The following is a 72,089-nucleotide window of genomic DNA, read 5'->3' on the forward strand; positions in this document are numbered from 1 at the left end:
AGATTTCAAGTCAGTTTATTTGATGGATAATACCTTCCATTGTAGATGTTTAATTCAACTCTAATTAACTGGAATACCAGCCCAGCTTATTATCCTGTCCCTGGTAAGTCCAACTCCTTTTTCATTGCTTGAACAGAGCCATATCCTTTATGACAAACCATTAGTATCTGAGGTTAGATGGCATTCTGACGGGGATCCTTTAGCTGTGATTATGGCATTGCAAGGGGTTGGATCAGATCAGTGTTTCCCAAACATGGATTTCCAGCTGCTGTTGGACTACAACTCCCATGATCCCTCATTAGCAGGACCAGTGGTCAGGGATGATGGGAATTGTAGTCCAAAAACAGGTGGAGGTCCAAGTTTGGGAAACCCTTTGAGTTTCTTCCTGCTCTACAATTCTAGGGTTCCATTATTCAGTCCCTGTGAGATGAGCTATGGGAATAATTCATACTTCAGCTCTCAAATTCCCACCCAGTTTTATGGGAGCTGGACCACTTAGAAGGCCTTAGGTCTTAATCTACCAGTGACTGGACAATGGAAGTCAGATCTCCCACAATGGTCTCTTTATTATGGTTTTTACTATGCATTAATTGACTGTTATGACATCACACATTCCCCTTGATTTTGGCTTGTGGCCTGGCCCAATTATCCCCGAAGAGAGGCCTTAACAGTAACCACCATTGTTTTGTTATGTAATGTGAATATTTGTCTACAATGGGGAAGACTAAACCAGTCTGTTTTCGCTTCAGGTCAAGCAGGAAAGCAGTTGCATTCTGGTAAGCCTTTGTCAATGCTGTCTGGGACCACGATTTGGACCCGGCAGAAACCAGGAGGTTTAATCAAGCTGAGCAATTGGCTGTGTGGGTTAATTGGTGACTTTGGCAATCTGGATGCTGATGCCTCACAGATTAATAAGACATTGCGATTGCATCAATCAGTGCTGCAGCTGGCTGAATATCGATCTGCAATTGGTCTCTTAAGGCCAGCCCTTGCCTTGGCAGTTTTACCCAGAAGTGAGGACCACCGAGTACAACAGGATGTACTGGGGAATGGAATTGTAGTCTAAAACAGTGCTACTCAATATGTCCGTCCACTGATTGCTGCCAGAGCTATTGGCTACTAGTCCCCAGAGAATCCACTGCAGCCCAGGTTGGGTGGACCAAATATGGTGTCACACTGATGGGGTTTTTTTTTGGGGGGGGGTGTCCAGCTGCATCTGATAGCTTGAGAAGCACTGATCAAGGAAATAAACAACTACCTGACTTTTAGAAGACATCTGAAGGCAGCCCTGTTTAGGGAAGTTTTTTTTATGTTTGATGTTTTATCGTGTTTTTAATGTTCTGTTGGGAGCCGCCCAGAGTAGCTGGGGCAACCCAGTCAGATAGGCGGCATACAAACAAGACTGTTATTATTATTATTATTTGGTCTGAAACACCGGAGGGAAAACTGACTCATAAGGGAAATGTTTGAGGGTAGGAGGGTAGGACCCGAACCAATGGCTTCAAGTGATAAGAAAGGAAATTCTGACTTAACATCAGAAAGAACTTTCTGATAGTTAGAACTGTTTGACAGTGGAACGGTCTCCCTCTGGAGGCCAATAACAACAACAACAGTAATAATAAAATTATTATTTATTCCCCAGCCACTCTGGGCAGCTTACAGCATATCTAAAAACATCATAAAAACATCAAGCATTGCAAACCTCTCCATGCAGGGCTGCCTTCAGATTTCTTCTAAAAGTTGTGTTATTCTTTATCTCCTTGACATCTGAAGGGAGGGCGTTCCACAGGGAGGGAGCCACTACTGAAAAGGGGCTCTGCGTGGTTCCCTGTAACTTCGCTTCTCTCCGTGAGGGAACCAGAAGGCCCTCGGAGGAGGACCTCAGTGTCCAGGCAGAACGATGGGGTTGGAGACACTCCTTAAGGTTGTAGACTCTCCTTCCTTGGAGGTTTTCAAGCAGAGGTTGGATGGCCATCTGTCATGGATGCTTTATCTGAGATTCCTGCATTGCAAGGGGTTGGAGTAGATGACCCTCAGGTTCCCTTCCAACTCTACACTTCCATGATTCTATGTTTAGCATCACTATCAGGAATTGTGTTAAAAGGAATTTCAGGCTGTTCTTTGCTAGTGGAATGTGGAGTTTTAAGCCAGAGCTATATATTACACACAAATAGATACGATGCTGTCTTAGCACTCCATGCCAGTAGGGAAAAATACTTTAGGAGTGGTGATGGGGAAGAGCGCAGTTGAGACTGGTAGTGTATTCAAATGTGCACTGGATATGCCTCGCAGGTAAGGTGCTCACCTGTGCATTGCCTCTCTCCTCAAAAAAGACAAAATACATCACTTTTAAAAAAGAGGACAACATGGGGCACGGATCTGCATAAAAATGGCTTATACTAATGAATATGTATTAATGCAAATTTAGAAACAATTACTGCAATTTGAAAGGAAATATTATAGTGGAAAAGGACATGCCTAGGTGATCTGTGTGGCTGCTTTGCTCAAGACCTTTGCTCTCTCTTTCTTATGGTTCCTTATCTTTAAACTGGACTCAGCTGGAGATTCTTTCAAATAGAGGACTGTCTTCTCTAAAGCAGGAAAAAATGAGCATCCTAAGGATGGGGGTGAGCCACTGGGGGCAATTCAGAGCAAAAAAAATAGCAATGGGATAAGCCTCCCCCCCCAAATAAAATAAAAATTATAATGCAGCTCTAGAGCAATGGCCACTTGTGGATTTTACTTTCCCTTGTGAGCTCAATTTCTGCATTCCACTTTTTTGCATTCCACTCTTCTTTTCCACTCCTGTTCACCATAGACTTGTCATGCTCAATGGTTGCAGGGGTAGTTGGCCGCCATATAACTATGGTTGTCCCCACCAGAAGATTAAAGTCATGCCAGAGAAACTGTTGTGGATCTGTCAGTGCTTATTTGGTAACATGTGGCGAAGAGTTCCAATGGCTGCGGTTCCTTTTCAAGGACTCGAGTTGTTTCTCCAGCTTGCAAAGGTGCCTGCAGCCCCCCAAGGATTGATGACTTCTGCTCTAGCTTGCCCAAGTTGAGGTAGATCTGCAGAGGGGGAGGAATAGGGCTCAGACAGCCACATAAAGAACACACTCCTATTTGAGATAATATGAAGAATATGTAGTGCCTAGAGTTCAGCGACTGAGGAGGGAGCACAAGGTGAGCTGAGCTTGGGAGACACTCTGTAGGTTTTGTGGGTTTGTCTTTTTGGGGCTGTGTGTGTGATAAAGTTTGTGTGCTTATTTGTTTTCTTATTTGTTTGTGTGCTTGTGCTTGTTTTCTAGGGCTTCTGCCTCTTGGATTTGTGTGACTGTCCAGGCGTGTGTGTGTGTTTGTTTCTGGCCGTGTGCTCTCCCTTCACCCACTAGCTGTGGGTGGAGCTAGTCAGTGCCTGGAGTTTAGTGCCTGGAGTTTGCCTCAGTCTTCACCAAAAAAGAAAACAATGCCCGACCTGAAGAATATGGAGCAGATGATTCAGCAGGGGAAACACAGCCCAGAACAAGTAAGGAGGTAGTACAAGAATACTTGGCTAGTTTAGATGTATCCAGGGCCAGATGAACTACATCCAAGAGTATTAAAAGAACTGGCAGAGGTGAATTCAGAACCACTGGCAATAATCTTCGAAAATTCCTGGAGAACAGGCGAAGTCCCAGCAGACTGGAGGAGGGCAAATGTTGTCCCTATATTCAAAAAGGGGGAAAGGGAGGACCCAAACAATTACTGCCCAGTCAGCCTGACATCAATACCAGGAAAGATTCTAGAGCAGATCATTAAGCAAACGGTCTGTGAGCACCTAGAAAGGAACGCTGTGATCACTAAAAGTCAGCATGGGTTTCTGAAAAATAAGTCATGTCAGACTAATCTGATCCCATTTTTGACAGAATTACAAGCCTGGTAGATGAAGGGAATGCTATGGATGTAGCCTATCTTGATTTCAGCAAGGCCTTTGACAAGGTGCCCCATGATATTCTTGTAAAGAAGCTAGTAAAATGTGGGCTAGATAATGCTACCATTCAGTGGATTTGTAACTGGCTGACTGACCGTACCCAAAGGGTGCTCATCAATGGCTCCTCTTCATCCTGGAGAGAAGTGAGTAGTGGGGTGCCACAGGGTTCTGTCTTGGGCCCAGTCTTATTCAACATCTTTATCAATGACTTGGATGATGGGCTTGAGGGCATCCTGATCAAGTTTGCAGATGACACCAAATTGGGAAGGGTGGCTATAACCCAGAGGACAGGATCACACTTCAAGATGACCTTAACAGATTAGACAACTGGGTCAAAGCAAACAAGATGAATTTTAACAAGGAGAAATGTAAAGTACTACACTTGGGCAAAAAATAAATAAATGAAAGGCACAAATACAGGGTGGGTGACACCTGGCTTGAGAGCAGTACATGTGAAAAGGATCTAGGAGTCCTGGTAGACTACAAACCTGACATGAGTCAACAGTGTGATGCAGCAGCTAAAAAAGCCAATGCAATTCTGGGCTGCATCAATAGGAGTATAGCATCTAGATCAAGGGAAGTAATAGTACCACTGTATTCTGCTCTGGTCAGACCTCACCTGGAGTACTGTGTCCAGTTCTGGGCACCTCAGTTCAAGAAGGATACTGACAAGCTGGAACGTGTCCAGAGGAGGGCAACCAAAATGGTCAAAGGCCTGGAAACGATGCCTTATGAGGAACGGCTTAGGGAGCTAGGTATGTTTAGCCTGGAGAAGAGAAGGTTAAGGGGAGATATGATAGCCATGTTCAAATATATAAAAGGATGTCATACAGAGGAGGGGGAAAGGTTGTTTTCTGCTGCTCCAGAGAAGCGGACACGGAGCAATGGATTCAAACTACAAGAAAGAAGATTCCACCTAAACATTAGGAAGAACTTCCTGATAGTAAGAGCTGTTCGACAGTGGAATTTGCTGCCAAGGAGTGTGGTGGAGTCTCCTTCTTTGGAGGTCTTTAAGCAGAGGCTTGACAACCATCTGTCAGGAATGCTTTGATGGTATTTCCTGCTTGGCAGGGGGTTGGACTGGATGGCCCTTGTGGTCTCTTCCAAATCTATGATTCTATGATGGGATGCAAGTAGGGAGTGGGATAGCTCATGAGACCCTTAATCTCAGGGTTGTGTGTCTGAGCCCCACGTTGGGCAAAAGATTTCTGCATTGCAGGCGGTTGCACTAGGTGACCCTCGTGGTCCTTTCCAACTCTACAAATCTATGATCATAAAAGGAGGCGATTCCTCAGGTATTCAGGGTCCAAATCTCTTCTTGTGTAACCTCATTTAGCACCATTCTAACCCATAGACCTGCACCAGCCACCAGACTCTCTCCCTCCTCCTCGGCCATCTTTGCAAGATCACTTACCGTGTTTCTCATATTATAAGTCATGTCTTATATTAATTTTTTCCTGAAAAAAACACAGCATGGCTTATTTTCAAGGGATGTCTTATTTTTTAATTAAGTACCGGTACCGGTATCTGTACAGACCACAGACCTGCTCCCACCAGGTCTTCGCACGCGGCAGGCAGAGGCTGCAGCCGGGTCCTGGGGCTGCGCGCGCGGCAGGCAAAGGCTGCAGCCGGGTCCTGGGGCTGCGCGCTGAGGCTGCAGCCGGGTCCCGGGTGTCCGCGCGCAAAGGCTGCAGCCGGGTCCTGGGGCTGCGCGCTGAGGCTACAGCCAGGTCCCGGGTGTCCGCGCACGGTGCGCAAAGGCTACAGCCGGGTTCTGGGGCTGCACGCGCTGCGCGCTGAGGCTGCAGCCAGGTCTCAGGGGTTAACGCGGCAGCATCAACCCTTCTTTGTCACAGACCTTCTTCCACCACCCGGTACGGCTTATTTTCGAGGTATGCCTTATATTTTTCCACCTCAGGAAAATCCTGCCATGCCTTATTTTGTAGGGATGCCTTAAAATATGAGAAACACGGTAATTATATGTGTAGCATATAGTGCAATAGGGCATTTCATAAGTGGCCCTGTTAGGAGAAATGATGGGTTCAAGGACCTTGCACCCAACTGCTTCTTGATTAACTTGGTATTAGCTGATTGCCTTGTGCTTCCGTGAATTTTGATGACTTCATTTTGTGGAGTGGTATTTTGCTTGCCCTTTAAATATCCCTGCCCTTTTGTGCTCTTCTGTAGCCGTGGTACCATTCAATCCCCTTTGCCGTTTCTTTTGTTCTGCATTAATTATATTAAACCCTTATCCAATTGCATCTGGCTGCAGTATAAATGTTTATTCACCGCCCCCCCCCCAATTTCCAATGGTCTGTTACTCTGGTCCTCCCTTCAGGCTTCTTATAGGCATCTTCCAGTGTTCTTCCCTAAGACCAATACCAGGAAGGGTAATCTCTTATTGGGGCCGTCTGGGGCACAACATCAGATTTCAGTTGAGTGGGACGAGATGCAAGATTCCCAGCAAATATAAAGGTCTACACTTTGATACATCACTAGAGGCTGAATTTCAAAACATGGTGTATTTTGAATGGTTATTATCAGGGTGGATTTGATTTAAATCAAACTGATTTAAATCACGATTTAAATCACGATTTAAATCACTAGTCAGTAAGGCTTGATTTAAATCCTAGTTTTCTACATAAAGACTAATTCTTGCTGGTATAACTTTAATATGCTGGTAGATGAAAATTTTTAGAATAACAACTTTTCATATTAGTTTTTTTTATCCCCAGTTTAATAGGTTAATCATTCATACTGTATTTGGACAACTTTTCTGTTGTACTTAGGAAGGAGAAAAATAATCATTACCTTAATAATAACAATTTAAATAGATTTATTCAACTGAAACAATAACATTACAGCATATGTTATTTGCTTAAACAAACATCCATGTTTGTTAAGTAATTTGGCTAAACAAAAACAATATATATATATATATATATTAAGAAACTTAGACTGTCAGACCAGCCTACACATGAAAAACTTAAATACTGTCCACTCCAAACAATCAGAAAAATATTGTTTCTATTCTATTCACTGAACTTCTTGAAACTTAGCACTGAAGGGGTTGATTCTGTATTCATAGGTTTGTAGAACAATAGGATTAAGGTCTTTTTCTCAACTCTGTTCATGTTATAACATTTTTGCTGTGAAGAAGAGGCATGTGATCTCTGTTGAGTCAAATTCAGTTTTGAGAACTGCAAAAGTACACCAAGCATCTGTGATAATATCTTGCAGGCAGAGAAACTGCCCAATAATCTTACAAAAACCTCTGGAAGAGCATGACATTGTGAATGGATTAATGGAATTTATTTACCAAAAAAATTAAACATATACAACCTTATTCTACATAATTAAAAATCTAATTTTTATTTCATGATGGAATAACCTTTGTATGGTAATATATTTTCCTCAAAAAGCATTTTATTTTAAAAAATCCAATTTAAATAAAAAAATCTGATTTTTTTGATTTTTTTAAAAACCATTGCTTTTTATCCACCCTGGTTATTATTATTATTATTATTATTATTATTATTATTATTATTATTATTATTATTAACTGGTTCTGTATAGTAGTCATAGCAAAGTTATATCAGCACAGTTCGAACAGTTTTGGAAAAAAAGTGAAAGAAAACTGTTTTAGAATTTTTAATGAAAATTGGTGTATGTCAAATTCTCTGGCCACTCTCATGGAATCACGGAATTGCAGAGTTGAAAGGGACCCAAAGGACCATCTAGTCTAGTTCAACCTCCTGCAATGCAGGGCCCTCTCTCTTTCTTGGAGGGAGAGAAGACATCACTGGGAAAACCATCATCCTCACCCTCTAAGATCACCCACACTGATCATAGCTGCCAAGTTATCCCTTATTTTAAGGGATTTTCCCTTATGCTGAATAGGCTTCCTCGCGAGAAAAGGGAAAACTTGGCAGCTATGACACTGATTCCCACTGCAGAACTTGACTAAGAGAGGCTGGTTGTTTTTTTTTTGTAGCAGCAGCAACAAGCCAGCCAGCCAGCCAGCCAACATCTATTAGCCTAGGCTATTTTATTTTAATTTGCTCAATCCTTAGGGAAAACTTTATTATGGTTTCTTAGGGGCAAAACTATTTGTCCCAACTAGTTTTGGGTAAGTTGTTAGGGCAGTTACTATATGATTGTAGAGGGATGAGATATCAGTTTACAGCACAGAACATAGATTTTTTTCCAGGGGAGAAAGAGCGTTTTGTGATGGTGGTTGTTTTGTTTGTGTGTGCCAATTTACATCAGATAAATAGGGAGGTTCGGGGAATCCGAGGGAAACACAATCTGCAGCCTTTGAAATCTCTATAGGTATTGATTGTAAGTGCTCTGGCTTCTGTTAGCTGAAGTGATGAGCTCTCTCGGTTGCTGATGTACTATGGAGCATTTGTAAGAGATGGGCTTCTTTGTCTCTTGCCGTGTTGCAGACGATGCTGCGGGGGAACTCTTCCATGCATCATCCAATGCTGCTTGTGATCCTCAAGAATGCCTCTTAAATATAGAGATGTTTGTAAATGGCTTCTCAAAATTCTCCACTCTATTTGTGTGCAGATACATATGTATACGTATACATATACGCAGGTGTTGGTGGGGAGATCAATAGCCCCCAGGGAGAAGAGAAATTCTATAACCATTTCCCCCAGGATGAATCTCACCACTAGCAAAGGCAATAGGACAGCTGCTTTCTGAAGGAGCGTCTCCACCTCCATCATTCTGCCCGGACACTGAGGTCCAGCACCGAGGGCCTTCTGGCGGTTCCCTCGTTGCGAGAAGCCAAGTTGCAGGGAACTAGGCAGAGGGCCTTCTCGGTGGTGGCACCTGCCCTGTGGAATGCCCTCCCAACAGATGTCAAAGAGGAAAACAACTACCAGACTTTTAGAAGACATCTGAAGGCAGCCCTGTTCAGGGAGGCTTTTAATGTTTAATAGATTACTGTGTTTTATTTTTCTGTTGGAAGCTGCCCAGAGTGGCTGGGGAAACCCAGCCAGATGGGCGGGGTATAAATAATAAATTATTATTATTATTATTATTATTATTATTATTATTATTATTATTATTATTATTAATTTATTTATTGCCAACTGTGTTGGCAACCTGGCCGGCATTTTGCATCTTCTCCCTGCTCCCGGTATTTCCTGAGAGCACTATGGAGCAGGGAGGGTGACCATCACAAGAACAGTGGTATAGAATATTCAGAGTACATGCTGAAAGACCTCAGAAGCTTCTGCAGGAGATGTCTTCTGAGAGATTTTGGCTCAGCTATATGCTGCATGGCTGCCTTGGGGCAGAAAATATCCGGACCAAGTCTTGACAATGGTTCTTGCCTTAAGGGAAGTGTCTGGGCACATGGCTAGAAGATATAATCCAAGGGTGGGAAAACTGAGGCTCAGGAGCCAAATGTGGGCCTCCCAAGGCCTATCTGGCCCTCAGGACTCTCCTAATGCCACAACCCTTCTCCCAGGCCACACCCCTCACCTGTTCTTCTCTTCTGAACCCTCCTCTGTTTATTTTGCCCAGCTAGAGCATTTTTGAACCATAATAATGCCTCTTGTTTCTGTTGCTCATCGTTCAAATCCTAATTGCAAATTCATCGTTTTATAATATTTCTTTCAGTAATCTGAAAACAGTTTCCATTCATCATTAGGTCCTCTTATTTTAGCTGTTAACTTTGCCAGTTCTACCTAGTCCATCACCTTGCTTATCCATTCTTCTTTAGTGAGAACTTCTGCTTCCTTCCACATTTTTTTTTGTGTGTGCCTAGAGAATAGAGATTATAGTAGTGTTGTTATGGTGGGAGATATCGAAGACGGGATACAGCAGAGGGTGAGAAATAAAAACACCATGGAGAATGGAGTGGGAAGTCGACAAAACAAAATAAAAAATTACTATGTATTGAAATATATATGTTAAATTTTGGAAATTTTAATAAAAAATATATGATTTTAAAAATGCCTCTTGTTTTCCTGGATGGTGGGATGTATGTGTAGAAACCCCTGAACACTGTGTGGCCGAACTGTAGCTCCTGTTCAAATATAATGGTTTCACCTTTTTTGCCACCTTTGACCCCATTCCCCACTGATGTGTGGCCCCCAGAAGGTCCCTCTCAAGGGGATGTGGCCTTCAGCCTGAAATGCTCTCCACCCTGCTACAAAGAAAGGAAAAGCTGCTCACTTCCATTGCCCGTCTCTCTGTCTCTGCTGGAGACATTCCTCTGCATCTTCTTTCTCATTAAGCTTCTGGTAACTCAAAAAGTTTCCTTTTGAGCATGGTCTGCTAGTTCTCGGTAATAGGGCGCACAGACTGCTTCCTTTCTCCGAGAACAAATACCTGCTATTTTCTCACCTGTCAGCTTGTATCCCATCTAGGGGAAAGAGAAGCTGCTTGCAGCTTTGACTGTCATGTCAAGTTACATTGGTGGCGAAAGAGCTTCCCCGCTTCTCCCGCTATTTGCAACCTGCTCACTTCCCTGGTTCCTTGGAATTGCAACACATTGCAATCTGCAAGTCATTTGCTGGGACATAACTGCATTAAAAGGGTCCCTCACCTTTGATTTCTTTTTTGCTCTGATGTTCAGAAGCTGTTGCTTGATTTTCCCTGTTGGGGTTTTATCATCGAAACAAGGTTTACCAGTGTCGTATCGATTCCTGTTTCTGAAGCGCTTGGCATAGCCAATTTTGAGTTTGACAGACGTTTATAGTTCTGGGCAAGGTTACAGGCAGGGGAAAAAAAAATCAAATGGGATTTGAAGAGGCTTTATTATAAGTGATTTGGCCTATATGCTATACAGAGGGTCTGTTTGTGAAGAAGTAAAACTTTTACTAGGACCCAATTGCAGAACTGGAGTTGTCAGTCTAATGGGCACTGTGTGGCAAACTTGGAGACTGGTTGTCCTTTTCCACCTCTGCCATGGAAAATTTGTGCAGACTTGGGTTGTGTATGTATTACGGGCTTACAAAGCACATAGGCTGTTCTTTTTCTTCTTTCGGATTGCAGCTGGTGTGTGTGTGGGGGGGGGGAATGTATCTAAACACAGTGTTTAATAAGAAATGGGCAAATTAGATACAGGATAGTTGTGGCGAATGTCATGTGTCATGTCCAACACATCCAAGGCAAAAACCAGGACACCATCTTCCCATTTTCCCCCCTTGTGAACAAATGGCAGCCATTTTGTGTGCTTGCGAGATTCCGCACAACGGTTTCCAACTGAGAAAAACCACATTTTGGGACACAGCACCCAAAAATGCACATTTCGGTGGTGCTGTGCAAAATCACAGCCCCCTAAAACGCTTTGCTGGTGGGGGATATATTGGGTTGGCAGGGGCCTTTGTGGTGGAGAATGGACTGGGGAATGTTTAATCCTTTTCCTGTCACCCATTTTGCCTGTGAAACTCTTGACAGCAACATACCAGAAGCATGTGCATATCAGAAACAGAACAGCAGCAGCAGAAAATTGGGGGTTGCAGAGGTGCCCATTCCACAGATCGAAGCAATCAGGTGGGCAAATAAGGGGTGAGGCGATCTCACAGGTAAACTGGCCCCCCAGCTAATAATAATAATAATAATAATAATAATAATAATAATAATAATAATAATTTTTATTTATACCCCGCCCTCCCTGGCCAAGACTGGGCTCAGGGCGGCTAACATCAGATACAAAAACAATTGATTAAAATACAACTTAAAAACAGGATTAAAATACAACCTCATTTCAGTGGAAGCCCAGAATCAAAACTGTTTGGGAGGAGAAAACGTCAAATCTTCACCAAGGCCAACTATCCAGAATGGTCCTACGTGGGCCAGAAAAAAGCCAGGGAACTCCCCAAATATGAGTTCCATCAGAGAAGGAAAAAGGAAAGATGGAGGGGATCAAGCTGATTCCAAGGGCTTCACATCCCAACAGTGGCCCCTGGACTAAGCCTGGTCATGAACTTGCATTCAGTAGAAATCTAATTCTGGGAATGAAAAGAGGATTCATGCAGCCACTTGCTTTCTGGGTCGGATTCTTTCCCCCCAGCTGTGTTTTGTTTTAATCCTTATTCATGCAGCGCTTTCCATGTTCACCTCAGATGAATAGGTTTTGAAGAGTATTTTTTTTTTGTATTTATTGCAGGAAACTGCTTGGCCAGAGGCAACCGTGCAACAAAAGAAATGTGTCTGTTCGCCGTGGGAAGTGATATCTCTCTCAAACCTTATATATATATATGAAAACACCTACTGTCTGTCTCCAAACAAGATGAATCAGCTGCCACCAATTTCTCAGCTCAGAATGCCCCACTAGTGCACATCATTAAACTGGACAGGAACCTGGAGCTGTGACAAATTGGGAAAGTACCAATTCAGGAATCAATTGTAAACATTATCCACGTTAAATCGGAAAGAAGGTAGAGCAGGGGGTGAGGATCAGGAACGGCTCAGTGCCACACTCCTTTGCTTGCAAGTCCATCAGGATTTGGGAAAGTTAGGAAGATAGGTAGCGGCCTGACCTTGAGCCAGCCAGGTCTTGTTCTTGCTTCTATTTTTATTATATACTTTGTGAGGCCGGCAGGTATAGGGCAGTATACAAATTTAATATGTAATGATAATATTATTACCCAGATATTTGGAAACCTGATGCGAGTTTTTATCTGTTTCTAGTCTCTTGTTCTTCTGACTTTTTAAATTCTTATTCTTAAATTCTTATTCATTCTTGTGATTGATAGTTTTATTGTTTTATATTTTTGCAAACCGCCTTGTTTCTCTTTGGGTGTTTTTTTTTAAACAACCAAGCAGTGCATAAATTTTACGAAATAATTAAAAGCAGGAATTCCAACTACAGTGGTACCTCGGTTTATGAACACAATTGGTTCCGGAAGTCTGTTCATAAACTGAAGCGAACTTTCCCATTGAAAGTAATGGAAAGTGGATTCATCTGTTCCAGACGGTCCGCGGAGTACTTAAACTGAAGCGTTCATAAACTGAAGCGAACTTTCCCATTGAAAGTAATGGAAAGTGGATTAATTTGTTCCAGACGGGTCCGTGGAGTACTCAACCTGAAGCATACTTAACCCGAAGCATGGGTGTAATTGGTTTCAGAAGTCTGTTCATAAACTGAAGCGTTCATAAACTGAAGCGAACTTTCCCATTGAAAGTAATGGAAAGTGAATTAATCTGTTCCAGATGGATCCGCGGCGTTTGTAAACCGAAAATTCGTAAACTGAGGTGTTCATAATCCGAGGTTCCACTGTAATCATAATCAAAACAGGGTATATGATTTTATGGGCCAGGGAAACCTGGGCAAAAAGAATGCCTTTACAAGATGTCTGGGGTCCTCCATCCTGCATGGCAAAGTTTGGGAGTGAGGACCCCTCTTCCTGACCACGGAGTCTTTCCTCTAGTCACCAGGCCCTGACAGCTAGGACAGATTCACAGTCCTGAGAGACTACTCTGTACAGAAGGAAAATGTGGATCATAATCTCTGAACCCAGGGCCGGTGCTAGGGTTTTTTGCACCCTAGGTGAGATCACCTTCTGCCCCCCAAAAATTTTTCACAGAGTTGTTGACCTTTTTTAGAAAAAATAAAAGTGGGAGAAAATAAAAATAAAAATAAAAATAAAAAGAGAGTTCCTTGGTTGTTGATGAGGGGAAGGGGTAAAAAGCAGTCTCTTTACCTTGTCAGCTAGCGGCCTTCCCTGTTTCTGGCGCGGCCTTCCCCTGCTTCCTGTGGAGCCCGATCTCGGCGCGCTAGCTGCTGGAGGGGTAGGCCCGGCTCAAGCGAGTGAGCGGAGAGGGTGCCTCCAGGACCGTCCCTAGGCCCGGGCTGGGTGGTGCAAGGTGCCTGGCCATCAGGGGCGCGGAAGGGGCGCCAAACTCAGCGGAGGAGCCCCCAGGCTTCCCGCTCCGGAGCTTCGCGCGGGGAGTGGGAGCCTGGGGCCACCTCCGCTGAACAGCTGAGAGGCGCGACGAGGTCGCCCCAGGCTCGCGCTCCCCGCACGCCTCCGGAGCTTTGCGCAGGGAGCGGGAGCCTGGAGCTGCCTCCACTGCGCCTCTCAGCTGTTGAGCGGCTTCAGGCCGCTCTCTGGAAGCCGCTCAACAACTGAGAGGTGCAGTGGAGGCGGCCCCAGGCAGCACCGAGTGGCGGGCCGCGGGCGGCAGGCTGGCCAGCCCCACTCCATTTTGGCGCCCTAGGCAGCTGCCTAGTTCACCTTAATGGACGCACCGGCCCTGTCTGAACCTCATTGGATGAAGGGCTCGGGGATCTGGTTGTAAGAGCCCACATCTGTGTTTGCTTTGCTTCATCTCTTATCTGAAACTTTGAACACACAGCTCAAAATCATCTCTGTCTTCCTTCACTAAGAGGGGAAAAAAACATCTCTCCATCAAACTCCACAAGTGATAGATTAACCGATACTGCTACAAGCCTCGAAGGCTGTCATTCTAGAGCGGAGGTGTCAAGTGACATATTGTACACAGAGGACAGATATTGGGCTGTTTTCGGGGGGGGGTGAGGTGTGTGGGTGGAATTACACATCAGTCTCAACCACAAGGAAATAAAAAAGTTTTATTCGGTAGAAGGCTGTAAAATCTTAGCGAGCGTCTGTGTTGCGGCGAGCTAACAGCTGCGAGCTAACAGCCGCTTTTGATTACCAACCCCCACAACATCTCAGATCTTTGATCCAGCTATTACAAAGAACAAAAGTATTCCAGAGAAACAGAGAGTTCCCTCACTGCTTGAGATCAGCAGCATAAACTCTTATAACTCCAGGGAAGCCCCAAAACAACACGAGGATGTTGCTTATTGTTAGCCAAGTCATTGCTTTTGAATAACTCAATGCTTTGGAAAACAGAACTTGTGCAGAGATTGGAGAGTTTGAGTTAGTTGTAGAAAAGACAGCTTCAAATCAACTTGTAGTTACGAAGCTCACTGCGAGCCCTTGAGTCAATGGCTGTCTGTCAGTTCAGCCTTCCTAGCAGGGTTGGTGTTGTTAAGTATATTTGTTTAATTGGCATTGAAATGGGAAATGCCTGTATGTGTATTGCTAAGGGTTTCACATTGGAAAATTCCATTGGGGTGTACTAAAAAAAAGTAGGGCTCTCTGAGCTTCTAGATGGGTTAAAAAATAACTGTTGGTGTTACCTGCTCTTTCACATGAATGTTTAACATTAGATCATGTGAGTAAGGTATTTGGTTGCAAATTGTCATTTTGAAGGGAGTTGAAAGGAGTATTTAGAATAGTGGCTTCCAATTAGGGCTCTGGGGACCCCTGGGGGTCTGCAGAAAACATCCAGTGGGTCTGCAGCACCACCCCCTGCCAGGGACTCACATATCTTGTTAATGGCACAGTGTAGGGTTGCCATGCTGGCAGGGGAAAAACTTGTGAAAGAGTCATTGGATGGCAAGTGAGCTGGGATTGGGCAAAAACCTCTGACAGTTTCTTATAGCTCTTGCGATTGGAGCAGAGTGGTTGGAGGCAGAGAGAGAGCAAACGGCTTGCTCCATGGGGCGGGTTCAGATGCTTATCATAAAAAAAAAAATGCTCTCTACTTTTTAAGTGAAAAGAACTTCTAATTGCTTTCAGCAACTATCGAGTGTAGAGGACTCTCCCACTGCATGTAGGTAGGGTTTCCCATGAATCTTGCCTGATGAGTTTGGGATACATGTTTCATCATAGCTGCCAAGTTTTCCCTTTTCTCACGAGGAAGCCTATTCAGCATAAGGGAAAATCCCTTTAAAAAAGGGATAACTTGGCAGCTATGTGTCTCATCTTGGAAATAGCTAAGTAAATCGCCACTATGGTTAAAACCGCTCACCCTCTGATAATTTAAATTAGTGCAAAAGGCAGCCTGGGCAAGGTTTGTTTTCTTGTTTTCTGTGGGAAGCTTTGGGGCTACATTTGGGTGTGGGAGGGAACAGATGTCCAGCAGAATCCTAATACATTAAAAAGTTGGTTGTTCCTACCTATTGAGATTGGGTAATCAGCAAGAAGAAAAACCTCACTCCAAATAAGTTCTGTATTTAACTAATTAATCTCTTTAAGCCAGGGATGAAACTTGGGCACAGAAAGAACTACTACTACTACTACTACTACTAAATTACTATTACTACTACTATTACCAACATTACAAAATTCTAGCCGTTTTCTACTCAGTTCACCATGGGTAGGCAAACTAAGGCCTGGGGGCCGGATCTGGCCCAATCGCCTTCTCAATCCGGCCCACGGATGGTCCGGGAATCAGCATGTTTTTACATGAGTAGAATGTGTGCTTTTATTTAAAATGCATCTCTGGGTTATTTGTGGGGCATAGGAATTCATCCCTCCCCCCCCCAAAAAATATACTCTGGCCCCCCACAAGGTCTGAGGGACAGTCTGGCCCCCTGCTGAAAAAGTTTGCTGACCCCTGGTCTTCACCAATACTTTATCAAGCCCTGATGGTAGCATTGAGTTGAAATGACACCCACAATTTCACTGCTCCATTTTGAAGAACTGGGTTTTAGGGGACATTTTGGCATTTTAAAAAATTGATCAGGAATACACATCTACTGGTATATCATCATGCAGTCAGATAGATATAACAGTATTATCTCACCATTACATTGTGAAAGTGCCCATCTAATCAAATAGCTGAAAATAACTGGAGAGGGGTGGAATAAGATATCATTAAGCAAACAGGGTGGTATAAACAGGTATCATTAATTTGTTGGAAAATTAGAGACCTAATAATAACTAAGAAAAGTAAAGTATCATTTATTGGGAATTATTTCAGGGTTTCTTTCTTCTTTTTTGTGGTGGTGGTGGTGGGGGTTTACTCTGAATAACACAAGTAGAAGTTCCAACAACATCAGCCATACCTCATTTATCTGCATCTCTTCTACATGGTGTAGCTGATAATAAAAAGATAAACAGAGTAAAAGCATCCAACTAAAAGATAAACAGAGTCAAAGCAGGTGGCGCTGTGGGTTAAACCACAGAGCCTAGGGCTTTCTGATCAGAAGGTCGGTGGTTCAAATCCCTGCGACGGGGTGAGCTTCCGTTGCTCTGTCCCTGCTCCTGCCAACCTAGCAGTTTGAAAGCACGTCAAAGTGCAAGTAGATAAATAGGTACCGTTCCGGCGGGAAGGTAAACGGCGCTTTCGTGGGCTGCTCTGGTTCGCCAGAAGCAGCTTAGTCATGCTGGCCACATGACCTGGAAGCTGTACGCTGGCTCCCTCGGCCAATAACGCGAGATGAGCGCTGCAACCCCAGAGTCGGTCACGACCGGACCTAATGGTCAGGGGTCCCTTTACCTATGCCTATTCTAGATTGTTCCGTTAACCAAGCTAACACTCATTCACTTGCATCCTTGGATTCAGTTTCTTTGTCCATTCATGGTCCCCTCCTGGTTCCTTCCGCCTGAAGCTCTCAAAGTCCAGCTTGATTTTGACTTCTCCTGTTTTCTAGCTTGACATATGGTATATATATTTCCACTTCTCTTTAGCCAGTCAGAAGGAGAGAGGATTTGTGGTTTTAAGTTTCGCCTCCATTGCCAGGTTCCTAGGGTGAAACTTTGACCCTCCTGTGCACAACATCAAAAGTTCAGAGGAAGGTTAAAAGTACAATGCTTCCTGAGTGAAAGATCACCTTGTATTTTTAACCTTCCTCTGAACTTTTGACTCTCCTGTGCATGGCAGCCAAAAGCCACCATTTCACAGCTAGAAACCAAACACGAATTGGCGGAAAGTCCTATTTATCACAGGCCACTGCCTCCCATGTGAGTCTGCCCAGGCACTGAGGTCTGACTCGGTGGCCCTGCTCATTTGTAGGTCAATACCCCCTCAATACTTCTAAGCTTGAGCAGATGTTAAAACATCTCTCCGTGGGACTGCTTTTTATAATTAAAGGATTTGGCCCCATGGGCAGGGTTCTGATATTGCAGTCATGTACAGTATTGTGTTTCATTTGTTTTATATTTTTAAACATTTTAACTGACTATTTTAATTGATGCTTTTAGTCCTATGCTTGGTACCGTATGGAATATTGTGAGCTGCCTTGCATGGGCTTTGCCGAAAAGGGCGGCATATAAATCTTTTAATACATAAAATGCACAATAGCCAGCTGCCCAGCCAATAGAACCTGAGGGACGAGATCCATCTCAATCAATTAGCTCTGATCATGTATGAAAACCCTGATTGGTTGGCAGCTCCTATCACACCAACTACACCCCTCAGCTATTTCTGAAGGAATTGCTGAAATCCCTTTATCTTCTGCCATTATGGTGACAGATTTTTTTCATGAGAGAAGTCATAGTTCAGATATATTTTTCCTGCAGTCTTCTTTGGGATCTTTAAAATATGCACATCCACTCACACTTTTGAATTGCTTCTAGGACTTCCCTTGAGACCACCCTCCCCCCTTAATATTTTAAAGTTCCTTTTAAAGATTAATATTATTTCATGTTCACGTTCTTTTGTTCATTTGTTGGCCCTGGGATCAAGCAGCCATGTAGCTCATATTTCTTCAGAATATTTTCATTCCTTTGTGAGGTCTCAAGTGACATCCTCCCCCCCCCCCCCAAAAAAAGATTAGAAGGTTTATTTTCTCTAGCCTTTTACAAAGCATTTTAGGCTCCTCTTCCTGCTGTTTGAAGCCCATGAAAAATTCAAATTGCGTGGCTGAGATCTTTCTGCAAATACAGGTGAAAGAAGATTAGACACCTTGTTTCAAATCTATTCTGTGCTTCCACTCCAGCTGTTCCTTTTTATGAGGGACAGTTTTTATTTGTTTGATTATCCAGTTGGGGAATGTCACTTTCCCTACAATGTCCTCCTCCTCCTCCTCCTCCTCCTCCTCCTCCTCCTCCTCCTCCTCCTCCTCCTCCTTCTTCTTCTTCTTCCTCTTCTTCTTCTTCTTACTTTTGTGGATGCCTTCCTAATTTTTGTGTGTGAATGTGAGTTGCTAGAATTCAGAGAATCCTAGAGCTGCAGGGAGCCTTGAATGTCATCTAGTTCAACCCCTCCCCCCTTCAATACTGGAGATCTGGAGCTAACATGTCCCCAGTCTTTGGGTAGGCCACTTTGAGAATAAGATGTTGGATGGGAATGTTTATGGAATTTGGATATACAATTTACATGTCATGGTTTAAGAGGAAATTACAGTGGTACCTCCGGTTATGAATGGGATCTGTTTCGGAGGCCCGGCTGTATCCCAAAAACTTCGTAACCGGAGGCGCCTTTCTGTGCACACACGCGGCGCGCTTGAGCGCTTCTGCGCATGCATGCAACATGCAGATTGCTCCTGCGCATGCGCGCACAGTGAAACCTGGAAGTATACACTTCCGGGTTTGGAGCGTTCACAACCAGAGGATTACGTTACCCGAAGGTAACATAATCCGAGGGTCCATTGTATACGAAAACAATATATTGTTGGCATCTAACACCAAGTATATTGGCAAAAATGTATAAATCTAAATCAAACAAATGTTGGAAATGTAAAGAGAAAGAATGTTCTTTTCATCACATGTGGTGGTCTTCTAGTAAGGTTAAAGCTTTTTGGGAAATGATATATAATGAAATTAAAAAGATGTTCAAAATAACGTTTATTAAAAACAAACAAAACAGAAGCTTTTCTCTTGGGAATTATAGGGACAGAACTACTGAAACTGTATGGAAATTTATTTATGTATGCTACTGCAGTAGCAAGAATGTTACTTGCCCAAAAATGAAAAGAAACAGAAGTCTCAGAAAAGGAAGAATGGATACAAAAACTTATGGAATATGCAGAAATGGTGAAACTTACCGGAAGAATAAGAAATCAAGATAACAAACTCTTTATAAAAGAATGGAAATGGTTTATTGAATATTTTCAGATAAATTGTAAACCGATAAAAACAATTTAGATATGCAGAAGATATGAAAGAAATAAATTTAAGGAACCACAGAAAGAGGGGGAAGGAAGTCAAATTTTGAAATGTTAAATGGATTGTAAAATTAATGAAATGTATAAATTTGAAAAGTATAGATAAAAAACGAGAGAAAAGAATGTTGGGCAAGATGGACCCTTGACCTGATCCAGTAGGTTCGTCTTGTGTTCTTATGTTCAATACGACTTACCTCTGAGTAGACAAGTTAGGGTTTCACTGCAAGTCTCATTAAAGTCTGTGGGATGTGCTTCTGTTTAGATATGCATAGGATTGCACCGCAAGTAGGCTTATTTGTTTCTGCATGACCTTCGATATGAATATTCTGAGGGACGCTTGCAGAATAGAAATACAACATTTAAAGAAAAGCTGTGCCTCTGAGCACGAGTTGCTGGAAAACGCAGCTGGGGAAGAGTGTTGGTGAGGGGCAGTAGCTGTGGTGGGAGACATGTCTTGCTGCTTCTTGAGTACTTTGTCCACCTTTGGTCCCCATCTGGCACTCAGCTTTCAGCTGTGGCTCTTTGAAGCTGTCAACATGCAACAGCGGCCGATCCCTGGGAAATGGCTTTGCCTGGCTGGCTAAACCAGGTGAGGGTAGCCAGTGGTTAGCAAACTCTTGGTGAGCTAGGGACTTCCCCTGCATGCAGATACATGCCTTGGCGGATTGAGCAGATGTGTCAGGCTTCAGGGAATCCTATCCCTCCCATGGTGGCAGCCAAGAAGCAGATAAACAAGAAGAGTTCTTACCGACATATTTTATTCGATATTCACACAGAGAGACGAAGAAATGTGGTCTCCCGTAGACAATGGCATTGCTCCAGGTAAAGTCCCACCTCCTCAGTCCCACCTATTCTATGTCATCCCTGCACCGACTGATGACTGCCTTCTGCCTCTGAGCTTTCTGTTCTACTACTCTCAATGCATGCCTGGTCCTCGATGTGTGTGTGTGTGTGTGGGGGGGTGTAATGCTTTCTAAAGACACCGAGTCTGTCAACTCTCTCTCCCCTGGTGCTTCTTCTTCCTGCTGCTCTCCCAATATTTCCCAGCTTCTCCCCTCTGCAGCCTCTGAACTATGACCTTCTGCAAACCACTGTTCTAAATCTACACTCTCCCCCTCTTCTTGGAAAGGTTTAGGAAAGGGGGGCGGCAGTCCCCAATCTTTCCTCCTCAGTCCAGTCCCTGACATCATGATATCAATAGTGGGTCTAACACTCAAGAAGGCTGTTTCTGCAGAAGCGAGGCACAGATGGGGCTTGTCCACCTGGGAAGGGAGCCCAAATAGAAGAAGGAAAACTCTAATCCTAAACCTCTGCTGCCTTGTGGAGGAGCAGAAGCAGGAGATCAAAAGGCTAAGGAGGAAACCCTACACAAATCCGGAGTGGGGTCCCTAAGGTGGTTGGATGGTGCCTTGTATGTCTCCTTCCAGAAACTCCTGCGGCCAAGCTGGTGCCAGACGTATTGCTCTGCTTTCCTTGGACCATATCAGCAAGACTGAGATTGGGGTCTGGTCATCTGGGCAGCCCAGGACCTCCATACACACTGCCTTGGCATGCACCCCAGAGAGGTCACTTTGGTGCTGCTAATACATTGTCTTTTGAGACAGATAGATGCCAACACCAAGAAGCAGCCAAAATATGAAATTCTGAGGATGGACTCACAGATGGACTTCCCTAATGTAGATGCCACATTTGAGGCCCCTGAGAACTACGAGCAAATAAAACACACTTACATGACTTAGCTTTGCTAAGGTGACCATATTTTACATGGGTGATGATGATAAACTGGAGGCTGCACTCCCATCTGGCTCTTCATGCTGCGCAGCTGTTTCACGGGGAACGACTGTCAGCCTGGAAGTATGAAAGAGCTTGAGGCTCATCAGGACTCAGCTCAGTATGCAGAGAGGATCTCTCAGTGCTTCATTGCTAATGATATTGATGATGGTAGCAAGAAGCGTGCAATTTTGCAGCGTGTTTGTGGCGCAAAGACATATGGCTTAATTAGAAGCTTGGTAGCACCTGAAAAATCCCATGCCAAATCCTTTGAGAAACTAATTGGAGTTGTCTCAGATCATCACAGCTCCATGCCATGGGAGACTGTGCAACACTTTAAATCTGAGCAGCTTCTCGCACCCACCTGGAGTGGCTGTGGAAGTTTTAGCAGCAGGATTGAATGCCACGATAGAGGGAAAGGACTCTCCAGCTGAACAGCTACAGCCCCCCCCCTTTTTTTGCTACAGGTGGGAATCATGAAGGGCACCTTTGATGACCCCAGAGAAAATGCAAAAAGGGGAAGCAAAATCACCTTGCCATGCTATATCATAGGGGGGAGCAGAACATCACCTCCTTCCTCCATTGGCCTGGTTTGGACTACCTACAATTATGCTTTTCCCTGTTGATGGTTGAAGAAAGCACAAAGCACAAAGGTCCAGGCTGCATGTGGTTTTCATTTTGTAAGGTAAAAAAGGTAAAGGTAAATGACCCATGGACGGTTAAGTCCAGTCCAAGGTGACTATGGGGTTGCGGGACTCATCTTGCTTTCAGGCCAAGGGAACCAGCGCATAGCTGCCAAGTTCCGAATTGAAAAATCCGGGACCAGCAGCGGCGTGGCACCGGAAGTCGCTTCTACACGACTTCCCGACATGCGTAGTAGCAACTTCTGGTGCCGTTCTGCCATTTCCAAAATGGCTGCGGCACCAGAAATTGCTTCTATGCATGTCCGGAAGTGCGTAGAAGTGACTTTCGACGCCGCTGTGCCCATTTCCAAAATGTCCGCAGCGCCAGAAGTTGCTTCTATGCACTTCCGGATATGTGTAGAAGCGACTTCTGGCGCTGCGGCCATTTTGGAAATGGGCAGAGCGGCACCGGAAGTTGCTTCTATGCACTTCCGGACATGCGTAGAAGCGACTTCTGATGCTGGCGCCGCCTGATTTCCGGTGCCCATACATCGGCAGAGCGGCACCAGAAACATGGCAGTCGGCAGGAGCTGCTATAAATCCATTCAGGAGACCAGTGGGAAACGGTAAGAAAATACAGGGGTTTCCTGGGGAAAACAGGGTAGTTGGCAGCTATGAACCAGTGTTTGTCCACAGACAGCTTTCCGGGTCATGTGGCCAACATGATTAAACCACTTCTGGTGCAATGGAACAGCATGACTGAAACCAGAGCGCACGGAAACACTGTTTACCTTCCCGTCGCAGTGGTACCTATTAATCTACTTGCTCTGGTGTGCTTTCAAACTGCTAGGTTGGCAGGAGCTGGGACAGAGCAACAGGAGCTCACTCAGTCGCAGGGATTCGCACTGCTAACCTTCTGATCAGCAAGCCCAAGAGGCTCAGTGGTTTAGACCACAGTGCCACCCATGTTTTGTAAGCTGCCTTTCAAAGTTGCAAAATACCGCAGGAATATACCTGGGAGTAAGTGCTGTCAGATCCAATGGCCCTTGCTTCTTTGAACTGACAGTCATAAGACAAAAGCAGAAAGCGTGTTCTCCAATTAGGGAGAGCGCAGGTTGCGGAAGGGTTAAAAAGACATCTCCCTGGGTTGGGGGTGGTGTCAATTGAGAGGGAGTGTGTTTGATTGGACTCCTCTGGGTTGCTGGGGAAATAAGCATGTAGCAAAATTTGATTGACAGAAAGGGCTCCTTATAACCTCAGCGTCCAGCAGTTAGTTTCACTTTGCAAAGTGCTTCGGATCGCCCTCCCACCCACCGCCTTTTTCTAATGGTTTAGCCTGACATTGCTTTGCCTTTTATGGGGTCGCTTGCTTTGCAAGGGCCCAGTAGGAATTTTGCCATTTGGCTGATTGGCTGTTGCCATCGGTTTTTGCCTACTGCTTAGCAAATGTGTCACAACTTGTTAGGTTGGTGGTTAGGCATTGGTTAATAATTCTGGTTGGTGGAGGGGTTTGGCATGGAGGTGCCTACCCCTCATTAAAATGCTGCTCCACATAGAAATATTCCGTTAAAGGAATCCTGGGGCTCCGGGGCTCTAGTCCATACACCCCCGCAACGGGCGGGGCTGGGGCCATTACAGAGCACGAGCCTTGGGGAGCATTTCTGGTCGAGGGGAGAGTGCCTGGACACAGCTACCTCCTCTCCCATGGGGTGTTTACTTGACTTCCCTATACGGCTAGGGAAGTCGGAGCTGATCTGTCCCAGGCGGGGGACAGGTGGTGTAACCAATGCCTAAGCCAACACTCACATTTAATTGTATTTAAATAAAGTTGTGGTTCAAATTATTGCCAAAACCCAAACTAAACTTCTGAGTGTGGTGTGAGTTATTTGGGGGGGATGTCTGGTAACCTCGTCACACAACCTCCATGCCTGTCCAGAGTCTCCAGTGAGCATCCCATTCTCACAATGGCCAATCAGATCCCTCTGGGAAAACTGCAAGGAGGCTTTCAGCACAAGAACACTCTCCCCTCCTGAGATATTCAGGGCAGGGCATAGCCATCAGAGTTAGCGCCTACTGACAGCCTGACTTTCCATCAATTTGTCTAATGCTCTTTTTATAAGGAAAGAAGAAGAAAGGCTTTGCACAGAGATCCCAGCGCTCAAGGTCTGGTTTGTTTCAGGGTTGTGTGTGTGTGTGTTTTACATGCTCAAAATAATTATATCAACTCTTACATTGGAGCCAAATACCTTTTCTGGGGGTTGTGCCACACCCACCAATCCCAGGAAGGTTTGCCAGAAATGATGCATGTTCCTGAGCTTGTTACATCCTGACAAAGCTCACGACGTCTAGAAGAAACAGGCAGCAGAGAAGTTCTGCTGTGACTCAAAAGCAACATTAAGGATATAAGATACGGGCGAAGTCGGAGACACCCTCAATGTTGGCAATGGCCCTTTGCTGGCATCACAGCACAGGCAGAAGTACTTTCATGGGGCACCAGACGGAAGTCATTTTTGCTCTGAGTATCACTAATGTCGTTGTGCTATGAAGATCACTCTGTTCCTTTCCTGAGTCTGTGCAGTACTGTGATCTGGTCTGGAGAGAGGTGAGGTATGCAGGTTCCTTCTCTCTATCTCTCTGTGTATGAAATGGATTGGGCCAGTGACAACGAGTCAGGGTAGCACCTGTCCCAAGAGTCTGTGGAAGAGTCTGTGCATTTTGGCTGTCTCCGTTTCTCATTTTTCCAGTCTGAACTTCAGTTCTCTGCATTTCTGCATATATATTTTTTTATTGCTCAAGAAAATGATTGAACATTTTAGGGCAAATTTCTCCTAACAAACACACCTTTGTGTGCAGTTTAGACTAACATACTCATGTTTGCAAGCAGTTTCTCTTTCTACAATGCATTCTTTTGCATGTTATTTTCATTTTTTATGCTCACTTTTGCCTGATATATGATTTTTGGTAAACCTTGTTTAGTTAGAGAACTGCATCACAGAGTTCAGATCAGTGCAAATTTTGAGTGGTGTCTGTGCTTCGCTCTTTCATATCATTTTGCAGACCCTCCAAGTGTCCCTATTTTCCAGGGATGTCCCTGATTTAGAGAAGCTGTCCCATTTTTTAAATTTGATCCTGGAATGCCCCGCTTTTCCTTAGGAGGGCCCTATTTTCATTGGGAAAATGTTGGAGGGTATGGAGTTATCTGACCCCCGAGCCAGCTGAAAGCAATCCTGTATAGGGATTTTTTTAAAAAAAATGTTTACTGTTTTATTATGTTTTTTTATATGTTGGAAGCTGCCCAGAGTGACTGGGGCAACCCAGTAAGATATGTGGGGTATAAGTAGTAAAATCATCATTATGGAATGGGATGTCCCTATTTTCATCGGAGAAATGTTGGAGGGTATGCAAGCTTCAAAACTCAGGGAACACAGACAGAGCAACAGAGAGACTAGAAGACAATGTCTAATAGTTTTATTTTTCCTCATTTACGCTGGCAAACAATGTCATTGGTAGCCATTACACACCGCCATCATAGCTCATGCTGGAAAATTCCATTACCTTTTGTGATAAATAAAAGACAATTGCATTTGTATTTGTCAATAAGTGTACAACAGAAGACACATGCTAGGCAAGACATTTGTTAATTGAAGACAGTCCGTCGCCTTGCGGCTTTATCTTGACTTTCCAAATGGTCCAGAGGCAGCTTAACAGCCTCCCTGCATTTAAGGAACATTGTTAAGTGATGCATGCGTCATTTTTAAAAAATAGAATAACAATGGGCTGCTCTGTAACACTATGTTCATTCCGCTTCCCTAACCACAAAAATTACTGGATGTAATTTAGCGGGAGGCTGTAGAGATGGCCAGAAGGCCTTGCAGGGCATATTCCCATGCACTTGGCTCTTATCCAGCTACATTTAGCTTTCAGTTGGTAACTCACAACACGGATGATGGAAACTGGGGCAGCAGACATGGCGAACAGCCAGACACTCTAGCATGTATTTAAAGCTGGTGTAACATAGCACTTCTGCCCTTGATACAAACTTTGCTTTGGCTTGTTATTGCTGTTGTTTAGTCGTGTCCGACTCTTCGTGACCCCATGGACCAGAGCACGCCAGGCACTCCTGTCTTCCACTGCCTCCCGCAGTTTGGTCAAACTCATGTTCGTAGCTTCGAGAACACTGTCCAACCATCTCGTCCTCTGTCGGCCCCTTCTCCTAGTGCCCTCCATCTTTCCCAACATCATGGTCTTTTCCAGGGAGTCTTCTCTTCTCATGAGGTGGCCAAAGTATTGGAGCCTCAGCTTCAGGATCTGTCCTTCCAGTGAGCACTCAGGGCTGATTTCCTTCAGAATGGATAGGTTTGATCTTCTTGCAGTCCATGGGACTGACTCTCAAGAGTCTCCTCCAGCACCATAATTCAAAAGCATCAATCCTTTGGCGATCAGCCTTCTTTATGGTCCAGCTCTTACTTCCATACATCACTACTGGGAAAACCATAGCTTTAACTATACAGACCTTTGCTGGCAAGGTGATGTCTCTGCTTTTTAAGATGCTGTCTAGGTTTATCATTGCTTTTCTCCCAAGAAGCAGGCGTCTTTTAATTTCGTGACTGCTGTCACCATCTGCAGTGATTGCTTTGGCTATGAACATGCAAATTGGTCTTAGTCATAATACTTTCTCTCAGCCCATCTTCAACAGGTGGGTGATGGCGATTACTGGTACTGTTACTACGGTACATAGAAAACTGCCTTGCATTGAATCAGACCAACAGTCCATCTAGCACAGTCCATAGTGACCGGCAGTGGCTCTCCAGAATTTCAGATGGGTCAATCCAAGCCCTACCTGCAGATGTTGGGGGTTGAATTTGGGTCCTTCTACATGAAAGGGTGGCTGTCTGTGTCGAAGGTGGCTCTCTCCCAGCTCCATTTGGTACACTGGCTGAGACCATATCTGCCAGAGTGGTGCATGCTCTGGCCATCTCCCGCTTGGACTACTGCAATGTGGGACAACTTTGGAAGGTGACTCAGAAGCTACAACTAATCAAGAATGTAGCAGATAGACTGGTGACTGGGAGTGGCTGCCGCGACCATATAACACCAGTCCTGAAAGACGTACATTGGCTCCCAGTATGTTTCTGAGCACAATTAAAACTGTTGGTGCTGACTTTAAAGCCCTAAATGGCCTCAGCCCAGTATACCTCATCGTTCAGCCCGGACACTGAGGTCCTCTTCCAAGGGCCTTCTGGTAGTTCACTCACTGCAAGAAGTGACGTTACAGGGAACTAGGCAGAAGACCTTCTCGGTAGTGGTGCCCACCCTGTGGAACACCCTCCCTTCAGATGTCAAACAGATAAACAAGTATATTTGATATTTAGAAGACACCTGAAGGCAGCCCTGTATAGGGAAGTTTTTAATGTTTGATGTTTGATTATATTTTTATATTTGTCGGAAGTTGCCCAGAGTGGCTGGGGCAACCCAGTCAGATGGTCGGGGTACAAATAATAAAATTATTATTATTATTATTATTATTATTATTATTATTATTATTATTGACTGATGCTCTACTATTGATCTATGGTTCTTCCCCGTATTATCTTTTCAATTTATTGGCTGCTTTTTTCACAACAGTTAATAGAAACAGTAAGTTTCTAAGCAGCTTACAAATTTTTCAAAGCATAAGCACAAGTTGGAAAGTTATGCTCAGGTCCTGCTTGCAGGTTTTCTGTTGGGCCTTGGAATCTATGGATGAAGGGCGGTTCTACAAATGTAATAAAAAATAATAAAAGGAACAGGATGCTGGACTGGATAGTGCTTTGGCCAGTATGATCATCTTACTGTATGTTCATTCTACAGCAGTGACCAGAGGAGAAAATACCGTTGGGATAAGTGCAGAGAACAAATGCCATGGTGCGTTTGCAGCAGCACAACGTGACTCCTTCATCGGCCCCACCTGCAACAAAACATCTCTAGCCTGTGTTGGCCTCTACTCTCCAACAGTTTCACTTCACCCCCCCCCAAGTGCTTCCACTGTCTCTCGAGACAGACGGACGCCAACAAAAACTCTGAAAACAAACATGGCTGGTCTAGGTCGAGAACGGCCACTGTCTGTTAGGGATCTGCTTTCCAACTCAGCATTTAATGATGAAGACGTTTATTAGATGCCTGTGATTATGCTGTGTCGTTGCAACCAGCCCTTGAACGTTCTGTTTTCTCTCCCTTCCCCTCCCCCCCCCAGATGCTGAGAAAGAACAGGCTGTCCACAGTTTGGCAGGTTCAAAGGCGGCAACCCTCTTCCATTGCTTAATTACTTGGAACCGGCTTTTGGAAGCCTTTTGCCACTCATCATTCAAGACTTACCAGTTGAACTGAAGCAGAAGTGTTGGAACGACCAGGGGTACAAAAAACATGGCCAGCTCTCTTTCTGAGCATGTCCAGGCATTTTCCAAAGGCAATCCCTCTGGCTGCCCCAAAGGCAAAACAAAGGGCCCCCCTCCAGACATGCCATTTATATAGCTTGCTCTTGGTTCTGAAGTATTTTGAAGCAAAAATTTAAGCAGCCTCTGTTTTTTAGAGCATGATTGTGTTCCTCCCACCCATCCACACCAATCACAGGATGTGATTGTGGCGGAATAGTGCCTGATGATGATTCTGGTTCATCATGGGTTAACCTATCACTCCCATGATAGGCAGGTGTTCCCTGGGAGGCGGAGCTAGACTGCATTCTAAATGGAGGGGGGAAAGCCGTTGAAAGGCAGCTGGGGGTTGGCAGTTGGGGAGTGGAGGGTTAGAGAGGGAGCAGGAGGTTAGGTTTGGGTGGATGGGAAGAAAGGTTAGAACCATTATTATCAAGATGCAGGAGATGTATTAACAAGTCTGTATTATATGAAAAGAAGATATGCACTTTTAAGAACCATGGCGCTATGGTCCATGGGGTCACGAAGAGTCGGACACGACTAAACGACTAAACAACAACAAAGAACCAGAGAAATCCATGTTTTCAAGTTAAATAATAAAGTTAAATGTGCCTAAATGTTCACTGACGTTCACACCTTCAGAGGTGTGACTAAGAGGCGAGAACAAAGCTTTCCTGTGGAAGAGGAAACTGTTTGCTTTTTCTCCTGTCATAAGGGCTGGTTAGTGAAGCCAAAGGAGCCACATAGTTGCCTAAGGGAGAGGCACATTGTAGCAGTAGGGATCCATGGGACGGAGACCCCACTGGTGGCAATAGGTTTCAAGCGCAGAGCCCTGAGGTACCCTGGACACTGGACAATTTGGACACTGGAGGTTTATTCCCATTTGTATAGAAGCACAGGGAGAACCTCTGTTGTTAAAGCAGTGAGGGGTGGGAAACGGGGAATCCCTCACAGTTATCAGATGTGTTCTGCAGCCACACCTCTCCCATTCCTTTGCTCTTCCACACTCAAAAGGAGCAATCCTATGCCAAGATCCGCTGGGATGAAGAGCTTAGGATGCAGCCCAACAGCTCTCTCCCTTCCTGTGGCTTCCAGCAACTGGTATTCAGAAGCAGTGTGGCCTCCGACTGTGGAAGCAGAGCATAGCCATGAATCTCCTTCTTCATAAGTCCCTGAGCTCCGCTAAGAGTCTGCAATAAGAAAATCAACCCGGTCTCCCTTCTCCCCTCTGTAACAGTCACATGTGATTCTTTGGGTGCTTCTAGAGCAGCATTCCCCAAACTTGGGTCTCTGGCTGTTTTTGGACAACAACCCCCATCATCCCTAGCTAGCAGAACAAGTGGTCAGGGATGATGGGAACTGTAGTCCAAAGACAGCCAGAGACCCAAGTTTGGGAAACTGTCCAAGACAGAGGGCGCTTAGCACCTTCTGATTGTTGCTTTCCCGTTTCCACGAGTGTACCGTTGTTGTAAGCCAAAAATGGCTTATCTTCTGAGTTAGCCAATAAAACTCAGAGACAAGAGGAGTTAGGAGTACATTTTGTTTATTGCAAAGCAATAAGGTTACAGTCAAATCTTTTCGGAATACTGCAACCCCGCCCAAAGGTCGGGCAGGAATTTATAACATTTCAGACAAAGGATTTTGATTTAACCAATCACATAAAGCATTACATCATTTTAATATTTAATATTCATCACCTCATTTCATATTTAATACGTATGTCATTACCTAATCTAATACGCATGCGCAATAAGCGTTGCTAACTAAACTTTGATTCTTACCATGATCTGTTACATATTGTTAGTTTGCATGTATGGGAAACTGTGTTATGTGTGGATGTAACAATTTATGTTCTAGTTTATGAATTGCTTCTTTGTGATTTACGTATTAGCTGACCTTCTATCCCAGTAGGGACGGCTTCTTGCTGAATCATCAGTTTCTTTAAAGCAACAGGTTACCATAATTCACTAATATAAGCATATTCCAGGATTTATAGGGAATTACATTATTACCTTAATTGGGGCCCTTTGGGCCCCTGCTACACCGTGACCCCCATGTACAGTCTGTTTCATTCTGGCAGTGTAACAGGGATGAGTAACACCAGGAAAGCCTGCTGGATCAGACCAAAGGCCCATCTAGTCCAGCCCCCTGTTCTCACAGTGACCCAACAGGTGCCTGTGGGATATTTGCAAGCAGGACCCAAGTGCAGGAGTTCTCTCCCTGCCTATGGTTTCCACCATATGGTATTTGGTGGAAAGGCCTGCTCTTGTTATGAGCATTTTCCCTTTCTTCATGTGTAACCATAATGAAGGAGTATCTCCACCCCCATCATTCAGCCCAGACACTGAGGTCCAGCTCTGAGGGCCTTCTGGTGGTTCCCTCACTGCAAGAAGTGAGGTTACAGGGAACCAGGCAGAGGGCCTTCTCGGTGGTGGCACCCTCCCTGTGGAATGCCCTCCCAGCAGATGTCAAGGCAATAAACAATTATGTGGCTTTTAGAAGACAACTGAAGGCAGCTCTGTTTAGGAAAGTTTTTAATGTTTGATGTTTTATCGTGTTTTTTAATATTCTGTTGGGAGCCACCCAGCCGGATGGGCAGGGTATAAATAATAATAAGTTGTTGTTGTTGTTGTTGTTGTTGTTGTAGCATAGTGGAAGTGTGGAACTCACTCCCATGGGAGGGAATGATGACCCCCAACTGGGATGGCTTTAAAAGAGCATTGGACATATTCCTGGAGGAGAGGGATATCAATGGCCACAAGGTATGGTTGCTATGTTCTACCTCAATGGTCCAAGGCAGCAATGCCTCGTATGCCAGTTGCCAGAAATCACAAGAGTGGAAAGTGCTCTTGTTTTCAAATCCTGCTTGCTGGTTTCCCACAGGCATCTTTTTGGACACTATGAGAACCAGATGTTTGACTGGATGGGCCATTGGCCTGATTCAGCAGGCGAATAGCTACTTTCCCCCTAAATGAAATGTTTTAGCCGAGAGGCAATTCTCTAGATGTTGTTGAACTCCAGCTCCCATCAGTATTGCAAATGATCAAGGATGCTGGGAGTTCTGGGGACTCAAGGTTGGGAAAGGCTGAAAGATGAAGCTTGGTTTGATCCATCTTGGCTCTCTGCTTAGGTCCTTACTGAGTGTTTGCTAATGGTCAGTGTATAGTCATCACTCTCTTGGCTGCAAGATTTATTTCTTGGGAGAGCACACAGAACTAATACTCCCCCCCCCCGCTAGTGAAATAATGTTTTTTCTCTCCATGACATAAATCACTGGCCTTCATTATTAAAACACTTCTTGGGAAGAAGAAGAAAAAGACTTTTAAAATTTCTTCTGTGAAAACCAGCCAGCAGATGGTATTAATATACCCGGAGATCACAGGCCAAGAATAACAAATGAGGAAATGCAGAACATAAAAAGGGGACATTTAATATGTATAGACAAAACAGGATGAAGCAAAAAACTGGAACCAGGGATGAACATTGGCTGAAGCTGGGAGATGAGCACATAGTGAGCTTGGTCACATGATACCTCCTTTCAGAAGGATCCCAGTCATATATATATATATATATATATATATATATATATATATATATATGTGTGTGTGTGTGTGTGTGTGTGTGTGTGTGTGTGTGTGTTTTCTGAGTACATCATAATTAGGATTGCAAAGCTGTATTGCAACAGCTATTTTCAGGAAAGGGGAAAAAACATTGTACTGTATGGTTTTCTGGGAATTGATCGCACTTAGCCAGGTCGGTAGAGTGTGTATGCTATACATTTAAAGCACACATACCCCACGAATCCTAGGAAGTGTAGCTTACCCCTCAAAGAGTTACAGTTCCCATTCAATGAACAAACATTCAATGAACTACAGTTCCCAATATATATTTTTTTACAGGGGATGAGCTTTAAATGTATGGTGGGTGCATAGCCTCTGTGTCCTTTGACCTGTCAGGAGAGCTCTCTGGATAAGGAGCCTTTAAAAATGCTGGGACAACCCATCTGTGCAACCCAGCCTAACACCGGATGAGGTCATGAAAACATATTAGGAGTTCTGGAAGACCATGCACTTGATGTTCGTCATTAGGATGGAGAAATATCCATGAGGGGCCATGGGTGGTGGTGGTGGATACAAACTGGGAAAGCTCAGAAATCCACTCCCTTGGTGGTAATACTGAGAAGAAGCCAAGTGACTTCCTTACATAATATGCTAGTTATACAAGTTCTGGCCTTTATATAACAGGAATCGGGAGGCAACTGGTTTCTCCTGCTTATCTGATTCTTAATGGCCTTCCTAACCCTAAGCAGGAGAAACCAGTTGCCTCTCGATTCCTGTTATATAAAGGTCAAAACTTGTATAACTAGCATGAGGATTATCAGCTTGTGCTAACACAGAGGTGGGCTTTTTCCCTGGTAGAAGCTGCATTATGGAACACACACCCTGCTGAAAAAAAATGCTTCCTCATCGCCTTCTTCTGTGATAAAATGCTTTCCCATTGCCTTCTTCCACAAACCAACCTGGGTGGGTTGGCTGGGAGAGGGGAGTGCGCTTCAGAGACTGCAGATTATTCTGCGGGCTTCCTGAAATAGAATTATAGAGTTGGAAGAGACCACAAGGGCCATCCAGTCCCAATCCCCTGCCAAGCAGGAAACACCATCAAAGCATTCCTGACATATGGCCGTCAAGCCTCCGCTTGAAGACCTCCAAAGAAGGAGACTCCACCACACTCCTTGGCAGCAAATTCCACTGCCGAACAGCTATTACTGTCAGGAAGTTCTTCCTAATGTTTAGGTGGAATCTTCTTTCTTGTGGTTTGAATCCATTGCTCCGTGTCCGCTTCTCTGGAGCAGCAGAAAACAACCTTTCTCCCTCCTCTTTCTCCTCACCGTCTTTTATATATGTTGAAAGCCACCCAGAGTGGCCTGGGCAACCCAATCAGATGGGTAGGGTATCTCTATATGAATAAAAATGTAAAGATGACCTTGTCCAAAACCGATAATCTCCGAAAGTGCTTGACCGATTGCTTTGAAAATTTGACACAACATTGCCACACCGTACATGAATGTTTTTATATACCTAGATTATATAGATGTTTCACCTGTGACCTTCTGTTTTAGAAAAACCTCATTCCAACGTTAGTTGTATTACCATCTGCTGGATGTCATCATCATCACTTTTAATTTGTATACCGCCTTTCTATCATACAATACTCAAAGCGGTTTACAAGCTGAAGAAACAGAATCTCATGAAATACAAAACAACCTTATGACAATCTAATGCAATACAAAAATATGATAATAAAACATAGCTTTAAAATAAGCAATCAAATAATGTAACGTTCAACAATCATTACAATAGTATAGAATAATATCAGCATATGAAAATTAAACAGAAACCCACTCTTAACATTTACAATAAATAATTTCAAAACAATAATCAATAAAACAACAGCAAGCCACAGTGCATAAAACAATACAATACAAATTGAAAAATAGAGACTGGAGGGTCTCTCCCCTCACAGTTCTTCCTCCAGGCACAGCTTCCTTATGAGGAGTCCCAGGGCCGGAGGGGGCGAGGCAAGGCAGGTGGAAAGAGGCCTTGCCTGATGGAGTCTCTCCCCTCACAGTCTGGAGTCTCTCCCCTCACTGCCATTGCCTACAGACTATCTGTGACATCACAATAACATGGCATTGCCCAGCATTGCCCAGCTGGGGAACAGACCAGGCTCTTCCCAAGATGCTTATGGGGTGTGCGGATGGAAGAGAGAGAGGGGTCAGGGTGACGGGTGCCATCACATGGGAGGAAGATGATGTCACACAGTGCTGGGACCAGAGAGAGAGAGATGTCGTGACGTCTGGGGTGAGGAATGGGGCTGGTGTGAGGAACAGGGGCGCTGAGTGGGGGAGGGCCATGACTTTGGGGAGGATGAATGGGTCGGGGCTGGGGTGGGTCGGGGCTGGGGTGGGGGATTTAACAGAACACACGTTTTGGGAGGGATTGATTGCCACAGCAACGCGTGGCTGGGAACAGCTAGTAAATAATAAAATTATTATTATTATTATTATTATTATTATTATTATGGAATAGGAAGTCCCTGTTTTCATTGGAGAAATGTTGGGGTGTATGCACCCACTTACACAAGCATTCCCTTGAACAATTCACCAGAGTCTCCCGTTTTAATTGCTGTGTTGGGACTGTGTAATGGGATGGTTTAATTGTACATTTTAAGTATAGATTTCCCTTTTGAAAATATTTGTGTGACTGGTTTTTATATTTTGTAAACCCAATACTTTGGCCACCTCATGAGAAGAGAAGAATCCTTGGAAAAGACCCTGATGTTGGGAAAAATTGAGGGCACTAGGAGAAGGGGACGACAGAGGACAAGATGGTTGGACAGTGTTCTCGAAGCTACGAACATGAGTTTGACCAAACTGCGGGAGGCAGTGCAAGACAGGAGTGCCTGGGGTGCTCTGGCCGATGGGGTCACGAAGAGTCGGACACGACTAAACGACTAAACAACAACAAAACCACTTAGAAGCTTCCTTTGGTATATAAATGCAGGTGGCCACGATGAACGATGGCGTGCCACGTTCTTAAGAGCCAGGTGGACCAAGCTAACAAACCATCTCCACCAGCAGATTGAATGAGGCCTGGGTGAACCAACCCACTCTGCTTGTGGTCTTCGATTCAGCTTTGTGGTCACAAGTTTCTTTGGGTCTGCTTTATAGCCTACTGAAAATTGGAAGGCAATTTCGAGGAAAAGCTTGTGGGCACCAGGAGATAACACTAGTTAAAGGTTTCCCAAAGAACCTCAGAAATGTAGCCACATGGAAAAAAGGCCTTGGGGCAGAAGTTGTGGAAGCTGTACTTAACAGTGTGTTCCATGCAAGAGAGCTTCTGATTCATTATTCCTGGAAATCCACAAGAGAGCTTTTCCCATCAGTTCAGACCCACACAACTGGTGACCGAGATGACTGAACACAGCCTCGCGGGAGCTTAATAAGCCTCCTGTTTTTGATGCAGCGACAAAAGTCCCTGCAAATAAATAAATAAGTAAATAAATAAGCCAGCCATTTTTTTATTTTTTTAAAAAAATCTGACCACTGATGTTGTCAGAGTGCCATCTGTTTCCTAGTGAGGGAACCTGCAGGAGCTATTCTAAGACGTCTATTTGAGTTGTAGTAATAGGATCCCAGTAGGCCTAGGCTTTTATGTTATAGCAAAATAAACACCATTCCTGTTCTTTCATAACTGGCTGAGGTTCCCCCCACTCCCAAGAATCTAAAATCACATTACAGGAAGGTAAAAATAAATTCCCCAATATGTCTTTCCTGAGAACTGTTCAGGGTCTATCAGTACAATCTCTACAGTTATGTTAATGCATTGTCATTCTGAAGTTTTATGCTGTAAATTTTTTATGCTGTGGACTTTTGCGCCATGTTGTGTGATTTTAGAGGAGGGCCTTGCTTTTGCCTTTGTGGTTGTTTATGGTGAGGGTCTTTGGCTATATACAATAATTTGATTGAATTATTGATCAACGCTATCCTAGCCATGTCTACTGAGGAGTAAGTCCTATTGAATTCAGTGGGACTTAACTTCCAACTAAATGAGGTTAGAGCAGGCATCCCAAAACTTTGGCCCTCCAGATGTTTTGGCCTACAACTCCCATGATCCCTAGCTAACAGGACCAGTGGTCAGGGAAGATGGGAATTGTAGTCCAAAACATCTGGAGGGCTGAAGTTTGGGGATGCCTGGGTTAGAGCTTCCACAACCCAGAATTACTTGAAAGTTCGAATACGACTCATATGTGGTGGACCTGTAATATATATATATATATTTTTTAAAAGGGAAATGATATATAGTGGAATGAAAAAAATGTTCAAAATAACTTATGTTAAAATACTAGAAGCATTTTTGTTGGGAATTATAGGTACTGAGATTCCAAAGGATCAGAGGAAACTGTTCGTGTATGCTACAATGGCCTCCCGGATGTTACTAGCCCAGAGATGGAAGGAAGAGACAGCCCCGACCAAAGAAGAATGGCAAACCAAATTGATGGACTTTGCCAAAATGGCAAAACTAACTGGGAAGCTCAGAAACCAAGAAGACAAGAAATTTAAAAAAGAATGGGAAGTGTTTATAATGTATAAATACAAAATCATTGTAAACAGGTTAAAACCTAGCAGGATTTTAAATGCACTTGTAACAGAACATATAGATAACTTTGTTGTGGTTTAGTCGTTTAGTCGTGTCCGACTCTTCGTGACCCCATGGACCAGAGCACGCCAGGCACTCCTGTCTTGCACTGCCTCCCGCAGTTTGGTCAAACTCATGTTCGTAGCTTCGAGAACACTGTCCAACCATCTCGTCCTCTGTCGTCCCCTTCTCCTAGCGCCCTCAATCTTTCCCAACATCAGGGTCTTTTCCAAGGATTCTTCTCTTCTCATGAGGTGGCCAAAGTATTGGAGCCTCAGCTTCACGATCTGTCCTTCCAGTGAGCATAGATAACTTAGGAAGATGGAAAATTGGAGAAGTACTGATATGCAGTTGAAAATAGAATTAAAAGGACCCATGGAAGGGGTGAGGGGAAGTCAGGAGATTCAGAGCAATCTTGATATTTGGATTTTGTATTCATAGAATCATAGAATCATAGAGTTGGAAGAGACCACAAGGGCCATCCATTCCAACCCCCTGCCAAGCAGGAAACACTATCAAAGCATTCTTGACATATGGCTGTCAAGCTTCTGCTTAAAGACCTCCAAAGAAGGAGACTCCACCACACTCCTTGGTAGCAAATTCCACTGTCGAACAGCTCTTACTGTCAGGAAGTTCTTCCTAATGTTTAGGTGGAATCTTCTTTCTTGTAGTTTGAATCCATTGCTCCATGTCCGCTTCTCTGGAGCAGCAGAAAACAATCTTTCTCCCTCCTCCATATGACATCCTTTCATATATTTGAACATGGCTATCATATCACCCCTTAACCTTCTCTTCTCCAGGCTAAACATACCCAGCTCCCTGAGGAACGGCTTAGGGAGCTGGGTATGTTTAGCCTGGAGAAGAGAAGGTTAAGGGGTGATATGATAGCCATGTTCAAATATTGTTTCAAGTATTGTTTTATGTTGTATGTTTATATTTTCAAAAATCAATAAAAAAGATTATGAAAAAGAAAGTTCGAATAGGGACATCCATTTGGCAAGCCACCAATCCAAAAGAAAGATGTCTCATGTCTCCACAAAAAGATGCCTACATTTCTTAACTTAGTCATCTCTCTCTCTCTCTTAATGCAAAATCACAGCAGTGCTTGGTCACAAGTATTCTATAGACTGCTGAGGGGGGCAATGACTCAGAATTTGCCAGAGGGGGAAATGGATTTTAAATTATTTTTCTCTATTGGAGGCTGGAAAGCAAGCCACAGCCACCAGATAAATTCCAAGAGAGGTTCTCGGAATCTGTCAATGTGCAGCTTGTGTTTGGAAACAGAAGGTCTTGTTGAGGGAAACTGTCTCTCTGTCCATTAATCACATGGTTTTGTTCCAGGGCTTGATCAGATACTAAAGGTCCATAGGTCCTGTGGATAATGCACTAGAACTGGATTTCTACCAATGAATTGAACTGCAACATTCTCTCCATCACTATCTTTCTTCAGTTTGAAGCAAGGGTGAGGAAGCTCTAGTGCTTGGGCCAATCTTCTTGGCCAGCCAGGGGTCTAATTTGGACCACAATAAGATTTTCCCCAAACCACGTCCCCTGTAAGTCAGCTGATGTCACTGGTTAATGTTTGCTGGTGGGAATGGGGGCGCAACACTCCCTGTCTGACCTTGGGCATAGTCACTCTAAGCCAAGGGTGGAGAACCTGTGTCATTGTTTTGCTAGCCGATTGATTTATGGTCATTTCATTGTATTCTAATGTCAATTTTAATTGAACATGTCGTTCACTTTGGGAGCGTTTGAGATGAAAAGCAATAGAGTCATACCTCGGTTTAAGTATGCTTTGGTTTGAGTATTTTTAGTTTAAGTACTCTGTGGACCCGTCTGGAACGGATTAATTCACTTTCCATTACTTTCAATGGGAAAGTTCGCTTCAGGTTAAGTACGGACTTCCGGAACCAATTGTGTAAGGATGATCAATGTGGATAGAGGGTTAGAAAGATTCATGGAAAGTAAGGCTTTCTGCCTATTAGTCATAGAATCATAGACTCATAGAATGGTAAAGTTGGAAAGGACCCCGAGAACATCAGTTATTCCTGATGTTTAATCAGAATATCCTTTCTCGTAACTTGAAGCCATTGGTTTGTGTCCTACCTTCCAGAGCAAGAGAAAACTAGCTTGTTCCCATCTGACAGCCCTTGAGATATTTGAAGATGCCTAACATATCTTCTCCTAGTCTCCTCTTCTCCAGGCTAAACATAACCAGCTCCTTCCAACTGTTCCTCATAAGGCCTGGTTTCCAGACCCTTGACCATCTTGGTTTCCCTCCTCTGTACACACTCATGTCACCACAGTCATGGTGACTGTATGCTCAGAGAGTCAGCATGTCTCTGAGCACCGGTTGCTGGGAAACAAAAAGCAGGTGAGTGCAAATACTTATGGGCTTCCCACTGTTCCCAGAGGCACCAAATGGTTTAAGGGGGGGGCGGCGGCGGCAGGATGCTGGACTAGATAGGCCTCTGAGCTGACCCACCAGAACTCTTCATCTTCGTTCCCCCAAAAGGTTGTGATGGCCATCAAACTGGATGGCTTTAAAAGAAGATTAGACAACTTAATGGAAGAGTTGACTATCAATGGCTACTAAACCTGATGGATCTGTTCTAACTCCACTGTTGGAGACAATGTGCTTCTGACTACCATTTTCTGGAAACTGTTGTTGTTGTTGTTGTTTAGTCGTTTAGTCGTGTCCGACTCTTCATGACCCCATGGACCATAGCACGCCAGGCACTCCTGTCTTGCACTGCCTCCCGTAGTTTGGTCAAACTCATGTTTGTAGCTTCGAGAACACTGTCCAACCATCTCGTCCTCTGTCGTCCCCTTCTCCTAGTGCCCTCAATCTTTCCCAACATCAGGGTCTTTCCCAAGGATTCTTCTCTTCTCATGAGGTGGCCAAAGTATTGGAGCCTCAGCTTCACGATCTGTCCTTCCAGTGAGCACTCAGGGCTGGTTTCCTTAGGAATGGATAGGTTTGATCTTCTTGCAGTCCATGGGACTCTCAAGAGTCTCCTCCAGCACCAGATGAGCCCCTGGAAACTGTAGGAAAGGATAATGCTATTGCGCTCAGATCCTGCTTGCGTGTTTCCCACAGGTGTCTGGTTGGCCAATGTGAGAAGACGATGCTGGAAGATGCACTTTTTGCCTGAGCCAGCAGGGATATTCTTCTATGTTCTTTATGAGGAGGAGAACATCTAGGTCAAAGAGTTCCTGTCGCTTGTGAATTATTTCCACTTTGGCAAGAATGAACAAGTTTCACGTTGTGGCTTTAAAGAGGAGTGAATGGTGAATTTTTGCCTTTTTGCATTGACAAGTGGAACATTGTACCCATTAGTGGCCCAAAGACTTCAAACAATCCAATATTTCAATGGCAGGGACATTCAGATTGCACATCAAAATGCCTGGTTGCAATCCCTTGGGGGCAGACAGAGAGATCTGCCAAAAAAAAGTGTGCTCAAATAATTTCACTGAAATAAGGTCAGGTCACCTCACTGAAGGGGATTGAAGCAGGTTCCCTGTGGATCAGGGCTGGATGTTTTTGCAGGGAGAGAAGCAGAAACTTTAATCCTCCCCCACCAAATGACCTTCTTTGGCTTCACATAAACCAGCAGCAATGCCTTTAGCACTGAAGCATATGGGGATATTATGTCTGGGGCCAGTTTACGTGGCGGAGAAAAGACGTTTTGGGAGCAGCATGGCTGCCTGATACAATCTCCCTTGGAGCAAAGGCTCAGCTCATTCCTAGCTCTGTGATAAAATGCTTTCCTGTTGCCTTCCTCCACAAACCAACCTGGGTGGGTTGGCTGGGAGAGGGGAGTGTGCTTCCGAGACTGCAGATTATTCTGCTGGCTTCCTGAAATAAACGCCAGCAGTCACATCACTGCCTTTATTTAATAAGGATGTTGACAAGCTGGGATGTGTGCACAGGAAGGCAACCAAGATGATCAAGGGAACAAGCTTGTTTTCTCTTGCTCTGGAAGGTAGGACTCAAACCAATGGCTTCAGGTTACAAGAAGACAAAACATCAGGAACACCTGACATTAAGAGATGTTCAACAGTGGAATGGTCTTCTTCGGGAGGTGGTGGACTCTCCTTCCTTGGAGGTCTTTGAGCACAGGTTTCATGGCCATCTGTCATGAATGCTTTAGTTGAGATTCCTGCATTGCAGGGGGGTTGGACTAGATGGCCCTTGAGGTCCCTTCCAATTCTATGATTCTATGATTTACTGTATTTCAGAAGCATGACTCAGCCATGGAGGCAGAGCATAGCCATTTGGGTTAGCAGCCACTGAGAGCCTTATCCTCCATGAATTGGTCTAGTTCTCTTTTAAATCCATCTAGCCTGTTGCCATCACTGCTTCCTGTGGGAACAAGCTCCACAGTTTGAGCATGTCTTCCATGAAGAAGCACTTTCTTTTATCTATCCCGAATCTTCCCACATTCAGTGTCAGGATGCTGTCAGCAGCTCCCGGCTGGTTGCCCAGGAAAGTATAAAGATAAGGGAAAGTTTCTTACCGTCCTTTTTTATTTCAATCTTTACAGAGAGAGGCTATGGAACCCAGTCTATTGGATAATGGTGTTGTCTCAAATGAATCTCCACCTGCTTCTCTCCCACTTCCTCATTTGCCTCTGAGATGCTACCTCCCTAAAACCCCTGTTGTAAATCTATACTGTCTTCTTCTTCCTCCTCCCTGGAAGGGTCAGGATGGGGAGGCAGTCTTCACCATTCCTCTTCTGCCCAGTCCCTGACATTCAGTTTCATTTGATGACCATAAGTGTTTATTATGAGAGGGAGAAAAGCTTTTCTCTGTCCGTTTTCTCCACACCATGTATCATTGTACACACCCCATATCATTTCACCTCTTATTTGCCTTTTCTCCAAACTACAAAGCCCCAAACTCTGCCACCTTTCCCCACAGGGGAGTCCCTCCACCCCCTTGATCCTTTCAGTCACCCTTTTCTGAACCTCTCCCCACTCTTCAGTCTCCCTTTTGATGTGAGGTGACCAGTCATGCTCACACAGGAGGGTTGCATTGCTTTGCATCCCTTTGAACTGAGAATACAAAAGCTACCTCGGCCATAAGACTCATTTACATTACAAATGGCTCTGCTCTGCTTTCATTTCTGTGTTCAGCATAAACGTTTTAACATAAATGATGCAAGAGTGAGGCTCAAAGCTTAACATGTGAAAGCACCACAGACGTTCACAGCTGCGCTGACTGATCTTCGGAGCTGGTGGACTTCTATTTTCTAGCTCTGAACAGGCCCGCCGGCTTGCACCCATGATTGAGGGGACCGGCACTGCACGATGTGCTCTTCCTCTTCCTCTTCCTCCTCCTCTTCCTCCTCCTCTTCTATCACACATAGCCGGGTAAGATTGTCTTCCATAAACACGGTTTTAACAGTGAGTCATTAAGTAACTGTGGAGGCCAATTCTGGATCCACACGTCCTTCCACAGTTGGGACATTGGTTTCCGGGCGGGAGTTGATCACGGTGAGGGTTTGCCAAGCGTGCCTTCCTCTTAGCACATTTCTCCCTTTCGTCCTGAGTTCGAGCGTCTTCAAAGCCTATGACACCTTTGGTAAAGGCTGCTCCCCAACTGGAGTGCTTGCAGGTCAGTGTTTCCCAGTTGTTGGTGTTTATACTACATTTTTTTTTTTTTAAGATTTTTAGACTTGCCTTTTTAGATTTGTCTTTAAACCTCTTTTGTTGGCCACCAGCATTACGCTTTCCATTTTAAAGTTTGGAATAGAGTAGTTGTCAGGAGTGCGTGCAGGAGCCAGGCCCTCTGACCAGTAGGGCTTCGCAGGACTAGGGCTTTCCTAAGGTTGTTCTGAAGAGGCAAGACGTGGCCGCACAGGTGAGCACCTGGTGGCAAGAGCCGGGAAGGGATATAAGGTCATCATTTCGCTTTGGCTCTTTGCCACAACATGCTTCCTGCCTTGCTGCGTTTGGCTTCTTGACCCCTTGCTTCTGTTGGATTTGTTGAATAGTCAAGTTACTTTAGAGCCGGTCTAATGTAAATACTGTCTGTTTAAGAGAAACAGGTGCCGGTGTTTCTGTTAATTGCTCACAGGCGTGGGCTCTGCTTTTTGTATATAAGGCTCTGCCAGAAAGCCTTCTGTATCTCTTAGTTAGATCTTTCAGTTTGATTCATCTCTAAGTAGATCACTCTCTCAGTTTAAGAGATTCCTCAGTTGAATCTTAGTATGAAAGTTGCTTAGTTATAAAGCTAGTTTGCTGTTAATTCTTGGGTAGTTTAATGGGAGTTATGTGGGAGTTTGTGGGAGGTTTGGAATGGGTTGAAGGTTGGAATGTTGCTAAGAGAGAAAACATTTATCTTTAGTTTAAAGTCTCTTTAGAGTCAGTTTGTTTTTCAGTTAAAGAAACCCAACAGTTTGTATTTTCTTCTGTATGCTTTTACAAGCGTACAGCTAGTAAGGGGTTTCATTTAAGGGAGATAATTCCCCACGCTCTTTGTGGTGTTTTCTTAGCCAGGTCAACTTCTGACTGCGTATACTCTGCGTGAAGCGTACTTTAAAGGGCCGCTGTAAACTGGGATATATGATTCCTAGCTTCCGGTCTCCCGTTCCTGCTCCCACCCCACCATCTTGCCCCCGGTCCCGACATCCTCAGCTGGGACTTCGATTACCCGTAAACCAGAACGTGACAGTAGTTGCTTTGGAAGACGATAATCAGGCATCCACACAACATAACCAGCCCAACAAAGTTGATGTTGAAGAATCATTGCTTTGACACTGGTGATTTTTGCTTCTTTCAGTACTCTGTGTATGCCGTGTGGCTTGCACACATAGCGAGAAAATGTTGCACAGTGTGTGTGCCTGGGATATTGTTTGCCCATCCCCCTCCTTGAAAATTTAGGTGGGCCAAGGCCCCACCCTCCAGATGGCACCTCTGTCTCTGAACACCATGATGCATTTTTCATTAAGGCTAGTGTTGAGTTCCCAGTCCTGCTAGCCCAGAGATGGAGAACCTGTGGCCATTCAGATTTTGCCAGACTACAACTCCTGCCTGTGTTGTTCCAACGCGAGCCTGAGGGGAGAACTGTAACGGAGCAATAAGAACGCATCTCTCTGCAAAAAGTGACTATGCTTTGAACAAAAGTGACCATTGCAGCCAGGGATTCCACTTGCTAAGAAGTCATTATGGATTATTAACCAAATAATAAATCCCTATTATAAAGACGGCTTTAATAAGACAGCATGATGGGCCCATTATGGCTTAATGTGCACCTGCTTCGTGCTGCTCTATGTGATGGAGGATTTTATTTCCTTTCCCCCGTGGCTTTGGTTTCAAAATACCAGAAAATTTAATGCGGATGAAGCCTGCCCAAGTGGAAACCGATGAGATTGCTTGGCTATACTGTTCCCCAAACAGGCATTTAGCATGGGGAGATTTTATAGCCTTTGGAGTGCCGATGATGGGAAAGGAAGCTTCCCAGAATGCCCAGGGCTTCCCAGAAGTCAAATGCAGTGACTTGCTATAGGTGTCGCCCTGACAGAAAGGTTGGTAGTTCTTAGCCAAATTCCTTGGATGCTGTAAATACAATCGGTGGGAACTGTTAGGGCCAGGGGCACCAGCTTGAAAGGGCAGTGTGTGATGTCACGCATGTGACGTCCTGACGTCACATGGACCGCGTACCACTGAATGCAATCATGGTGCTCTGAGGTTGTTGCATTCTGGGATTGCGCGAGTCTTCTTTCTTGAGACCCAAGGCACTTTCGGGTGATCTGTTTCTTGTGCATTCATCCTGATTTGTTTTCCGTGAGGTTAGAATGACACTTCACCAAGCATTATCTTACACTTTCCCGTGCATTTCTCTGTCACTTTCCTTACTGCAGAAAGCCTGGTGTTTGGAGGAGGTGGATCTGCTGTGCAAGACCTCCAAATCAAATCTAATTGCGCCTCTAGAATTTGCCACTACGTGATTGAGTCCCACCCCAAACTGCAAGAGTCTGAAAGCACCTGCACATTTCCTGTGGTTGCTTCCTCTCACTTCCTGTCTATCCCTTCTCGGGCTCTAAAATGCCAAACAAACATACCAATATAGTTTTGTTGCCATCCCCTCTGTGTTTTTATATCTGTAGAATGGGACATTCTTTTAGAAAGATCAGCTGCTAAAGTTGTCAAACCAGTCTTTATCAGTGCTAGCCAAGAGTTTCTTGTGTCTAGCCAAGTCTGATGAACAAAGGGGAGCTTTTTAGCCACTGTATGTGCCAAACCTAAGCAATATTGAAAACAACCAGGTGCTTCGGTTTCAAGAGAACGGTGTTGTGCAAGTTCTGTTACAAACAATGGAACTTCAAGGAAAACACAGCTGAAGTCTCTCTGGTAGAAGATGTTGGAGCACTCCAAATCATTTGCCCAGGTACTTGCACAGAAAATGGTAGATCTAGCTGAAAGGTGAGGTGGTTTCAATGCTAACTGTTATTATTACATAATTATAAGATCATTGCATAATCTTGGAAAGTTGTATCATCTTAAAAGGGGGCGTGACTGTCATGAAGGGAACCGGTACTTCTGAACTTGCCACTGCGCTACTGCTGTTAAGTATCTCTTTACATGACTAATGAGTGCAGGTGACTGGTTCCCATGGGAACTACGAGCTGGAGATGCTTCCAGCAGGTAAGCTAAAGATGGCAGGCCTTCCCTGCTCCCCTGGCCTGGGGTGATGCCGTCATCAAGTGCACGAGAACAAAAGATCTGGGACTAGTCTTGTGTTGGGCTGGGTTGGTCAGAAACCCAGAGGCTCACTCTCTGTGCAGAAGCAAAAGCTATCACTTTAGGGAGCCTGTCCCTAGAAACCTAATGGGGGGCAAGATTTTGAATTGCTACAGCTGTGAGCCTTTCTATCTTATTCCCAACCTCATTATATGTGTAAATAAAACCATAAATCATAAAAGACAGCACTGTCTCTAGTGACCAGGCACTGGTATGTACTGGCACCCTTGGAGACTGGGATGCATGTAAAAAAATTTATTCCTTCATTTATTATAATGTTAGAGATTTGGGGGGGACCCCTTAAACCCTAGACATTAATAAATGGTAGGTTTTTGATTATTTGGAGTATTGAAGGGAAGATTTCAGGCCAGTGGAAAAATAGTTTCCTTTCCAAGCCAGGGCCTCACCTGGGTAAAAGATAAAAAGGTAATGGACCCCTGGATGATTAAGTCCCGTCAAAGGCGACTATGGGGTTGCGGCGTTCATCTGGCTTTCAGGCCAAGGGAACCGGCGTTTGTCCGCAGACAGCTTTCTGGGTCATGTGGCCAGCATGAATAAACAGCTTCTGGTGCAATGGCACATCGTTATGGAAACCAGAGCAGACAAAAACAGTGTTTTCCTTCCCGCCGCAGCGTTACCTATTTATCTACTTGCACTGGTGTGCTTTCGAACTGCTAGGTTGGCAGAAGCTGGGACAGAGCAACAGGAGCTCACCACCATCACAGGGATTCAAACTGCCACCCTTCCGATCATCAAGCCCAAGAGGCTCAGTGGTTTAGACCACAGCGCCACCCACTCCCTGCCTCACCTGGGATAGAGGTGCTAACATGGCAAAAATAATAATAATTAACGGCCCATTTAAGAGGAATTTTGGGTCCTATGTCTGAAGGGCAGCTGTTGGAGAGGACCATGTATCAAAGTAGCTTAGTGGCAGCACATTTTCCTAGCATGCAAAAGGCCCCTGGGTCAATCTCTGACATCCCTAGGTAGGGCTGGGAACATCCCCATCTGGAACCTTGGAGAGCTGCTTCTGGTCAGTGGCGGAGGAAGAGGAGTGCGGGGGGAGCGCACCACCCCCGGCAGCGCGATCACAGTGGGGTGCCAGCTCCGCTCCGCCTACTCTCCGCCCCCCGGTTCCAGAGCATGAAGCTCCGCCACTGCATTCCGATCACCTGAGACAGTATAGACCTAGATGGATTAATGGTCTGACTCAACAAATGGCAGCTTCCTGCATTCCTCTCTTCCTCCTAGCTGGGGCTATTAGATCAATAAAGGCACGTCTGTGGTCCCAGCCAGGGCTATTTCTTCAGGGGGAACTCACAGGAACTCAGTCTCAAGTGGGCACCATTGCCATTCTAAGAGAATGAGGGAGGTGATCATGGTGAGTTCTGGCATCTCTTTTTCTAGAAAAATAGCACTGAAAGACCCCTTAAAACTGTTGGGATCTACAGAACTACATGATTTACAGAGGGGTTAATCTGGCCCTAACACACAGGAACAATTTTTTAAAAAATATGTCTTAGATAGGAACGATCTGAACATGCCCACAACGTCCTTTCTGATGGTGCCACCTGAAGGTTAGGGGTGTTTACTTGTGCGCTGCTGTGATAAACTAGAATCCTCATCTTGCCTGTTCTGAGGGATGACAGATGCTGCTCATTCTTTGATTTGAAACCTGCAGAAGAGAAAATATGAGGGGACCTTTGCTCTCCCCATTAAACAAGAACCCTGAACTGACGTGAGTGATGCAAGTGCCGTCGAAGCGGAAGGCAAACAGAAAATTCCGGTCTCTGCCTGAGACAGACCCAGAATGGTGGGCATCTATTCTGAAGCAGACTTGGCGGTGTTTGCCCTGTTGCTCTATGGGTCTTAACACATGTGACATGATCTTCACTGCATGCCGTATCAGTGAGAGTGGAGGACATTAAGATGGTCCCCACCTGAAGTCTTATAGAGGATGCTGGATTTCAGAATGTTTGGGGGTGCTTTGATGGAAGTGTAGAATACAGCAGCGTTCCCCAACCTCGTGCCCTCCAGATGTTCTGGATGGCAGCTGCCATCAGCCCCAACCCACTTGCCAGATCTACTTCCCCAATCTTGCAATAGGGCCATATTGCACACTGATTAGACTGTGGAGAGGGTGACCAGGAAATAATCTTCGCTTCTGGATAGCTCAGTTGGTTAGAGCATAGTGCTGATGACGACATGGTTGCAGGTTTGATCCCCGTATGGGACAGCGGCATATTCCAACATTGGACTAGATGATCCTCAGGGAACTTTACAGGGCCTTCTCAGTAGTGGCGCCCTCCCATCAGATGTCAAAGAAACAAACAACTTTTAAAAGACATTTGACTTTTAGAAAACATCTGAAGGCAGCCCTGTTTAGGGAAGCTTTTAATATTTGATGTTTAGTTACAGGTAGGTAGCCGTGTTGGTCTGCCATAGTCAAAACAAAATAAAAAAAATTCCTTCCAGTAGCACCTTAGAGACCAACTAAGTTTGTCATAAAGAAATGGGAGTGCCTGATCATCTCATCTGTCTCCTGAGAAATCTCTATGTGGGACAAGAAGCTACAGTTATAACTGGATATGGAATAACTGATTGGTTCAAAATTGGGAAAGGAGTAAGACAAGGTTGTATACTGTCTCTCTGCTTATTTAACTTATATGCAGAATTCATCATGTGAAAGGCTGGACTGGATGAATCCCAAGCCAGAATTAAGATTGCCAGAAGAAATATCAACAACCTCAGATATGCAGATGACACAACCTTGATGGCAGAAAGCGAGGAGGAATTAAAGAACCTTTTAATGAGGGTGAAAGAGGAAAGCGCAAAATAAGGGTCTGAAGCTCAACATAAAAAAAACCAAGATCATGGCCACTGGTCCCATCACCTCCTGGCAAATAGAAGGGGAAGACATGGAGGCAGTGGGAGATTTTACTTTCTTGGGTTCCATGATCACTGTAGATAGTGACAGCAGTCACGAAATTAAAAGACGGCTGCTTCTTGGGAGAAAAGCAATGACAAACCTAGACAGCATCTTAAAAAGCAGAGCCATCACCTTGCCTACAAAGGTCCGTATAGTTAAAGCTATGGTTTTCTCAGTAGTGATGTATGGAAGTGAGAGCTGGACCATAAAGAAGGTATGAGCTTTCGTGTGCATCTGAAGAGCTTCAGAATGCGCTTCTGAAGAAGTGTGCCTGCACATGAAAGCTCATACCAATGACAAACCTAGCTGGTCTCTAAGGTGCTACTGGAAGGAATTTTGTTTGTTTGTTTGTTTGTTTCTAATATTTGATGAATTACTGTATTTTAATATTTTGTTGGAAGCCACCCTACTACTACTAAGATTCTATGATTCCCTGAAGTTGCACTCAGCTGAGCTGTTCCAGATGGGGAAAGGATCTGTGTGTTCAAGGGGAGATGTATTGGAGAAGTCACCACTGTAAGGAATTCCACACACTTTTCTTCCTGGTTACTCAGATCCAGCCTGACTTGCTGATGGTGGTTATAACAGCATCTGACCATGGTTGAATCTGAAGCAACCACTTCCACAGGGATAAATTTGGCCTTGTTTTCTCTGAGGATGCTGACAAAATCCTTCAAACAGTGAAGGCTGGAACACTTTGCTAAGATCAATTGTCATGCCAGCTAGCCAAGGCCAGCTGAGTTGAGCTGCATCATGAAGTGTGTGTTTGTGAGGGGGAGAGAATTCCTCATCACGAAAGGAAGGCGTTATTTCTAGGGATGCCTCAACACCTTCCACACGCACTGCCCCAAGAAGATTTTGGCCATTACATGTCAGGACTGAGTCCCAAACAAAGATGTGCTCTCCCAAGCCCACATTCCAGACACCCCTGTCTCAGAGATGTCTATGCTGGCTTGGTCAAGTCCACAGAATGGAAAATCGCAGAATCCCCAAGGGCATGCCCTATGGGAAACTGGGAGGAGCACAGAGAGAAGAAACGCTATGGTGCACCTGCAGCAGCACAACCAGATGCCTTCATCTGCCCCACCTGCAACAAAACATGTCTCTCCTGTGTCGGCCTCTACAGCCACAGCAGGCGCTGTAACTCTCCAACGGTTTGACTTCATGCCTGAAGGCGCACTCCTTCATCGTCTCCCAAGACAGACGGATGCCAACAGCAAGAAACCAATGCCCCCCCAAAGTAAGTGCCCCTCCCATTTGATTCCCTGCAGTTGCGATCAGATCAGTATGTGGCTTATGGACCAAGGTCTCTTCATTCCTTTGTGCCCTTCCTGTGTCCTTTGTGCACCATAATGTCCCAGCACTTGTTTTCAGATAGCACATCCCTACATCTCCGGTACCTGTTTGAACAGGACCTCACTTGGATCATTCAGCTCTGGTGTCTATACCATGAAAGATATTTCGCTTGTCTACCCATGTGACCCCCCCCCCCGCGCGCACACACACACACGACACAGAATGTAGCCAGGGGGGACATCTTTCATGCTATCACATATCTGCTGCCTTGTTGTGCTGTTATTTGCCCAAAGGCACATGCCTTTCTGGAGTCATTACTGAGACTTCAGATTACCGTATCAAGTCTGCTGCATCTGCAATCCTTCTTCATCTCTGGTATGCACACACTGAGATTGCAAAAGCCAATTCAGATTGCAGCAAACTGCTTACAAGAGCCGTGAGCGTAATGATATTTATTTGCCACTGTTAAAAGGTAAGAATATACGTTCTGTTTACTGTGTTTCTATGCCCCATTTAGAATCATCGAATCATCGAATTGTAAAGTTGGAAGGGACCCTGAGGATCATCTAGTGGGCTTGGCAATGTTTTTGTGGCTTGGGCCGGTTCACGGTCCCACAGACGCTGCGGTGGGCTGGAGTGTGTGTGTGTGTGTGCGTGCATGCATGCACACACAAATGCTATTTCCGGCGCTCCTTCCAGCACGGAGGAGGTGTGCACAGCTTCCCATTGGCTGCAGGAGCTTCCTGCAGCCAATGGGAAGCCGGCCAGCATCACAGAAGGTGGTCCCTGATCTGCTCCACTCGGTTTAGCACGGCGCACGGGAGCCGACTGAGTGGGCGGCGGGGGTCCCCAAGTGGGCGGCAGGGGTCCATAGGCTGGTTAGATGACCCCCTTGGGCCGCTTGTGGCCTTAGGAGAACAATGGAGGCATTCATGGTGAGTTCTGGCACCTTTTTTCCCTAGAAAAATAGCAGTGTCCCAAACCATTAATTCAATTGGGCTTCTGCACACCAAACTTTGCAGAGGACCAGGGTGCAGTAAAACAATTTTTGAGCTGCGTACGGGGAACTGTCCAGTTAGTGCTGGTCCATGACAGGGCCTTTTGGGTGGTTGTTCCCCAGTTGTGGAGCGCCATCCCTAGTGATGTGTGCCTGTCTCCATTGTTACTCACATTCAGGAGGAATTTGAAAACCTGTTTACACCAGGCATTTGGTGCCTGAAGCATACTGTCCCCTGGCAACCTTGAGCTCATGGGATGGGAGTGTTTTTAATTCAAATTGTTTTTAGACTGCTTTAATCAGCAGTCAAAATAATTTAAATTGTATATCTTCCAATATCTCAAGGGCTGTCACATGGAAGATGGAACAAGCTTGTTTTCTCCTGCTCTGGAGGGTAGGACTCGAACCAATGGCTCCAAGCTCCAAGAAAGGAAATTCAGACTAAACATATGGAAGGTGTTATGTACTGAGCTGAATCCTAGAACAATAGGATTCAGAATCAGCGGGAGCTACCCAATCCAACTCCAGGTGGAAGTGAATCCGCAACCTGATTGGCCTGCTGGAGCAGCCAATCAGGCGGCTGGCAGAAGTGAATCTGCTACCTGATTGGCCTGTAGGAGCAGCCAATCAGGCTGCAGGCAGAAGTCAATCCACAATATAATTGGCCCACAGGTGTAGCCCTGAAGTAGCCAATCACGCAAGGCCCATTGTGTAAATAATGTATATAAGCAGATGGTTTTGGGAAAAGAGCCATTCGTCTTCTCTTCTTCTCCTTGATGAATATGAGCTGAATAAAGAGCATGAAATTCACTCTCGACTCCGAGTATATTTCACTGGCGACGAAGGTGGGATCCTGCTGAGCTGACCGCCACCACGCACTGCACCGCAGCACCGCCACCTGCTGCACCGCTGCATCGCACCGTGCATCCAGGCTTCAGCTCCAGGACCCAAGGAACCCAGAATGGCAACCGACAGCAGCTTCTTGCCATTCAAACCAGCATCAGGAGACTGGGAAGGGTACGCCGCCCGTTTCAACTTCCTCCTGCAAGCGAAAGAAGTCACCAACGATGCCATGAAGAGGGCGACATTCTTCAGCGTCTGTGGAGAGGAGACGTTTGAAATCGCCCGGGCTCTCCTTGCACCTAGAGATGTCGCTACCGTCTCTTACAAAACAATAATGGAACGGCTGAAGGAGCACTTTTCACCACAGCCCTCGGTGGTAGCTTGCCGAAATGCCTTCTACGCAAAGCGGCAAGCCCCGGGGGAAACCATAACTGGGTTTGTGACCTCCCTCCGCCAAGCCGCCCGGTTATGCAACTTCTCAGAGTTGGAGAACATGCTTCGTGACCGCCTCGTCGGTGGCCTGAGGGACAAGATGTTGCAACGACGCCTCTACGCCAAAAAAGACCTCACGTTCCAGATTGCTCTGGAGGAAGCCCTGGCAACCGAAGCCGCCGAGAGGTCAACGCAAGAGGCACGACCGGCCCCGCCATCCCAACCGAGGGTCTACCACGAAGACCTCACCGACGAATCCGAATCTGACAGGGAGGAAGTACACCGAGCACAGCGGCGCACTCAAGCAGCACACACACCACAGCAGCCTCGACGAGAAGGAGGGAACTGTGCAAGCTGCGGGGAGAACCACGAGAGGAGGACCTGTCGTTTCCGCAACGCAGAGTGCAGGCAGTGCAGAAAATTGGGACACATCGCCCGGGTGTGTCGGGCTCGACTCACCCGTCGACAAGCATCAGATGACCGACCCAGGAGCCCCAGGTCACACGGCACCATGCACCAAGGCAACTCGACGGAGATCACGGACTACCAGGTATTCCAGTTGCCCCATCCCAGCACAGAGAAAATTTTTATAGAGGTACAGATAGAGGGAGCCCCATGCCGCATGGAGCTGGACACGGGTTCAACTCTATCCATAATCTCGGCCCGAACATTAAGGGAACTGTGCCCTAATGGGGGTCCCAAACTAAGGCCGGCCCCATTCACCCTCCGGGACTTCCAGAAACGTAAGGTCCCTACAATGGGGGTGGGGACCTTCAGGGTGCAATATCGAGGGCGAAAGCAACAATTGGACTTGCTGGTAGTTAAGGGCCCCTACGTTAGCTTACTGGGACTGGCATGGTTTGGACCTCTGGGGCTAGCCGTTACCGGGGTGAACCGCACTAGCTTACAAGTGGACGTGGACGCCATATGCAAAGAGTTTCCAGGGGTTTTCGATGGGGCATTGGGACGATATACAGGACCCCCCCATTGCCCTACAGCTAGACCCCGCTGTACGACCCATCAGGCACAAGGCCCGCCGGGTCCCGTTCGCCCTGAAACCCCGCATAGACGAGGAATTGGACCGGCTCGTGGAGCAAGGAGTGCTGGAGCCGGTGCCCAACGCCCCCTGGGAAACTCCAATTGTCACACCCGTCAAGCCTAACGGTTCGGTCCGCATCTGTGCAGACTACAAATGCACCATAAACAAGGCTCTCACGGCCCATGCATACCCAGTGCCAGTGGTCAGCCATGTCCTCGCCACCCTGGCTGGGTCAAAAATCTTTGGCAAACTGGACTTGGCCCAAGCGTATCAACAGTTGCCTGTGGACGAAGCCACAGCAGAGGCTCAGACGATTGTGACGCACAGAGGGGCATTCAGAGTAAAGCGGCTGCAATTTGGCGTTAGCGTGGCACCAGGCATATTCCAGAATCTAATGGACTCTCTCCTTAAGGGGATTCCTGGCGTCACCCCCTTCTTCGATGATGTACTGATCGCCGGGCCCACACCAGAGGAATTTGAGGACCGCCTCCGCTCCGTCCTGCACCGTTTCCAGACGGCGGGCCTCAAGGTGAAGCGGGAAAAGTGTTTACTGGGAGTGCCGCAGGTGGACTTTCTGGGATTTAAGGTGGACGCAGAAGGGGTCCATCCAACCGGTGACAAGGTACGGGCCATTTGTGAGGCCCCAGCGCCCAAGAGCAAGCCCGAACTTCAGTCATTCTTGGGACTATTGAACTTTTACCATGCCTTCCTTCCCCATAAGGCAGCGGTAGCGGAGCCCCTACACAGACTCCTAGATAAAAGGGCCCCTTGGGTGTGGGGCCAGCGACAAAGGGCCGCATTCCAGGCAGTCAAGGACTTGCTCGTCTCAAACTCGGTCTTGGCACACTTCGACGAGAGGCTGCCAGTGGTGCTGGCATGCGACGCCTCTCCCTATGGCATCGGCGTTGTCCTGGGACACCAACTCCCGGATGGAAGAGAGGTGCCGGTGGCATACTTCTCCCAGACGCTTGCTGCAGCCGAACGAAACTACTCACAGATTGACAAGGAGGGTCTGGCAATCGTGAAGGGCGTAAAAAAATTCCATGATTTCTTGTACGGGCGGCCCTTTACCATAGTGACTGACCACAAGCCGTTGCTTGGCCTGTTTGCCCCCGAGAAGCAGACCCCCCAAGTGTTGTCTCCACGTGTCCTCAGGTGGTCAATTTTCCTTGCCGGCTACCAGTATGCACTAATCCACCGCCCTGGGAAGGCGATGGGCCACGCAGACGCACTCAGCAGGCTACCACTACCAGAAACAGGCCCCGACCCAGCGCCTGCGCAAGAGGTTATGACCCTGGAGCTGCTTCCCGACCGACCCATTCAGGCACAAGAAGTTGTGCACCATTCCACAAAAGATAGGGTCATCTCCCGGGTCCTGGACTGGGTGTGGCGAGGATGGCCCAGCAGCAGCCCCGGGCCAGAATTCGCTGGCTACACAAACCGCAAACATGAACTGTCGGCCCACAAGGGGTGCCTGTTATGGGGAAGCAGGGTTGTTGTTCCCCAGCCCCTCCGCAAAAGGGTCCTCACAGCCCTACACGAGACACACCCAGGGGTAGTGAGGATGAAGGCCCTTGCCAGGAGTTATGTGTGGTGGCCGGGGATTGACAGAGAGATAGAGGCCTGGGTCCAACACTGCCAGACCTGCCAAGAATCCCGCCCGGATCCCCCAAGGGCCCCAGTCCAGCCCTGGGCGTCCGCCCGACATCCATGGTCACGCTTGCACGTGGACTTCGCTGGCCCCTTCCAGGGAAAAACATTCTTCATAGTGGTGGATTCCTACACCAAATGGCTGGAGGTCGCACTGGTACCGTCCACTTCTACGGCGGCAGCCATCCGGGTACTACGTAAGCTGTTTGCAACCCACGGGCTCCCTGACACCCTCGTCTCGGACAATGGAACCGCATTCACGTCAAAGGAGTTCCAGACCTTCACAGCGCAGAACGCCATCCGCCACATCCGCTCAGCACCATTCCACCCTGCCACCAATGGCCAAGCGGAGCGCATGGTGCGGACCACCAAGGACAGCCTCCGCCGCATAACACAAGGGGACTGGGAATACCGCCTTGCCGCATTTCTTCTAGCACAGCACAGCACCCCAAGCACAACGACGGGCCGGAGCCCAGCTGAACTACTCATGGGCCGGCGCCTTGCAACTAGACTGGACCGACTTCACCCCGACAGAGCTCAGGATGAGGTAGTGGTGGGGAAAGGCAGGAACCCCCGGACATTTGTGGCCCAGGACCCAGTGTATGCAAAGAATTTTGGGGCAGGCCCAGCATGGGTACCCGCCACAGTCACCAAGGTGACCGGTCCCGTGTCGTACGAGGTACTAACGGAAGGGGGGCAATGTTGGCGCCGCCACTGCGACCAGCTACGGCGACGATTCCCAGGAGGAACCCGGGAGGAGAGCGGGACAGAGGGGTCCCAAGGGGACAGCAGGGCAGTGAGGCCTGTAGAGCGAAAGGGGTGGGCAGGGGAAGCAGAAGCAGTAGGCACAGAGGGGCGCCCCGAGGCTGGAAGGACACCGGAACCAGAGTCACAACCTAGTGGTTCAGTGGCGCCAGACCAGACAGCCCCGGCACAGCCAGCAGCCTCGGAACACGAGCCAGAACCAGAACCCCTGACCAAGGAACACCCCAGGCCACAACGCACACGGAGGCGGCCAGCAGACCTTGGGGACTACGAATGCAACTTCCCGGGCAGGACTGGAACTTAGAGGGGAGGGGTGTTATGTACTGAGCTGAATCCTAGAACAATAGGATTCAGAATCAGCGGGAGCTACCCAATCCAACTCCAGGTGGAAGTGAATCCGCAACCTGATTGGCCTGCTGGAGCAGCCAATCAGGCGGCTGGCAGAAGTGAATCTGCTACCTGATTGGCCTGTAGGAGCAGCCAATCAGGCTGCAGGCAGAAGTCAATCCACAATATAATTGGCCCACAGGTGTAGCCCTGAAGTAGCCAATCACGCAAGGCCCATTGTGTAAATAATGTATATAAGCAGATGGTTTTGGGAAAAGAGCCATTCGTCTTCTCTTCTTCTCCTTGATGAATATGAGCTGAATAAAGAGCATGAAATTCACTCTCGACTCCGAGTATATTTCAGAAGAACTTTCTGAAGGTAAGAGCAGATTGAAAGTGTAACAGACTCCAAAAAGAGGCGGTGGACTCTCCTTCCTTGAATGTTTTTAAGCAGAGGTTGGGTGGCCATCTGTCCTGGAAGCTTCAGTTGAGATTCCTGCATTGCAGGGGGTTGGACTAGATAACTCTCGGGGTCCCTTTCAGCTCTACAATTCTATGATCTGCTTGCCACCCTGGGCTCCTTGGGGAGCAAGGGCGGGATACAAATTTGATAAATAAACAGAGCAGAGGAAATCAGAGCCAGGTTATATGGCTCACTCCCTTTCAGTTTCCTAGACAGAGTCAAATGAGACATCTGAGTGGGACAAGAAAAGCAGGTGCTTCAGATTTCCCCATCAAGTTTTCTAGGCCCTGGAGGAACAGAGGGAACATTTGCTATTTGCCTTATTAATCACAGAATGTTGTTTTATGCCAAGACAGGAAAACGCTAAATCTGCAGATGGAAGCAGAAAGGAAGTTGGCTGCAGTGAGAATTCTGATGGTATAAGTTACATCTATTTCATTGGGTTGGGGGAAGTCCCACATTTCAGGGATGGAAAAAAAAACCCTAAACTGCTGACTCCAGGAACATGAGAACAAAATATCACCCTTGCCCATCTTCCTACTTAATGCCAAAAGGATTAATGATGCCAATTCTCCCCCTCTTTTGCCTTTTAGAGGTGTGCGGCAAGCGACTGAATTGTCTTCCTCCCTCCCATCATAAGACCAACAAGAGAGAGGCATTCATTGCTTAGGTACTGCAGAGGGATGTGATGGAGCTGCGACTGATGCAAATCTTCATCTGGAGACCATTGACCGCAAGGACCTGTGGTTGGAGCTTTTCCTGATGTTGCCTTAGCTCTGCACCTTAACTCTGTTGGTTTTCAAATTGTGAGGGAGAAAGAGCATTCTCCCACTCGACCTTTCTTTCAAAATAGGTTGCATTCAAGAAATTCGATCTTCTGGGAGAAGATTATCTTTTGATAATATCATCTCTGAGTTGGCTGACAAGAAAGGTAGACAAAAGAAGACAAGATAACTTCAAAAATATTCTGAATGTCGTTTGTCACTGTGTGTAAAATTTTTTCCTTTAGTCATAAAATCTTAACATATACTGTAGTTTTTTTAATTAATAAAAAGATATTACATGCATACTTATTTTCCCCCTCCCCAGCTGAGCAGAAAAGTGAAACTGACAAAAGGTGCTGTGAGAAGGGCCTTAAATGAACATTCTACCCAGGTCCTCTCAGTGTCTTAAAGTGCCCCTGGTAGTGTTGCATAGCGGTGAGAATAATGGACTCAGAGCAAGGAGACCTGAGTGCCAGATCCCCCTTAATTCCAGGTAGGTGTTAGAATTTAATCAACCCTCCTGAATCCCTCGGATCCAGCAGGGATTCAAATGCCAGAATAGCCAGGCCAGCCTGATAATGACCACCAAGCATTAACTTAACCCCCTCCAGCTCTGAGTTAGTTAGCAGGACAAAGGCTCAAGCTGTAAGGTGAATGCTTGTTTGCGATTGCAGCTGGCCGGGATGTGAGCGCGGAGGTAAATATGGCAGCCTGTAAACTGCAGCAAGCTGAAGCAGAGGGACAGAGGACCATGGCTGATTTCTGCCAGCATCCAAGGCTAAGGCTCTGGGAGAAGCAACAACCTCTTAGGAGTTTAATGCTGTGAGCCACTCCATCAGAGGCTCAGGTTGTAGGTATGTGATGAATAAGTCATATATCATAAAGACACCACAGTCTCAGCTGTGCCTCATTTCCAAAAGGAAACACGAACCCTGGGGAAGTGCCTGGACCCCTGGAATCTCCACCGCTCAGAGACTGGGGTGGCATGTAAAAACAGAATATGTAAAGGAGAACTGATTGATCCAGCTGAAAGTCTGTCTAGAGTCCAACATAGGGCTGAGAGAAAGTGGCCTCCTCAACTTTTCTGCCCCATTTGCAGGTGGATAAAAATGTGTGTTGAGGGGAGAGCATTTCACAGAACGTTCTCTTGGGGAGGCAGAATCCAGAATATTATTTGCCAAGACATTATGTCCCTTTCCCAGCAGTAACCAACCAGTGTCAGGCTGCTGCCAGCAACTCCCATGGCCGGTTGCCCAGGGACGTACAAAGACAATGAATGTTCTTACCATCCGCTTTTTATTTAGTATTTACAGAGAGAGGCTATAAAACCCAGCCTCTTGGATAATGATGTTGTCTCAAGTGAATCTCTTCCACTTCTTATTTTGTCAAGCTCAACGTCTCTACTACGGTGCTGCAACGTGCTCTCTGTCTTTGCGCGCTTTGCTCTCCTACTTTTCAGGCTCACCAGGTTCTGGGAGGGGGGGTCTAGAATGCTTTCTAAAGACACTGTGTCCATCAGCTGTTGCCCCCCTGGTGCTCCCTCTTCCTCCTCTCCCATTATTTCTCAACTTTCCCCCTCATCTGCCTCTGAGCTGTGACCTCCCTCAAACCCCTGTTGCAATTCCGAACTGTCTTCCTCTTCTCTGGAAGGGTCAGGCTGGGGCGGTGGTCTCCACCATTCCTCCTCTGCCCAGTCCCTGACAGCCAGATGCTACTGGGAAGCTGAAATGCAAAACAGGGAGGTGGGTGGAGCCAGGTGGCTTAACCCCTTTCCTCCCTAGATGTATTGTGCTGTAGCTCAAAATCACCTTGCTCAAACTTCTGTTTCAGCCTGGCTAGGGAATGTCAGGGATAGTGGTGATTGGCAGCAAGTGGCAAGATGGAATTCCAGGAGCATAATCTGCAGGGGTGTGTGTGTGTGTGTGTGTGTGTGTGTGTACAGGGTGAGCCTTTTAAAAGAGGTCCCGTGGAACATGTGTACTCTGTATCCACGGGGCCTCTTTTAAAGAACTCACCCTGTATATATTGCATATCATTTAATTTAATTTAATTTATTGCAATTATACCCTACTGTTTTCCTCCAAGGTTCTCCCACTCTTCATGGCGCTGTGGGTTAAACCACAGAGCCTAGGACTTGCCGATCAGAAGGTTGGTGGTTCGAACCCCCTGATGGGGTGAGCTCCCGTTGCTCGGTCCCAGCTCCTGCCAACCTAGCAGTTCGAAAGCACCTCAAAGTGCAAGTAGATAAATAGGTACCGCTATAGCAGGAAGGTAAACGGCATTTCCGTGTGCTGCTCTGGTTCGCCGGAAGCGGCTTTGTCATGCTGGCCACATGACCTGGAAGCTGTATGCCGGCTCCCTTGGCCAATAATGCGAGATGAGTGCGCAACCCCAGAGTCGGTCACGACTGGACCTAACGGTCAGGGGTCCCTTTACCTTTACCTTTACAATCCTGGCTCAGGGTCACCCATAGCCAAGTGGAGATTTGGAGCCTGGTCTCCCAGATGGCTCAGAGAGGGGAAGAATGAAGTGGCCTCTCTCTGTACACCCTTGCAAGGCCAATTTCAAAATTAAAAGGAACAGGAAGGGGACCCCTCGCAGAATTTGCAGCTAGAGCCCGTGAATGTGACCCGAAGAGCCTCTCCTCATTATTTGTTTCATTCCAGCCAACACTGTGGCTTAGAGATTGCAAGTTTCTGCTGGAGAAATCATTTATTCCATATATACACACAAGTGGAGAATTCCAGATCGCTTGTACTTCATCTTTGCAAGCTCTTTGGGCTTGCCAGCAACCAGTCACTTCAAATGCTTCCAAAGCTCACTTGGCAATTAATTGCCAAGAGTTGATCAGGCTTGAAAGTGATTGTGCCCAGAGAAAAATGAATGGGATGGAAAATGCACTTAATTACAACTGTCAGCGTCGGAACAGAGACTGACAGCCCACCTTCTCCGCAGGGATAGCAGCTACAGCTCTTGAGCATCATCTGCATGCAAGAAGTAGGATTGAGGCTGTTTCAAAGAAGCCTACCAAACACCAAGCACTGCCACCCCTCCACATGAAGCTATGGATGATCGTGACAGTGTAATTTGGGGATTTTGCACCTTTCCCGGATAATGTGCATAATCAGCAATGGATGCCAGAGAATGTGAATGGATCATAGAACTCTCATACATGCAGAACATCTGTGAAAATGCCACGGAAATGGCTGGGGTTAGATCTCACACGACTCCCGTTTCGAAACAGCAGCACTGTTTGCCATGTTGTTTCTTGGCACAAATCAATATTTAACCCCCTAAATGGCTCAGGTCCCAAATACCTGTTGAGCATAACGAGCGGGGAAGGAACGATCCCCCAGCATAACATAGGAATGTCTCCAGCATATCTCCCCGACGTCTTCATGACCCGTGCCTTGTTGTTGACATCGGGCACATCTTCCATAAGTCTTGCAGAGTAAACACAAGCAGAATGAGGCAGGGCTGTGAGCTACAAACTACTTTATTGCTATTGAAAAGGCAGAACAAAAGAAAGCATGTCTCCTCACGCCGAGAGAAGTCCGAACAAGAAAAACAACAACAAATGGAAACAGAATACAGCAAACATCCGCTCCCGTGATTCCAACAATCTCTGCTGGAATGTATAAAGACAGTCTTGTGACTGCAGTGACTGCACAGGGGGAGGAATATAAATCCAACAATACCTTCCCTACAGACTCCCTCAGGTGTTAAGACCATAGCTGCCAAGTCTCCCGTTTTCCCCGGGAAATCCCCATTTTTCCAGCTGTTCCTAGCTGAAAAAAAGGATTTTTTTTTGTTTCCCCCCGGTTTATTCTGGCGCGGCGGCCATTTTGGAACTGGGCGGAGCATGCTCAGAAGCGACTTTTGATGCTGCTCTGCCCAGTTCCAAAATGGCTGCAGTGCGAATTCTGGTGTGGCGGCCATTTTGGAAACGGGCAAAGCAGCATCAAAAGTCACTTCTGAGCATGCTCCGCCCAGTTCCAAAATAGCGGCAGCGCTACTTCCGGTCTGCTATTTCCGGCCCGGTCCCTTATTTCTCTGACAGCAACTTGGCGGATATGGTTAAGACTGGCAGAGGGGACCCTCTCAGTTGGCACCTCCCTTTTACAGCTTTCACGAATGTTGAAGACAGGCTGGGCACCACTACCGAGAAGGCCCTCTGCCTGGTTGCCTGTAACCTCACTTCTCTCAATGTGGGAACCACCAGAAGGCATTCAGAGGTTGACCTCAGTGTTTGGGCTGACCGATGGGGGTGCAGACTCTCCTTCAGGTATACAGGGCTGAGGCCCTTCGGAGCTTTCAAAGGCAGGGGCGTAGCTAGCTGCTCTGGCACCCGGAGTGGCAGGGGGGTGGGGCAAGCTGCCCACAGGGGCACCACAGTGATCCGCGCATGAGGGCGCCGCGGCAATTTGCCCGGGGGGGGGGGAATAGCACGGCGAGCTGCCCACAGAGTCCGCCTGGCAGACGCAAGCCCTACGCTGCTGTTTCGGGCAGCGTGGGGCCTGAGCCACCGTGTCACTCCCAGGAGAGACGCGTGGCTCAGGCGCGCTGCAGGCCAGGCCCCACAGTAAGTGCTCCCCCCCGTGGTGTGCCATTTTGTCACCCCCTCAGGGATGACACCTGGGCCGCGCCGGACCCCCGCACCCCCTTCCTATGCCGCTGTCAAAAGGAAACAACACAGATCATTTAGGACAGGTATTATATGATCCCAGCGGCCACTCCCTGTCACCAGTCTAGCTGCCACATTATGGATTAGTTGTAGTTTCCGGGTCACCTTCACAGGTAGCCCCTCATAGAGCGCATTGCAGTAGTCCAAGCGGGAGATAACTAGAGCATGCACCACTCTGGCGAGACAGCCTGCGGGCAGGTAGGGTCTCAGCCAGCAAATCAGATGGAGCTGGTAGACCGCCGCCTTGGATGCAGAATTAACCTGTGCCTCCGCGAACAGCCGTGAGTCCAAAATGACCCCCAGGCTGTGCACCTGCCTTAGAAGCTTTTCCGACTGGCAACGCAGCACTGCTGTCACGCAGGGGAAAAGCTTTGCTAATCACCTGAAGCTTCCTTGCTTAGATGTCTCCACGCTGCTGTTTATGGTGCACCGTGAGGACTCGGGCTTCTCGGTGTTTTTCTGGAGGCTGTTGCTTAATCACATTGCTGCTTCAGGGCAGGGTGAAAAGGTGAAACCCCTGAAGAACTGGGACACTGTTTTTCTCAAACCTTTCGGGGGGGGATTTACTATCTAATGTTAACAGATCTAGGTCACCCCCCCTTCTCCGGCTGCCACTCCATTCTCCATTCCTGCAACATCTTTGTTTTCAGAATCCTGGGGGTTTACTTGAAAGGTCTCTGCTCACTTTTATCTATAAAGGAGTGTGCATCCAAATCGGGTCATTTCCGCACAGTGGATGGCATAGAATGTTGCAAAAACCCTTTTGTCTCACCTCCCTTCCCCGTGCCCTGGGAAGAAGAGACGAGCCCCCCATCAAACACACTGGCATCAACATCAAAACCCACTACATGATAGGATGATGGCAGCAGCTCCATCCTCACCTGTCTCCGACTCCCACCATCAGCTATCATCCCATCTGAAGTTGCGGAGCAATGCACTTTTCCCTCGGAGGAGTTGTCAGCCCACATCCCGGACTCCAAGAACTCAGGGTTTGATCAAAGGCAAAAGCTGAGTTTGCATTGCTATCCAGCACTTTGCAAGAAATTGAGCACACACACACCCCAACCCCGGTGGCGTGACAACTACCTGAAAGCTTACGTCTGCCCCTTTAAAAGTACGATCTTCTCCCAGCAATCTTGCAGAGGGGCATGCAATTTTATGTTGCTTCACCTTTCTGCTTCTGATGATCCTGTCAGTGGCAAAATCCTGTCCCTTCCAAGCAGGGCATGGAAATGCCACTCTCCCAAGCCCAGGAAATCCAGTTTAGCATGCATTCATTGCATCCTTTCCTGTCTACCTTTGCAGCTCCGAGGACTAGAAAACTGTTTACTTGTTTATATAAAAGGGAGGGGGGAAGATTCTCAGCATACAGACTAATACTATCAAATGCCAGTGGTACAATAAGATCCCGTGAAGTTAATGAACATAACTACTGCTCAGTCGGCAGAGCATGAGACCTTTAATCTCAAGGCTGTGGGTTTGATCCCCACATTAGGCAAAAAGACCCCTGCATTGCTGAGTGTTGGACTAGATGACCCTCAGGGTCCCTTCCAACTCTACAATTCTGTGGTTCTGTTTCAGATTCATTAACTTTGTTGGGTCTACTCTGAGTAAGACTAGCACCAGCTGCAACCTATTACCAAACTCTGCATTTGTAAACCTCAGAAGCAGAGCATGTGCAGACTGCACTGGGTTGTCTTGGGGGGGGGATGTGGGGGACAAAACAAAGCAGAAATGAAAAACCCCTAAATCTTCATAGCGTTTTGTGATAGTTACATGAAATTTCTCAAAACTTCAAACGCTCACCATGTAGCCTTTGATTGTAATTAGAATCCTGAGCCAGGCTCCAGTTCGGTGCATGTATCCATGTCATAGAGAGGGGGTCTTAAATTAAGACGAATTGCCTCCCCAGAAGCTAACAAGACCTTTGCAGAACACCCCCACACTTGAGTCCGTAACTTTCCAAGACTTCTCCATTTCCTTGAAACTAGAATTTTATTCAGGAAAGCCTCTCCTTTTTCATATAGACCACGATGACAAATCTTTTGTGCAAAGCATTTTTCCGAGACCCGCATTCCACTTTATAAAACTAAAAAGTTGACAAATTTCCTTCCTCTTCAAGCCAAGCACTGAGTGGGATTCTTCTGGCTGATATATTGCTCAGCCCCATTGAACCGACTTTGCATCTTGATCCTGGACTCTTTAAAGCGGGAAACTTCCTAAATGTAAGATAACAATTTACCAGGTATTCCAAATCATCTGCAAAGATGACATTGTACCCGTCTTAGCTGCTTCCTTGACTCTTTGTTTATTACCTGGCCCCGGCTTAAAAGCTCGAGGCTGTGTAAAAATCTCACGGCTGCCTAATTCTAAGGCTGTTATGATAAGATAAGTTGACTGCTTTTATATTAAAATGCATCATGTCACTTTACAAAGAGAGGATGTAAACACCCTCTTTAAGAAGTCTGGAGAAATCTCTCCGTGTTTAACTTTAGCACAACCTTATAGGATGCTGAATTGGTAGATCTGGGCACTTTCTTTAAAAATCCACTAGGCAATCAAGAACAGATCCATTTCCCTACTAAAAAGGTCAGATTGCATCTCAATCAATATTATAGATCTTTTAAAGAATCACCACTTTTTGGTTTTGCGAAAACAAACAAACAAACAAGCAAACTCCACATTAGGAGTCATGTTGGGTTATTCTTCAGTTGCTTTTAAAAGTGTGGGGCATAGAAATGCTGCCCTAGATCATATTGGGAAGAACAAAATGTGGGGCAGAGCCATTCCTAATAGCTCTCATTGGAAGACTTGGGTTGCTGCAGCTTGGAGCTTGTTCAACCTGACTTCAGTTTTGTTTTGTTCATTTAACGTGAAAGTCAAGAATAAGAGTCCATGCCCTCCAAGATTCCTCTGCTGAAAATTGTGATGCAACTCTCACAAATGCATATCCTTCCAGCAGCACGGCAAGGAGGGAATGGGACATTCTGGGTTCAAATCAGATGGCTTCTCTAATTCCAGGATGTCCCGGGAAAACTGAAGGGTATGCAAAACACAGCTTTCATTTGAGAGTTTCTATCCCTCGACAGTTTCATTCGGAAGAGCGCTTGGGGGAAATTGAACACAGGCCTCTTCTTCCCTGCTCCAATTATTTAGGAACATGGAAATCTACTTAGACTTAAGTGGAATCTAGACACATATAAAAATGCTTTTTTAAAAAAAGTTTTTTTAAAAAAAACACATTGAATTTTTCATAAGGCTCACCTTTGGCATCTCATGTCACATTGTACATTGCACTTAAAACGTTTTATTTGCAGCTGTATAACTGAGTTCTTAGTTAGGCTGTTGATCCATATAGCTGAGTACTATCTACAGGTCCAGGCAAGGAGCAGCCAGAAACATTCTGGTGCCAGAGGCAAAATGTCCCCTGCCACCCCTATGATGGAGGGGGACATGAAGCTCTGAAAGTCCTCACCAAACCTTGCCAGCCCATTGGCCTGGACAGGAGGGAGCTAGGAGAAGCTCCTTCCCCTCTAGAGGAGGAGTTCCACACCGCTTCACCGCTGGTTCCTCTCCTCTCTTGTGGAAGGGTGTGTGTGTGTGTGTGTGTGTGTGTGTGTGTGTGTGTGTACGCGTGACTGGTGGCAAATTTGGGTGGTGGAATGCTGTGCCGCTCTTCTCCCATTGATGCTTCCCTTACCAATACTGGGTCCAGCAGTCAAGAGGTGCTGATGGGGGGCTGCACTGAGGAGGAATGGTGGGAGCCACCCTCTCCCCCTGATCCGGATCCAGATCCTGAATCTTCCCAGGAGCAGGAGGACAGTATAGATTTCGAACAGTGGTTTGCAGAGGGGCATAGTTCAGAAGGCAGAAGCTGGGAAATACTGGATGGGGAACAGCTAGGAGAAGAAAAATGGGAAGAGAGAGGACTAACAAATTCACAGTCCCTGGACGGCATTCATCCCCCTTCTTCAAAGTCACGGAGAGCTCAGAAAGTGGCAGAACAGAAAACACAGAGGGTACAAGCTCAGATTACAAGATGTAGAAGTGATGTAGATTAATAGGGACAGAAGAGGGTGGGATCCTTAATTGGGAGCACCGCCATACTAGGAGATGGGTTCTTTGTTTTCTCGCTGTGATTATTAAAGTTTCTAACTAGTAAGAAGACCCCTTTTCCTTTGTTCTGCTTATCTACTTAGGAAGCCAATTCCCTGAAGCCTGACAAGAAGGTATTTTCTGCACATGCTGTAGAGGGAAGTAAGGGGCAGGTGGGCCTCCTCAACCTGGGAAGGTAGCCCAAACCTACACTAAGCCAGAGCAGAGTCCCTAAGATGGCACCTTGTACACCTCCTTCTGGCAACTCCTGCTGCCAAGCTGGCACCAAATGTCTTGCTCTGCTTTGGACCACATCAGCGAGGCTGAGAGTCTTGTCTTCTGGGCAGCCTAGGACCTCTGTACACACTGCCCAGACTTGCGTTCTGGGGAGGTCACTTTGGTGCTGCGAATGCAGCAGCTTGACTTCACACTTGTGGGAACACTCCATTGTCTCTTGAGACAGATAGATGCCAAAAGCAAAACAACAGATCCAGGCCAGGTTGGATGTTCATTGGGTTGGCCTTGGCTGGGTCCGGTCTAATCTAGAGAGGCTTTGCACAGTCTTAGTAGCTGTGCTTGCAGAATGTAAAGTCATTCTTCCAAGTAGTATTTTTACAGCTGCCTGGTATCAGTCTTAAATTCTTCTCGTTTTGAATAAGCATCACAAGCAAAATGGCCAGGGGCATGTACCGAACGCAATGAATAAGTCAGATCGGCAACATAACTGAGGGAGGGGAATGGAATGCCCAGAAATAACATACCGAAAAGTCTAGCCCCCTTGAAGTACGAATGTTGGAGACGTGCTTGCTCCTTATTCCACCGGGGCAAAAAGTGCCAGGAAATGAATCCAAGCAAGGGAGGCAAAACAAAGTTGGAAAACACTCCCACAAAACAGAAGAGGTAGAAAAAAAGATTGAAAATGTGCATATGATTTATGGACTGAAGAAAACGTAAGTGGTTTTGGAACGAGAGATTAATGAATCCTGGTTCTTCTGCAGCAACACAAACACACACAATTTTTAGCTTATTGTTGTCCTTAATAGTTGCTTTTAAGAGTTTCCACTGATCATTTCATTGTTTTCTCCTTTTTGTGAACTACTTTGAGGTTTCTTTTACAATCAAGCAGTACAGTCGTACCTTGGTTTTCAAACAGCTTAGTTCCTGAATGTTTTGGCTCCTGAACGTCGCAAACCCGGAAGTGACAGTTCCAGTTTGTGAACTATTTTTGGAAGCCGAACGTCTGACAGGCATAGCTGCCAAGTTATCCCTTTTTTAAAGGGATTTTCCCTTATGCTGAATAGGCTTCCTCGTGAGAAAAGGGAAAACTTGGCAGCTATGCTGACAGGGCTTCCACAGCTTCCAATTGGCTGCAAGAGCTTCTTGCAGCCAATCAGAAGCAGTGCTTTGGTTTTCAAACGTTTTGGAAGTTGAACGGGCTTCCGGAACGGATTCTGTTTGACTTCCAAGGTAGGACTGGATATACATTTTATGAAATAAAACATATTTTATATATAATAATATATCAATATCTCACCGGTGGGAAACCTCAGAACTCAGGGGCCAGATGTCGCTCTGAACTCAGAACTCTGTCCAGGTTTTTCTTTTGTTACACAACCAAAGTAAATTCAGGAATTCTCTTCAAAGAATGCTTAACGACAAATATTTCTTAGATAACTGTTAAAACTTTATGTTACATGTTCCAGAGCAATTCTGTGCACGTAAAACAAGCTGGTATGTAAATTAAGCTGGTGAAAAGTTATATCAGATCCAAACCCTGTACAGCTCTCTCTAAGTCTGGCAGAGGAAAAACAATTTTCTAAAATAGTGTACTTTGCTGGGTTGCCAGGTCATGTGATCAAGCAGAACAGACTTAAGAACCAACCCAACCCACCCAACCCCCTTTCTGGTCCTGCCCCTGCCACACCCCAACCACGTTGGCATATCTTTGGCTGAGCTGTGTTGGGGATTCTAGTACTGACTGAGCTGGAAATCCACTGCATCCTAAGATGCTCATCCTAGTGGATCTTTGATGGTTAAATATATATATATAGAGAGAGAGACAAAGGATGATTCCTTGGGTGCCAAGATCCAGGTTTGGTGCAAGTACTCTTTAGGAGAGAACCGCAACAGAGACTTGAATAAATCACAAAATATGCAGCAAGGTAAAGCATGGAAATATAGGCTGTTAGACCTTTAAAAGATGGCTTTCCAAGTTCCTTCCAAAGTTTCCTTCTTTCCTCAGTATAGGGAAAGACTACAGGTTTGGTAAGTTAAAATTTGGTTTACTTACAAACTCTTCAAAGGTCTGGTTCATGCACTTTTCCATACATCAGTCAGAAAAGTTGTGCAGGCATTAAAACATAGCTTAGTTACAAAGTGGTGAAAGTTCCTAAATTATTGGTATAGGAACACAAGATAGCCATGGGGGTGGGATTATTGTTTTGTTTTTGTTCTAAGTATTTATTTGTGCTTTTATCTTGTATTGTTCTCTTGTGAACTGTCCTGAGACAAAGGGCAGTGCTTTAATTTTAATAATAATAATAATAATAATAATAATAATAATAATAATAATATGGCTGAGCTGGAGTAGCCAGCTCAAACCTCTTCACCTACTGAGCTTCTCAGGTAGGCTGGAGGAGTAACAATAGGGTTGATTACATATTACATATGGTGCTGGAGGAGACTCTTGAGGTCCCATGGACTGCAAGAAGATCAAACCTATCCATTCTTAAGGAAATCAGCCCTGAGTGCTCCCTGGAAGGACAGATCGTGAAGCTGAGGCTCCAATACTTTGGCCACCTCATGAGAAGAGAAGAATCCTTGGAAAAGACCCTGATGTTGGGAAAGATTGAGGGCACTAGGAGAAGGGGACGACAGAGGACGAGATGGTTGGACAGTGTTCTCGAAGCTACGAACATGAGTTTGACCAAACTGCGGGAGGCGGTGCAGGACATGAGTGCCTGGCGTGCTGTGGTCCATGGGGTCACGAAGAGTCGGACACGACTAAACGACTAAACAACAACAACATATTTCCTCCCAATGTCAGGGAAGTGGCATTGCTAAGTCTGGCAGGACAGCTTACTCTATGGTTTTAACCCCTCCAAGTGTTAATTAGACTTAAGCATGTTGGTTATATGAGGCTGGTTAGCCCATAATGTTGCCATGGGATTGCCCCTTAGTGTAACAATTCATATAATTCAAACCCCCTTTAATGAAGATGAATACAAGAAGCTCTATCTTGGAGACATATCCTGTTGTTCTTTCCTTTCAACCCCATTACAAAAATGTTCCAATTTGGTATGGAAAAAATTTCAGGCCAAACCTTCTTGGCTTGAGCTGAGCCAAGGTGTTCAGGGGCTGGTTATTCCAAAGGGAAATGTTTTGGCTTCTGGTTTCTCCTCCAGAGAAAGAAGCAATTTTTCAAACAACACATAGTCAAAAACTATGGGATCCACCACTGCAAGGTGTAAAGAAAAATTACCATCAACTTTACCGGCTTAGCCCAGGAATTTGTGATCAGTACCAGAACCGAGCTCACAATATTCTTCATTCACAAAAAATTCCACTCCTGGCTCCCACCCAGTGTACTTTTTCCATAATTTCATTTTAGGGGAGGAAAACTTTCAGCTGCCCAGCCCAGACTGATATTATAAGGCATCTGGCAGCAAACTTAAATCACAAGGTTTAAACACGAGGAGCCCCGCTGTCGGGAGAGAAGCCAGCTTGCAGATACCTCCACATGAGTGCATGAAAGGCTGTAGAAATGTTTTAAGAACAAACTTTGCATGGTCTTGTGATATCCAGCCCGCACAGATACATGTTCCACTGGGGTGCCCATGGGGTTTAAAGATGCTAAAGGGCACTGAACAATGAAAATGAACTATGTTGTGCAATAAAATATGGTAAAAGACGGGCCTCTACAACTGGTGTTTTACCGGGGATTTATGGTCTCTCTCTCTCTCTCTCTCTCTCTCTCTCTCTCTCTCTCTCTCTCTCTCTCTCTCTCTCTGTCTCTCTGTCTCTCTGTCTCTCTGTCTCTGTCTCTGTCTCTCTCTCTCTCTCACTCACTCACACACACACACACACACACGAGTATATATATGCTTTTCAGATTTATACATTTCACTAATTTTACAATCATTTTAACATTTCAAAACTCGACTTCCTTTCCCCTCTTTCTGCGGTGTCTTATATTTAATTTGGCTCAGCTCAACCTTGGCTCAGCTCAACCTTGGCAGGGGGTTGGACTGGATGGCCCTTGTGGTCTCTTCCAACTCTATGATTCTATGATTAATTTTAATATCTTCTGCATATCCAAATTTGCACATTTATTCATCCACATTAAATATATACTCTTGTGAAACTGCAGGCTGTTACAATAATACTGCCAACGTTCTTATCTGTTTACAATTTATCTGTAAATATTCAAACCTTTTCATTCTCTTATCAAAAGTTTGTTATCTTGATTTCTTGAAGCCAGGATTGTGCACGAACACCCTGATAGCATCACGAATACCAGGTATCATAGATGCACCATGAAAAGGCCATCTGGAGGGGCCCATAGGCATCCAACCCCCCCCCTCAAAAAAAAATTCTCCAGACTTTCCTTCAAGCACGGATGTGCTTACTCCAGCCCTTGAATGATATGAAATGATCAGTCATGGCTTCCTCACAAAGAATGCTGGTAGTAGTAGTTTGCTAAGGGTGGTGACGGGACTTGTTTAAAATAGTCTTTCTCAACCTTGGGTCCTCAGATGTTGTTGGACTACAACTCCCATCATCCCTGACCACTCATCCTGCTAGCTAGGGATGATGGGAGTTGTAGAATTATAGAATTGTAGAGTTGGAAGGGACCCAAGGGCCATCTAGTCCAACCCCCTGCAATGCAGGATCTCAGCTAAAGCATCCATAACAGATGACCACTCAACCTCTGCTTAAAAACCTCCAAGGAAGGAGAGTCCACCACCTCTCATGGAAGTCTGTTCCGGTGCCAAACAGCTCTTACTGTCAGAAAGTTCTCCCTAATGTTTAGTTGGAAGCCCCTTTCTTGTAACTTGAAGCCATTGGTTTGGGTCCTACCCTCCAGAGCAGGAGAAAACAAGCATGTTCCCTCTTCCATGTGACAGCCCTTAGGATATCTGAAGATGGCCATTGTGCCTCCTCTTCTATAGGCTAAACATACCCAGCTCCTTAAAACATTCCTTGTAAGGCTTGGTTTCTAGACCCTTGATCATCTTGGTTGCCCTTCTCTGCACATGTTCCAGCTTGTCAACACCCTTCTTAAATTGTGGCGTCCAGAATTGGACACAGTATTCCACGTGTGGTCTGACCAAAAACAGCTGGGGACCCAAAGCTGAGAAACGCTGGTTTAGTTGTTCCAGAACTACAGTTCCCAGAGCTCCCTGGAAAGAGGGATTGATTGCTAAACCACTCAGAGAATTGTAGCTCTGTAAGGGGAATAGGGGTCTCCTAGCAATTCCCAGCACCCTTAACTACAGTTCCCATAATTCTTTGCAAGAAGCCATGACTGCTTAAAGTGGTACCATGCTGCTTTAAACACATGGTGCCAATCTGGTCTCAGTCTTCACACTGTTGCGCTGTTTCGTATTTCAGCTTTCCATCCCTGACAGAAGAGGTTAGGCAGGATTTTGGGCCCCAGCCAAGACATTTGCCTTTGCACCAAATTATCTCTACCACAGTTTCCCCTTCTTGATTTAAAGTAGATGTGGGCAGTTCGAACCACACTTCAGGATATGAAAAGCAAGCTCTCCTGTGCACATAATTCTCCGGTAGTTCGAAAGGTAAAGGCATGATATTTCCCCTGAAACAAATAAAGAACACTGTAGGATCTGCAGGGGAATCTATTCATCAAATTCTCAGGCAGTGAAATGATTAAGGAAAAGCATCGGGCAGCCACTGTGTCTCCCTGCCTCAGAACCCCTGCCATTTCTTTTGCCTTCATTATTTTCCTAGTAGCTGCAATGGAAGGAAAAGTAACTGGGTGACAGGTTTGCAATGATGAGCATTTGTAACCTGTGGAAGAAATCCTTATTTCTGGATCCATATACAAAACATTTGTTATACCCAAAATCCAGCTCTCACCATCATGGTTTTTTGACATGAGACTACTGATGGGGAATAGATCCAGAAGACACTTTTTAGAGGATGACTAGCATGAAATGAACAATCTTGTACTA

At 45.9% G+C, this 72,089-nt stretch overlaps 2 long non-coding RNA genes across 3 annotated transcripts; both read left to right on the forward strand.

Annotated features, from left to right (window-relative positions):
- The first annotated feature begins 24,404 nt into the window (after positions 1-24,404).
- Positions 24,405-30,187, forward strand: LOC148684908 (uncharacterized). 2 transcript variants are annotated; one of them, XR_015951601.1, is made up of 2 exons: positions 24,405-24,859; positions 28,485-30,187. It is a non-coding gene; the product is annotated as an uncharacterized LOC148684908 (long non-coding RNA). The 2 variants fall into 2 exon arrangements; XR_015951600.1 differs by having other exon boundaries at positions 24,405-24,854.
- A 14,672-nt stretch (positions 30,188-44,859) lies between these two features.
- On the forward strand, positions 44,860-57,378 carry LOC148684909 (uncharacterized). Its single transcript, XR_015951602.1, has 4 exons — positions 44,860-45,290; positions 51,176-51,286; positions 56,254-56,766; positions 56,943-57,378. It is a non-coding gene; the product is annotated as an uncharacterized LOC148684909 (long non-coding RNA).
- Positions 57,379-72,089: the final 14,711 nt, after the last annotated feature.

This window comes from Zootoca vivipara, chromosome 8, assembly GCF_965207765.1.
Source record: "Zootoca vivipara chromosome 8, rZooViv2.hap1.1, whole genome shotgun sequence".
In the NCBI taxonomy this organism is placed as follows: Eukaryota; Metazoa; Chordata; class Lepidosauria; order Squamata; family Lacertidae; genus Zootoca; species Zootoca vivipara.